The sequence below is a fragment of the Mirounga leonina genome, unplaced genomic scaffold, assembly GCF_011800145.1.
Source record: "Mirounga leonina isolate KUSES-001 unplaced genomic scaffold, KU_Mleo_1.0 Mir_151, whole genome shotgun sequence".
Classification (NCBI taxonomy): Eukaryota; Metazoa; Chordata; class Mammalia; order Carnivora; family Phocidae; genus Mirounga; species Mirounga leonina.
The window spans coordinates 100,680,592-100,751,970 of NW_023270377.1; the positions used below are offsets into that span (position 1 = coordinate 100,680,592).

At 45.0% G+C, this 71,379-nt stretch overlaps 1 protein-coding gene across 2 annotated transcripts; it reads left to right on the forward strand.

Moving 5' to 3' along the window:
- The first annotated feature begins 11,686 nt into the window (after window positions 1-11,686).
- Window positions 11,687-56,225, forward strand: RALB (RAS like proto-oncogene B). 2 transcript variants are annotated; one of them, XM_035008203.1, is made up of 5 exons: window positions 11,687-11,858; window positions 36,412-36,577; window positions 44,308-44,516; window positions 48,440-48,617; window positions 54,648-56,225. In XM_035008203.1, the coding sequence occupies exons 2-5, from the start codon at window positions 36,464-36,466 to the stop codon at window positions 54,765-54,767; spliced, it is 621 nt and encodes a 206-aa protein (XP_034864094.1). In that variant the 5' UTR covers window positions 11,687-11,858; window positions 36,412-36,463; the 3' UTR covers window positions 54,768-56,225. The 2 variants fall into 2 exon arrangements, with proteins under 2 accessions (XP_034864094.1, XP_034864095.1); XM_035008204.1 differs by lacking the exon at window positions 11,687-11,858 and adding an exon at window positions 12,506-12,624.
- Window positions 56,226-71,379: the final 15,154 nt, after the last annotated feature.

The following is a 71,379-nucleotide window of genomic DNA, read 5'->3' on the forward strand; positions in this document are numbered from 1 at the left end:
ATCGATTCCTCTAACCACATCCCCGATTCCTCTGTGAAACAGTCCTATGTAGCCTTGCCAATCACTTCTCGGGCTTCCCCACCTCTGGGTCTTTGTTTCTCTCAGTGGCCCCCTGCCTTGAATGCGTCCATCTTCTCTCCCTCCCTCCTTTGGGTTTGCCAGAATCCTCTTCATTTTTTGAGCCCAATTCCAGCTCCACCTCCTTCTAGACACAGCTGGCTGCCTACTTCACTTTACTGTGATGACTCTTTGCTCCGAAGCCCTCTCTTCTCCTGAGGTCCCAGTTTCCTTCTCCGCAAACTGGGACGATACCATGGAGCTTTGTTGCGAATGTTATTTGGGATGGCCTTCGTGGAAGTGGCCACCACACTGTAGGCACTCAATAAATGCTTCTGTGCCAGGCACCAGGATACAGACAGAAGACGAAATCCCCAGGCTCTCGGGGGGACGGAAGGCCAGCGGAGGGGCACCTTACTTCTCCGGAGAGGGGTGGGGTGGCAGGGGAGCCCCACGGCGTGGTTGAGTTTGGAGGAGGAGTGGATCTGCTGGAGAGCAGCAGGGGAGAGGGAGTGAGGGAAGGCAGTGGGGCAGAAGGAGGAGGGTGCGAATGATTGCGGGGCACCATGTGGGGAGCAGCAGGGAGGAAGGAGGCTGCGGCAGCCTCCTTTATAGGAGGCAGAGGTGGGGAAGTCACTGAAGGTGCTGAGGGACCGCACCCATCCTGACTGTGTGTGGAGCGGGTTTGGGAGAGGCAGACTGGGCGGCCAGGAGGTGGAGGAGGCTGCTGACCCCAGGGGAGGCTGCAAGTGGGCGGCCCTGACTTAGGCTTAGTCAGAGACCCTGGGCCTGGCCCTGCAGCCTCACGTCACCCTTCCTGGAATAAAAAGTGGAAAATTTGGATTTGCTTTTTGGAGTTGTCTTGAACTTGACCTGGGTAAAGAAGATGGATGGGTCCTTCCTTAGGATCCCCAGCTTTCATTTCCCTGTGCGTCCCCACTTCCTTGCATTCATGGTTGTAATCACGTTGTGCACGGAACTCCTTGTTTGTCTTTGGCTGGGTGGTTTCTCCTTCCCGGACTTTGCTCTTCTGTTGGGGTTCCCACTATCTCCTCTGCTCCCTCAGCAGAGGAGGTTTCCAGCGGGCAGAGTGTGTAGAGGCTTTGAACACCAGCAACATGGGGGCGGGGAGGGTGGAGGGGCTCCTGTCCCTGGGCCCAGAGGGTCTGTTTTGCTCACTCGTATGCAGGACAGTGCCTGGCAGCTGGTTTGTGGTCAATAAATAATGGCTAAAGGGATGTGTATCGAATGTCGGAATCTCTGTCCCTCCAAGTTCCGGGTGTGTTGTGGGTGTCCGATACCTCCCCCCCCATAGTCTGAATGTCCAGGATTTGGGGGCAGGGACAGGAGCCACAAGCAGTGGAGGAGATGATCATCTCAACCCTCATCAGGGTTGAACTGTCCCATGTCTTTGGTGCATTCCAGGAGGTCCTGTGCTGTTGGGAGTGTGGCCAGGTGACCTGGGACTGTGTATGCAGGGAGTGGGGTCGGGTGGGGATGGGGGGCACTGGAGAGGTGTTGCCTCTGTTCCACATCTCTGAAATGTGCTGGCCTCTTTCTGGAAATTGCTCACTTTTCTTATCAGTGGGCTTGGCAGCCGTTGGGGAATTTCTGGAGGGGGGGTGGGTCCTGGAAGGAAACCACCAGTGGACTGCCGTTTCCCCAGAAGCCCAAACACAAAGGGTGGTGTGGAGCCAGTGCCGCAGAGGGGCTGTTTTTTCCCTTAAGAACAAGCCAGATCATGTCAGAAGAAGGAAGGCTGTTATCCTTCAATTTCATGTGTTGTTCTGACCAATGGTCTCAATATGTATGGGATTGTAGCAGCTGGGGGTGGGGATGGACAGAGCAGAGATTCTGCACTAATTAGTGGCAGGCCAGTGGGTGTGATCCCCCCAGGTGCAGTGAGGAGGACCCAGATTGCTCTGAAAAGCCACAGGGCAACCCTGGGATTCGGGTGTTATGTCCTCATGTGCCTAGAAGTACTCAGAGAGGTTAAGAGCTTGTGTGAGGTCACACAGCATGTGTTGACGGAGCTGTGATTTGAACCCAGCCAGGTCTCTGGCTCCAAAGCCATGTTAAAGCATCCCCCTCGTAGGGAGGAACAGCAGGCTATCCATCCCCAGTCTTGTTCTAGATCATTCCAGAGATGGGAGCTTACCATTTTCCATTGGAGCTTACCGTTTTCACATCCCAGCCTCCTCGGGGGTGCCTTCTCCTTCGTGTGCTGCTGAGTCCGTGAGAGGTCGGCTTCCCCCACCTGTGAGTGTTGGGGACTTGGATGTGGGGCCCTCCTGGTGGGATTTCAGGCCACCACCCGCTCTGCCTTTGGATAGGGCAGTGAGAACCGGGGGTTCCTGGGGAGGAGGGGAGGCCTCTCTACTGGGAACCGGGAAGAGGACCAAAGTCAATACCGAAAGCTGGAAAGGAATCAGCAGCCACAGGATGCAGGCTCCATCAGTGACAGGCCTGTGTTTGTCCTTGGCTCTGTCAGAGCTGACAGGGCAGGTCGTCGCTGGGCCGCACCAGCAGACAGAGCCACAGGGCCGTGCTTACCCCGTGGTGAGGACCCTTGCCCTCCCTCCCCACTCCCAAGCCTGCCCCAGAAAGCAGACTGACTAGCTGCATATAATCCCCCAGAGCCACCGGGCCTGAGGTTTCCCTACAGGCAGAGAAACAACCTTGTTTGCATCCTAGGGAGCCAAAGAGCAGTGGAGAAAGCTGGGGACAGAATCCAGTTCACGGGACAAACGTCCATGGGGTGCCTGCTGAGAGCAGGGTCCCCAGATAGAGGAAATGGCCACTTCACCCCCACTGGGCAGGGGGGGGCTACTATCAGGGAACAGAAAGCAAGTGTTGGAGAGGATGTGGAGAAATGGAAACTCTTGTGCCCCATTGGTGGGCATGTAAAATGGTATGGCGGTTCCTCAAAAAATTAAAAATAGAACTAGCATATGATCCAGCACTCCCACTCCTGGGTAAATACCCACAAGCACGGGAAGCAGGGGCTCAAGGAGACATTCGCCTCCCTCCCCCCCACCCCGTGTTCACAGCAGTGTTATTCATAGGAGCCAAAAGTTGGAAGCAGCCCAAGTGTCCACCGACAGATGAATGGATAAGCAAAATGTGGTGCATACACACAATGGCTTATTATTATTCATCCTTAAGAAGGAAGGAAATTCTGACACATGCCACAACATGGTTGAACCTTGAGGACATTATGCTACGTGAAATGAGCCAGTGGCCACAACAACGAAAATACTGTATGCTTGCACTTATAGGAGGTACTCAGAGTGGTCGAAGTCATGGAGACAGAAAGGAGGATGGCGGTTGCCAGCGGCTGGGGGATGGGAGGAGGGGAGTCAGTGTTTAATGAGGGCAGGTTTCAGTTTTGTAGGATGAAAAGAGCTCCGGGGATGGATGGTGGTTGCGCAACAATGGGAGCGTGCTTAATGCCGCGGAACTGCGTGCTTAATCCTGGTCGGGATGGTGAATTTTTAAATTTTTAAATTCTGTGCATTTTACCACAAGTAAAAATGATAATAAAATGCTAACTCAAAGCAAAGTGTGCTACAGGAACCCAAGGGGCTCCTACAGGCCAGATTGGCACCAAGTGCGCTTTACATCGTATTCTTTAATCCCCCCACCAACCTCGGTGCGACAGCTCTCTCCTTGCAGACAAGGAAACTGAGGCTTAGAGGCATGACAAGTCTTGCCCCAGGCCCCAGCTGGGAGGTAGCAGGCCAGGATTTAAACCATCTTTCTGTTCAAGGCAATAGGTCTGTCATGCTGTAGCACTGGCGCTCTGGGTGCTGGGGTCTTAGGATTTCAGTTGGGGGCCCTCACATCCATCAGAGAGCAGAACAGAGGAGCTGTGTGATTGGTTGTGAAAATGCACAGACAGATCAGAGAGGGCTGAGTCATCGAGGAGGCTTCCTAGAGGATGAGGTGAGATTCGATAAGGCTGGAGGTCGTGGCTGATCTGCCACTGTCACCCTGGGCCCCTAAGAGGTGCTCAGTCATTATACGCTGAGGGAGTGAATGGGAGCAGGTTGGCGGTGGGGGGGGGGGGCTTCCTTAGGAGGAAAGCTGCAGGAAATGACAGGGAAGGAGCTGGGCCTGGAGGGGCAGCCCTCACCCCATCCTCCCCCCTGAGGCTTAGCACTGCCACACACCGTTTCATTGAGTCCCCCAGCTGTCCTCACTGGGGAGATGTTATATGACCTGTGGCGCCAGGGGGGACGGGGGGGGGGACAGTCCTTTGGTCCTTCCTCCCCTCTCAGCAAGCACTGCAGCTGGGGGCTTTGACAATGTTGGTGGGTGGGGGCCACTGAGATTTGCCCACCCAGAGATCCCTGGGCTTGGGTAGGGTTGTCAGATTTTGCAAATAAAAATACAGGATGCCCAGTTGAAGTTGCATTTCAGGTCAACAATGAATAATTTGTAGTGTAAGTCTGTCCCCCTTATTGCATCTATACTTGATGTGGCAATGCCTAGTCTTGGGCTTTGTGGCAGCTGGATGGACACTCTGGGTGTCCCAGGTCAGGGGCCTCCTGGCCTCAGGCAGAGCCAGGCCTGCCACAGATGTTGGTCACTGAGTACCAGACCCAGCCTGTCACAGCTCTGCTGAGATGTACAAGGCAGCCTCAGTCAGGCTTCTACCCAGTGTGAGCTGACCAGGCAGAGAGCAGGGTCCCTAATTGGCAGGTGTGAGTAACACCTACAGTTCTCCTGACACTGCTCTGTGTGCCAGGCAGAGCCTGCAGTGAGAGACTGGCACTGTCAACATGTTGGGATCTGTGTTCCAGACTGGGCATGCTGTTCTCTCTGTGTGCCTTCCCCGTCATCTACCTATATTGCCCAGGTCCTCAGACAGCCCTCCAGCTGCCAAGTTCCCTTTCCTATGTCTACCATCCCATGCCTACCTTACCAGGGCACCCCAGGTCATGAAAAGCATGCCCTTGTCTTTGGGCCTCCCAATCAAACTTTCTCCAGCTATTCCCTCATCCATCCATCCATCCATCCATCCATCCACCCATCCATCCATCCATCCATCCATCCACTCACCCATCCAATCATCTAACCATGCATCCACTCATCCATCCATCCATCTATCCATCCACTCACCCATCCAATCCATCCATCCACTCACCCATCCAATCCATCCATCCAACCGTCCATCCATCCATCCAACCATCCATCCATCCATCCATCCATCCATCCATCCATCCATCCATCCACTCACCCATCCAATCCATCCATCCAACTATCCATCCATCCATCCATCCAACCATCCATCTATCCATCCACTCACCCACCCATCCATCCATAACAAATATTTGTTGAAGCTTACTATGGGCCACTGTAGCAGGCACTTTGATGTATAACACCTCAGCTGCTAGGAGGGATTAAAAGAATTCTAAAATGTGAGTGGCTGACAATAACCATCAGCTCTAATTTTTGGTTAACTGTAGGTCCTGATCTCCTATGTTTAAGCATCAGGTGATTTTTAGCCTTGCCCTTTACATATCAGCCATTCCTCTGGGGAAGTTCCTGGAGATGGCTTCAGGCTGTGAGGAAAAGGGGGTAGAAATACAGAGGGGCCAGGAGTCCAGTGGGACCTCAACAGTCAGGAGCTAAGCTGGTTCTGCCAAGGTGTGGTTTCTACCTTATCCCGGTGCCCACTTAGGAGGTGTTAGGGCACAGACCCTAGAGGTCTCAGACAGCTGGCACCTGGGACAGCTCCTGCCCATTGCAGGTACTCAGTGTAGACTTGAGTCTGACTGTCAGAGAAAACTGAGGTCAGAAAGGGGAGGTATCTTGTCCGAGGTCACACAGCTTGCAACTGTTGGTGGGAAGGTGGTAGACTGTGCTAAAGAGTATGGATTTTTGTTGTCAGGCACAGCTGACTTGAGGCCTCATTTGCCTATCAACCTCACTGACCTATCTGTAAACAGAAACTCACAGCTCCCTCTTAGGCTATGTGGCCATAAAGGATGCCATGATGACGTTATAAAGTGCTGGGCACAGGACCTGGCGCGCTGCCAGCCTGAACTGCCAGGGGGAGGGTGGACCTCGGTCTCAGCTAAGAGGCTCCCCACAGCCTCACCTGCCCCAAACATGTCCCTTCTGAGCTCTGGACCTCTCCTCCTCCCTGTGGGAGGTGAGGGCAGGCAGGAGTGGGACCAGAGGGGCAGAGAGCAGAGTTCCGACCTCTGGCCTGCCAGCTGCTGTGTCTGGTTTACACAACTACTGGGAGAGTACATTACTTCCTGCAATTTATGGCCCTGAGTGCCAAGACTGGGCTTGTTACCTGCCCAGATTGTGCCAGGGGGCTTTGTGCGGACCCCTCCCCCTGCAGGGGCTTTGATCTGGGTTACCCGGAGGTCAGTACCAGATCTGTGGTGGTGGATCACCACACAGACTTTCAGAAGCCAGGAGCGTGTGTCTCCATGGGAGGGGAGGGAGAGGAGAGAGCATGAAGGGAGGGGAGAACACAAATGAGCTGGCAGGTAGTGGGGATTAGCGATAATGACGAAGACTTAGTATCTGATGACAAGACAGATCCGACTTCATTTCTGGGAGATTGTTCTTTGTAAGCTATGATGGCAGAAAGATAAATCTAGCTAATTCAATAATTTAGAATAGAAACGAGCCTTTTTTTTTCTTTTTTCCTAACGTGTTTCCCAAGTAGATGGATTTCTTTTGGAAAATGAAAGCTCATCCTCTAGCTAATTACTTGGGCCTCTGCCTTTCCAGCAGGGCCATTCCCAGGAACATCTGGTTAGCTCCTGCTGGCTGGCTGGCTGGCTGGGGCTGCAGCGACCACAGAGAAGGATGATAATGAAGAAAGGAGGCTCTCATTAAGACAAGTAGCAAAAAGTGTTTTTTAAACCCCTCTAGTAAGTCTTTTATAGTGGCAATACCTAGACTGAGCAGCAAAGTCAAGAGTTTGAGTATGTTTGGGAATAAGTAAATGCCAGGGGCCTTTCTTGGTAGCTGCCAGCAAATAGTTGCAAGAAAGGAAGGCTTGGGAACGGTACCCAGGCTTTGGAGAAGATTCTAATCATGTGCTACCCTTATCTGGCACCTTGGGTGAGGACTCCGGAGTTTGACCCTTTTCCTGAGGAGGGGTAAATCATTCCATTCTAGTAGTTGTGAATTAAAGATCTCCAGCCCTCCCCTGAAGACTTCCACTGGCCTAGGACCTTAGGTTTTGATCAACTGGATGATCCAAATGTCTTGGAAGAATCAGGCACCTACTGAGCTGTCATTAATCATTTAGTCTTGCATGTGAATGAGGCTGCGAGACCCACTCCTGAGAATAGGATGAGATCACAGGAAGTGGGGAGAGAACACATGGGCATGGAGGGGTGGAGAAACAGAATAGAAAGATGACCCAAGTGCTAAAGGTGAACTCCATCGAGTTTTGCTATTTTTTTTTAAAGATCTATTTATTTATTTGAGAGAGAGAGTACGTGTGACTGGGGATAGGGGCAGAGGGAGAGGGGAAGAGAGAATCTCGAGCAGGCTCCTCACTGAGTGTGGAGCCCGACGTGGGGCTCAGTCCCATGACCCTGAGATCATGACCTGAGCTGAAATCAAGAGTCAGACATTTAACCGACTGAGCCACCCAGGTGCCCCTAGTTTTGCTATTTTAAGTAGATTCATAAAGTTCGGTAGGCAAGAATGGTTTTTGTTTTTCCATCCATAAATTGGTGGCACTCTTTCTTTTCCAATCCAGGTGGACACCAAGTATCAAATGCCCACAGGGCTGTTAGAGCTTGTCAGGCCCTGTCTAGTAATACCATCTGTTTAGATAACACTGCAGGCTCATGGGAATAAGTTTCCGATGCTAGCTGATGTCCTAGGACATTGGTCAGCTATCTGCTCCACACCCTCCCCTGTTCCTGCCTGGCTTTTGAGCACTGTCTTCCTGGGGTCTAAGCACCTCTGGGGGGCCTGGCTTCCAACTTGCCCCTGCTTCCTCTGGGATTTGGCAGGAGAAACCCCTGGTTTAGTCATCAGCTGTCTTGCTCCCCTCCCCCCGCAGTCTCCCCACATCTCCTGTTATCTGAGAGCAGATTACCCTTCTAGCCTCTGCTCTGGTGGACCCCACTTTGCTTGGACTCCTGCAACAGCCTCTTAACCTCCATTCCCACATCTGCCCCTTGCAGCCCATTTCCCACACAACAGCCAGAGCAGTCGTTTTAAAACCTGAATCAAACATGTCACCCTCCTGGTTTGAACCTCCTCAGTAGCTCCCTGTCACACTTGCAGCAAATTCCAATCTCCTTATCAACACCTAGAAGCCCCCACCTAATCTGGCTCCCACCTCCCTCTCTATCCTTGTGTGGCCTCACTTCCCCCTGCTTATGGCACCCCACCCGGGTCTCCGGTCTGTTCTTAAGAGGACCAAGTCTCTTTCTGCCTTAGGAGTTTGTACATGCTTATTCCTCTGCCTGAGATGGGCCCCTCTCTTTCCCCTCTCCGCCAGACTTTTCCAAGATGGATTCCTTTTCACCCTCCAGGACATAGCTTAAATGTCACCTCCTAACAGAGACTTTTTTCACTACCCAGTCTCAAGTAATGTGTAAAAAGACAATTCGTAACTATTGACGTGCTTGTTTGTCTACTGGTTTATTATCAGTTCTCTTCTCTGAGCTGTTCACCACTGTGTCCCCAGCTTAGCACACCCGAGGGCTCTGTATCCATCTGAGCAGGCTAGGCTCTGCAGCAGTAACAGACAATTTCCAAATCTTAGTGCCCTCAAACCACAAAGGTTTGATTCTCGGTCATGCTAAATGTCCATCACGGGTTGGCAGCGGGAGCACTGTGCACATTGGAGGGTCCCAGGCCATGGAGCAGCCACCACCCAAACATTCCCAGTGGCCATACCATAGAGACAAGAGCTATGGGGGGTGTTGCATTGGCAAATAAGTTCTCCGGCCCCCAAGTGATGTATGTGTCCCTTCCACTCACAAGTCATTGGTTAGAGCCAGTCACATAGCCTCACCCCACACAGGGAGCTAGAAAGTTCCATCCTACCCAGTGCCCAGGAGACAGAAGGGGAAATATTTGTTAAACGGCACTGAAGACTCACGCAATACTCAGTAAATACTTTTGAAGGAGGGAGTGTCTAGAATGTTCTTTCCACAGCTGCAAAGGGTTAGAGGGACCTTGCAGGACCTGCTGGGGATCTTGTATTCCTGTTGCTCAGGCCCCTGGCTCTGCTGGGAGGCAGAGTTCCCTCAAGAGCAGCTCAGCAGACAAGAGCATCCTTTTTTTTAATTTTTAATTTTTTTAATTTTTTTTTTATTTGACAGAGAGAGACACAGCAAGAGAGGGAACACAAGCGGGGGAGTGGGAGAGGGAGAAGCAGGCTTCCCACTGAGCAGGGAGCCCGATGCGGGGCTTGATCCCAGGACCCCAGGATCACGACCCGAGCCGAAGGCAGACGCTCAACGACTGAGCCACCCAGGCGCCCCAGACAAGAACATCCTGAGGCCTGACGTGGTCAACCATAGAGGCAGCCACAGCCGGGGTCTACCAATGCTCTTTCTCTGGTGGGACCTGTTCCTGTGCTGGGGGACAGCCCCTCCAAAAGAGCCCTGCCATTATCCTCTGAACTTACCACACTCCGCTAGGGCCTGGCATATCCAGGAGCTGAATAGATGATCCTACTGGTAAAGTCCAGAGTCTCAGAGTACTGAGGTTGAGGTGGGTAGACAGGTGGTTGGGGGTTGAGAGGCAGATCATCTTGCATCACATCCTGTTAGTAATACAAAGGAATGGCTGTTATACACCCCAGGAAAGGTGAGAAAATCTCCTATGATTGCTGCGGGTGTAGGGATGGGAGAATCCTGGTCTGTCCATGACCCCGATCTTGTTCCCGGAACTACTCATTTCACTTGGGCAGGATGCTGCAGGCAGCTCACCTGTCTAAACTTCCACTGGATCAAATGGCATCACTCCAGCAGCTCCTTTCCACCAGGCTGCACACAGCATTGGCTGCACAATGGTGGTGTCACACGCTCCCCAGTATCATGGACCTTGGGAGGAAATGCTGTCCCTGGGTTGAGTATACTTCGTGGCCTCTGGTGGCAATCACCCTTAAAGCTAACATTTGTTAACACTCACCAAGATCGAAGCACTCCCAAGTTCCTAGTGGGCATACTGCTCCTATTGGGCAGCTGGGGATACTGAGGCCCACGGAGGTTAAGGAACTTCCTAAAGTAACTGCTAGTTATATGGTAGAGTCCTCCTTTGACCCTATGCTTCTTGATTCCAAACCTGTGCACTTAATCATTACTCCATAAGAAGAGGTTTGGGTCTGATTCCCTTTCTAGGTTATAAATACTAGGGAACTTCCTTTTTGAGACACCTGTTTCCCTTATCCCTTACAGTACCTAGCAGCATTTCTGCCATATACTTAGCATGCAATAAGTCTTTAATGTGTATGAGAAAGATAAAACAGAAAACTTAAGGTAGTCTAACACTAGGATACTCTTCCAGTTACATGTTTTGGTTTTTTTTTTTGTTAAGCCTGCTACTGAAGACTGAGGTAAAACTTCTGTGCTTTTTGATACAGCTATTGGTGGAGGGCTGTGAGTTGCTTTTACACAGCCATCTAATCAAGGCACAAAGCGTCTCATATAATACACATGTATCCTAATGTATAATTATTAAGAAGGGAAGAATTAGCTAGCTGCTGTGGATATCAGTTTGAACAAGAGAGTTTCCATCCCTAGAGATTATAGAGGCAGGCATTTACACAATTGTGATACAGTGTGTCGGGCCATGGGCTTTGTGTGAGGGTCAGGGCGGCCACAAATCCTGTTAAGGGGGGTTGGAGAGGATTCAGCTCTAGGGAGGGACGGATAGTTAGGAAAATCAACCCGAGGTGAAATCCTATGTGGATAGAAAATGACAAATTCCCTGGATTTGGAGGACAATGACGGGGGGTGGGGGTGGGGACGTGAGGGCAAGGTAACAGGTTGTGGGAGAAAAACCCGTCCGTGAGCTTGCCTACTGCACTTCCTGCCTCAAGGAACCTGGGGTTAGGATTCTCCCCCTTGTATGTGATCTGGATCGAGTTATTGCTAGGCACTGGTCAAGTAATTCCGTTACTGCTAATGGGATACCATTTAGCCAAGCGAGTCGCGGCTGCAGGCGGAAGTCCCGCTGCCTCAGGTGCCCCCGGCCGGCGTCCGACCGCCGCCTGGACCCTGAGACACGCCCGCGCCGCATCGTAATTTTGGGTTTTTCTATATCGGTCTGCCCCTCCCTTTTGCTTTCCTCTAGTTCGGCCCCGCTCTGACCTAAATCCACGACTGGAGCGCCGTCCACCCGCCCACGCCCAGAGTCCCCGGACCAGCTCGAATCCTCCACTGCAGCAGCGGTCACGCGCAGCCAGTCCGGCCGGGGGAAGGAGGAGGAAGTGGAGGAGGGCGGGGCAGCCGTGCGGAGCCCGCCCCTCCCGCCTATGGCGGCTTCTCCTCACTGGCAGAGCCTCCTCCCAGCCTCCCAGCCCCACTTTGGATTGGCTAAAACGCTCTCAGGGGGCGTGGCCTCCAGGGGGAGGGCTGGAGCGGAAGGAAAGCGCCCCCTCTCGGGAGGCGGGGTTGCCTAGGCGACGCCGGGGGCGCGCTCGGGGGTGGGGAAGCGAGCCAGGGCTGCTCAATGACAAATCGGCAGGGGACTGCTGGGGTCCGGCCCCGGGAGGAGGCGAAGGAGAGGGCGGGGCAGGTTTAAGAGCAGCGGGACCAGTGCGGACGGCCGAGGCGGCGCGGGACGGGTCCCAGGTGAGGGTGCCAGCGCCCCGACAGGCCAGCTCCGGGCGAGGTGGGGCGCGGGCTGGGGAGGTGGGGTGCGCCGCCCCACTCTCGGTGGCCGCCTGTCCCCGCGCTCTGCGTGCAGGCTGTGGAGGGCGGAGGGCGACGCGGGGTTGCCGGCCTCATTCGGCCCCGGCCGGTCCCCGGGAGAAAGCCTCCGAGACCGGCCCGGGGCTGAGGAAATGGGGGCGGCGCCCCAGCCTCTCCCTTTTCGCCGCTCCTTCCCTTTTCCCACAAATGGCCTCTGCTTCCACTTCCTGCCCTTTCGGGCCTCCAGCCGAGGATGGTCCACTTCCTCAGTTCCTAGTTGCCGCTGTGGGCAGGGTAAGAGCTGTAACAGTGTTGCAAAAACTTGTTAGTACCTTAAGAACTTGGGCTGAACCGGGGCCGTGTTCCAAAAGTTGGTTGGTCTGTTTGTTTTGGTCCTGTCTTGCAAGTGAGCCTCAAGTTGTTTCTTTGCCCGCCCCCGCCCCCTTTAGTTCCTTTCTGATAGAGGCTGACACCGAATGTGGCTTCTAATAGGAAGCGCCACCGACTTGATCTGTCTGGCTGGACCAGGCTTCCACTCCTCTTTTCTTGCCCTCTTATAGGTATATGAGGTTATCGGGGTCGTGGTTGGTTCAGAATTGCCAGTGGCAGAGAGAGCTGTGCCCAGACTGCTTGTTTGAGCAGTGTCCTTTCTCTGCTAATTTACAGATGAATATTGGAAACGTTGGAGCTTTGATATTGTTATCAGGTGAGTCTTCTGGGGAGAAGAAGTGTGGCTGGCGGACTGCTTTAGAATTGCCCCTGGAAGAGACTTGGCTGATGGTTCATTTACGTTCCCTGTGAGGTGATTTCAACCTTTGTAGACGAGGGAACTTTATGCGATGGCCTAGCTTTCTAACCTCATTTCTTTTTAAGTTTTGGGGATGGATAGTGGGCACTGATTGTCAAAGACTATAGCGTGTCTTTTAGATGTGCAAATGGCCCACATTCTACAGCTGAGCAGCGAGCGAGGTTCTTGGTTGTCAAAGGCCCAAACAGGTGAAGGCAATGTTCCTTAAACCTGGAGCAATAGAATTAGAACATGGAAGTTCTCAGAAATGGAGTGACTGTGGAGGTGGCATTGAATATTGGGAAGAAAAGGAGGTCAGGGTGTGAAGACCTAGGTTTGATACTGGTTTTGCAACTTTATTAGGGGTGGGATCTTGAGCATGACTTTTCACCTGTCTGAGCTGGAGAGCATGCAGCAGTGAGAAGGTGGCAATTGTTTTCCCTGCCTGTTAGGAGAACATGAAATTAGGAATGTTGAAGGTGTTCTTTGTGGTAGCGGGGTGGGATGGAGGTAGGGGTAAGGAATAAGGCCAAGGATACACATTCCTTGTGTGTGGTTTTAGTCCTGTCCCCTCGTCTGCTTTCTTCTGACCATGTCTGAGTCTTTCCTTCCTTTACTTTTCATGGTATTTCCCATGGGAAACAGTGGGGATCTGAAATCTCAGCAAGATTTCCCTAGTGGTACAAACTTTCCCAGGACTTTGTGAATATGGGACCAAGACACATAGGTACGAAGACAAGGATTCAAATGTCAAATGGGATCTAAACGGGTGTTGGTGGAAGGTGGAAGAAGTAGAAAAGTTTTGAATTCTTGAAGGTTCTTGCCTTGGCTGGAGATGGTTTGAGACTCTGGAAATTTGTAAACCAGAGAGTTGAGGTAATCCGTTGTGCCACATCACCCGATCCCACTATGCCTCTTGGCATTCAGTTACTAAATTCCTCTTCACTCATGGAATTTATGGAGTTAGAAACATCGGTGGAGACCTTTTCTGAAAGCTAAATTTGGAGACAGTATAACAACAGTGTTGGAAGAGATCTTGGTGAACTCTTCTAATGTTCCCAGTGTAACTTGTCTCAAGATGATAGGCAAGAGTCCCACTTTTCATTGGCTCCAATTACTTCTAAACAAACAGCCCCTGCTGTTAGATATGCAAGATGCTTGAGATTTTTTTTTTTTCTTCAAGTGGGTATGTGTTGTTGAGAAGTCTGAATCAGAGAGACCAGAGTACCAGAGAAAATGGGACTCTTTCCTAATCACGGGGGAGATGGGTAAGGAAGAGGAGGGAAATTAACATTTATTGAGCATCAGCTATCCACTTGGCACGGATCCACTGATCTAACCAATATCAGATATGTAGCTGGCCTTGGAGATTTGGCCATGAACTGGCTCTTTTAGCTCCTCAGTTCTTTTGATTACTTAGAAATACAAATATGGACGTATATGTCCACGTATTCTTAAAGGTTTCAAAAAGGAGAGACCAGTAGGCGAGAGTGGGAAGAAAGATGAAAAGAATGTGGAAGTGGGAAGTCAAAGAGGGAAGGTATTTCAAGTTTATGTTGCTCTTAAAAAAAGGAACTGCTTATAATAATGATAACAGAGTGTTCTCTGTGAACACTCCCAACAGAGAGTGTTCTCGTGATGGGTGTCAGTGAATCTTCGGGGAGTTTGTGCTTTTTGAAAAAAATTGAAATCTAAATGCAGGAAGTGGTGCTGTTAATCAATACTTGCTAATATATTGTCATTGTTGCTTTTGCCAGGGCTTTGTGGGCAACTTAGCTGTAGTATACTCTAGGCCCACCAGATTGGGAATGGACAGAAAATTTCAAGTGAGGTCTGATCCAAATGAAAACATGTCATGCTATGTAATTTTACTTGGTATATGGCATGAGTTGAAGGAAGTGTAGTAGTTTGGTCCTGTATAGCTGGCCACTTCGTAGTTTGACTGTCTTGAATGAATTTTCTGCTGTGTACTGTATTACCCGAAACGTAACAGCTTCAACAGTGTCTGAAGTTCAGGAATCTGGGGAGCAGCTTGGTGGGTGCTTCTGGCTCAGGGTCTCTTCTGAGGTGGTTGTCATCTGAAGGCTGGACTGGGGTTGGAGAATCTGCTTCCAAGGTGGCTCACTCACATGGCTGCTGGCTGGAAGCTTCAGTACCCCACCGAGTGGGCCTCTCTCCATAGGACGCTTCACAACATGGTAGCTAAGTTTCTCCCCAGAGCAAGTGATCTGAGAGAGGGAGAGAGAGAAAGCAGACAATCAAGATGGAAAGTGTGATATCTTTGTATCTAATTTTGGAGGTGACATACCATCCCTTCTACTGGCACATAGGCCAAACGTGGTACAATGTGGGAGGGGACTGCACGAGGGAACTTGAGGACCCTTGACATTGTCCGAGGCTACCAAATTTCCTCTCGAAGGTTTAGACCAGACATTATTGAGAAAAATCTTTGTTTCATATGCTTACTAAAGTATGTACTCCAGGAGAATAAAATGCAGCTGGAGTTTTTACCATTTTAGAAACTTTTAATATTAGACTTTTAACTTTATGTTCTTTCTTCTGGTTCTTCATTGTCAGATGCTAGAATTAATTAGCCAAATATACAGTAGCTTTGGAAATTAGAAATTTAAATCTTGCTGATCCCTAAAGCAAATGAAACAGCTGAGTTTTTTTTAACCGTAAAAAAAATTGTTAAACAATGATTGCCAAAACGAATTCCTTGATGAACAGCTTAAAATTAGTCATTAATCATCTGTGTATTTTTAAAAATAAAACTCACTGGCAAAGTAGCTAAAAAAAAATCTTGGAGAACCTAAGCCCTCCCCCTCCCCCCCATTATTTTAAATCTTTGGACACTATTTATTGGGCCAGCACTTTTTCATTTCTCTTCTGAAAACCTAATACCTTTTAATTATCCACTTGGATAGAAGGACTTTATTCTTTTACCTTCTAGATGAAATCTTCCTGAAGTGTCTACAGGTGGAGAGAAGAGGCATCCTGAGCCTGAAGCCTGATTAAATGACCTCTGAGTTCCCTTCCATCTCTGAAATTTCTGTGATTGTAGTAGTTTCATTTAACAAATATCCTTGGAATGAGGTGTATTTAGAACAAGAGAGTTCATAAATCATGTTAAAATGTAACTTCAGAAAGCGAAGGCTGGTGAGAGTGGCTTTTGTTCATCCCAGCCCAGCCTAGAGTCGTCACTGGGTGGATTGGACACTCAGCACAACTTGTGTTCCCTTTCTTCCCATTTTTGGCCTTTTCCCCCATTTGCTGCCCTCGTTTGTGAGCTAGTATCTTTCTTTTCTTTCATCCTGCCTCTCCTATCATCCCACTCCTTCCTTCCACCCCACTCTGTGGGGAGAAACAGGAAAGGATGGGTAGACAGTTATAGAGTGTGGATTAGCTCATCCTCTTCTTAGTAGTGGATTTAGTGAAGGTGGTACCTCTATTCATACTTGCATGTTAAGCCTTTTTAAAATCTAAAATTATATGTGTTCATTCATTAAGTGCTGCCATTTTTTTCATGTCTAAAGGGGTTCTGTACCCACTTCCAAGGCAGGGTGTGTGTGTGGTTTTTTCAGCACCACCGCACAATTCCGACACCAGCTAGGTGTCTACATTTTGACTCAATTCTGACACTGTTTACTTGGAGACAGCATCAGGTTCCACAGATTAAGGGCCTGGTCCCACAAGACCACACTCCACTTCAGATGCCAGTCGCAAGCCCAGATTGTTACCTGTGCTTCTGATTGACTCACTATAAATCAGAGGTGTTCACAACCCCCTGCTTGGGTTTGATTAACGTGCTAGAGCACCTCACAGAACTCGGGAAACCCGTTTACTCATTAGATTACCGCTTTATAACAAGGGATATTAAAGGATATGAATCAATAGCCAAATGAAGAGATACATGGGGTAAGGTCTTGAACAAAGGAGCTTCTGTCCTCACGGAGTCGGGGGCCCACCATGGTGGCACGCGGAAGTATCCTGTCTGGTTCCCCAACCTGGAAGCTCTTCGAACCTCCCTTTGGGCTTTTATGGGGGCTTTATTACCTAGACATGATTGATGGAATCATTGCCGTTGGTGATTGATTCAACCTCCAGCCCCTCCATTGTCTCTGGCCTGGCCTGCTGTATCTCCCACATCTGCTCTTGGCCCTTCTGTTTCTCCGCACTCTCGCTAGAGTGAGCTTTTCAACAGGCAGGTCTAATGGTGTCCCCAGTTTGCTTGGAGCACTTCAGTGGCTTTCCAATGCCCTCAGTAGAAAGTCTAAAATCCCCAAACTGCTGGGCCTACAGGGTCTTAAATGATCTGGCCCTTTCCTTTCCCGTGTAGTTCCATCTCATGGCGGACTCTGTGTCTTTCTCTCTGCGCCAGGCGGCCATAAGGGTCTTCAGTTACTTGACTGTGTGTCGCTTGCTTCCTCTTGCTTCAGGCCTTCCTAAAAGCAATACAAGAGGAGAGGAGAGCAGGTGAAAGGGATCCTAGGTGGGAAGGCACTGGGCATATTCGTGGAACTGAAAGAAGGCAAAGCTGGCTAGCGGAAGAAAGGTCTTGTAGGCCATGGTGACTAGCGGGTTTGGATTTTATTCATGGTGCGCCATTAAAGGGCTTTACGTACGGGGGGCTGTGTGGGGAATAGGTTGAAGAGGGGCTAAAGTGGCCGTGACAGGTCATTTAGGAAGTCGTGGCCCTTCAGTGGTTGGTGCCCGGGCCTAGGGTATGGCAGAGATGGAAGAAGCGGGTTTCGGAGAGGGAACCAGTAGAATTGGCCACGAACTGAGGTGGGGGAGAGGCACGGGGGAATCAAAGATAACTCCAAGGTTTTTGGCTTTAGTAATAACTTGGATACAACTAATTACTTGAGTGACTGCTAGGTGGGGGATAGCGGAGAAGGGGCAGATTTGAAGCGGGGCAGGAAGAATCAAGAATTCTGTTTTGGGAAGGTTAAGTTTGAGATGCGCGCAGGACACCCACAGGGGGAGAGGTGGCAATTAGGCAGAGGGTCAGGAGTCTGCAGGGCAGGAGAATGCTCTGGGCTGCGGCTTAAAGCTTTGGGAGTTGCTTGTAGAGCAGCTGGAATGGATGAGGCCACTGAAGGAAAGTGTAGGGGTGGGGAGGGTGTAAGACCCAGCTCTGAGGAGGCCGGGAAGAGGAGGAAGAGCCGGCTGGGGAAGCTGCCAGCGAGCTGCCAGAGAAGCAGTGAGCTGGTGGGAGAGCTGGGTGCCCTCGAGGCCGAGGCCGGGGCCGGGCCATATCCGGAGGGAGATGCCAAGAGCGGTGTTCGAACTGGCCTCCTATGGGCCTTCCTCTTTCTAGGCAGTGTTCTCTCACAGTTGCTACAGGCAGGGAGGGACTGGGAGAGGAGAAAGAGAAAAGTTTTTATTGGAGTGTGCAACGCGGAGTTTATTGGTGATTCTGACCAGCCCAATTTCAGGAAGTTTTGCTGGGGGGAGGGAGCCACATTAGAAGGGATTTTGTGAATGACGTCATAAGGGAGGGAGACACAGGGCCTTGTTATGCAGAGTGGGGTCCTTGGGCCCCCTACCAACAGTCATCTGGGAGTTGGTTGGCAGTGCTGACTCTTGCTGAATCAGAATACACACACACTTCAGCGAGATTCCCAGGCAACTAAAGTTTGAGAAGCATTGGTATAGATAACCAGGGCTACAGGGAAATTGTGTCACTAACTAGAGGGACGTATGGCCATCAAAGGGGTGTGTGTGTTTGGGATGAAGATTAAGTAGAGAGTGTCTGTGCTGTCGGGGATGATCCCCTACGGAGGTAAAGACTGATTAATGATGCAGGAAAAAGGGGATAATGGTAGGAATGACGTTCCTGGGCAGGGAGGTAGTGGCACATGGAGTCCAGAGCCTGTGTGGAGTGCTTGGTCTTTGCTAAGAGCAGGAGTGTGCTATCCATCCATATAGCAGGAGACAGGAGGAGGTGGGCATGGATGCTGGTAGGTTTGTAGATTTGGTGGAGGGGCAATGAAGTTTGTCCCTGATGGCTTGTGTTTGGGAAAAATGAGGTGAGGTCATCTGTCCAGAGTGAGCATAGGGAAGGTGTGGAGGGGAACCAGAGTAAAATTTCTAGGCAGTGTTGAGTGAATTGCCTATTCCTGGTTTGGGATCATAAATGCATTTAATGTGAAGCTTCATAAGGCTGGCTGCAAGAATCTTTTCCTTCTCCAGCAGAGTTGGCTTGCCAGGTGCTGGGGCTGGAAGGGAGCGAAAGAGGTGAGGGCGGGACTGTATCAGCAAGAGGGTTTTCATACTGTGAGATCTAAGCTGCTGAAGGAGGGAGGTGGGGCACGGAGGGAGTTAACGCCCAGAGAGAAAGTACTAGAGGCCAGGGCTTGCCCAGCAGGCAGGACACTGTGGTAGCGGAACTGTAGTGGGTACTTAAGCAAGTGAGCTAGAAGGAAGGAGGAGCTAGAAGGAAGGAGGCTGAGGCTGGAGACTGGGAGGAGACAGCTGTTTCTGATGGTGATGAAGTGCAGGGCCTGAGCACAACAGTGTGACGGAGAATGAAGGAAATGGTTTTCAGAGAAGAGGCCAAGGACTTGGGAGAGGCCGAGCTCTATGACAGTTGTCCATATGAACACAGGGGTCACTGAAGAGGATGACGGGAGATGGGGTAGAAAGGAAGTCTGTGAACTGGAAGCAAATACCAGCAGTAGATGAGGGAAGTGACGAGGTCAAGATGACACGAGGGCAGCCAGGTGGGGGAAAGCGGATTGCCTACGCCTTGAAGATGCAAGAGGAAGGAGATTATTTTTCTGGAGGAAGTCCTCTACTAGAAGTGACAGTGGAAGGGAGGAAAGACACTTTCTTCCTGGCCCTGAGGCACATGGCTGGAGAGGAAGATAGAATCTGCTTAAGATAGGTGTCCCCAGGGCACACCCAAGTCTCAGGGAAAGCTAAAAGGTAGAAGAACGTTCTTGGAAGAGGTGGAGGGTCTTGAAGAGTTGGCTGGTATTCTGGGCATAGGTGGGGTGGGTGGGTGGGGAATGAGTCATTTCAGAGGATGGCTGCGGTCCTGTGGGGAAGGGAATCCTAGTAATGAGGGAAGTGGGAGGAGGGGATCGTCTGCACTTCTGGGGGGGGGGGGCTGGATGTTCAGCAGTATGCTGCCCCCCGTGGAGAAGGCAGACCCTCTTCTGGCACTGTAGCTCCCCAGTCATGGCTGGCTGGCTGGCTGGCAGCTTCCTTAGGCTCCCTAACCCTTCATACATGACCTAGCAGGGAAGAGAATGAAGGACTTTTTCTTTTTTTTTTTTTTTAAAGATTTTATTTATTTATTTGCGAGAGAAAGAATGAGACACAGAGAGCATGAGAGGGAGGAGGGTCAGAGGGAGAAGCAGACTCCCTGCTGAGCAGGCAGCCCGATGCAGGACTCAATCCTGGGACTCCGGGACCATGACCTGAGCCGAAGGCAGTTGCTCAACCGACTGAGCCACCCAGGCGCCCTAGGACATTTTCTGTGAGAGAAATTTCCGGAGCTGCTGGAGGAGATTTAGGGTAGGTCCGGAGATGCCCACTGGCAGTGCTTCTGAAGGTGAGTGACATCGTCTTTTGGGTGATAGAGAAGAGAGAGGGTCTGAAGGGCCTCTGATGATAATACTCCTACTCTTGTTTCCATATTGAAAATGCTTCTGAGGCCCTGAAGCCTTTAGTACGAATTTTCCCATTTGTTCCTTCCCGGTTACCCTGAAAGATAGACAGGGCGAATACTGAGGCTGAGGAGGGTGAAGTGACTGGTCTAGTGATACAGTGAGTGGGCGGCTGAATGAGGTCCAGAGGCCAGGCCTCTTCCTTCCTAGTGTGGTGTTCTGGACTGGTGTCAACTCAGTTCTCAGAGGACTGAGTCTCGGCAAAGGAATCTCCCTGGCCTATTCTTGTCCTTCTTTAAGGACTGGCAGCTCATCCTGCCTTCGAGTAGGTTTGGCTGCTAGACCAACTTCTTTCTCAGGACTTTCTAGAATACCAGAATGATGTCCAAAAACCGGGCAAGTGCTTACTCAGAGCCAGGTATTATATACGATAGGTGTTTTCTCATTTAGTCTCCATAATAACCCTGAGGATACACATGCCCTGTGCATTTTACAGAGGAGACTGAGGCTGAGAAAAGCAACTTCACTAAGGGAACTAAGGGCATTAGCTGCCCAATGGCAGACTCCAGACTTCAAGCCGACTGTTTTTTCTCCTGTCCCACGCTGTCATTGGTGTAGAACTACTGAAAAAAATTGTGGTAAAATATACATAGCATAAGATTTGTCATTTTAGTGATTTTTTGAAAAGAAAGCTCTACACCCAATGTGGGGCTTGAACTCATGACCCTGAGATCAAGAGTCATTGCATGCTCTATTGACTGAGCCAGCCAGGTGCCTCTCTGTTATTTTAGTGATTTTTAAGTATGAATTAAGTACATTCCCCATGTTGGGCAGTCACCATCATCCATCTCCAAAACATTTTCAGTCATCCCCATTTTGCAGCTCTGTGCTCATTAAACACAAACTCCTATCCTCTCCTCCCTGGCCCCTGGCAACCACTATTCAGCTTTCCATCTCTATGAATCGACGCTTCTAGGTGCCTCATATAAGTGAAATCGTATCGTTTTTGTCCTTTTGTGTCTGGCCTATCGCACTTAGCCTCATGTCTGCAAGGTTCATCCATGTTGTAGCTTCTGTCAGAAATTCATTCCCTTTTCAGACTGAATAATATTCCATTGTACAGATAGGCCACGTTTTGTTTTCCATTCATTCATCAGTGGACACTTGGGTTGCTTTCACTTTTGACTGTTGTGAACAGTGCTGCTGTGAACATGGGTGGACAAATCTGTTCAAGTCTCTGCTTTCGATTCTTTGGGCTATATGAGAATGGCTTTTTGTGGTCTCTTTCCTCCTGGAACTTGTCCCCTAGTTGCCTGTGCCTTTCTCTCTTTAATGAACTTTCTGATCCATAGTTCTATGTCGTTGATAAAAATTCCAGTATTTCACACTGTGTTTGAAGGTCTTCCCCGCCGCACCCCAGTCCACTAATGAGCAGTCCAGTGTCATGGCTCAGAAGCCAGGCTGCTGGTGTGCTAGCCCTGCCGTAGACTACTTAAGTGACCTTGCAAGTTCTCCAAGCTCTGAGTGTGTGCTCTATGCTAGTAGATGCTGTAGAAGTGGAAATAATAGTAGTACATCTCTAAACTGGATTGTATTTGGATAAGTAATTCAGAACAGGGACGTGCGTGCTAGTTCCAAATTTGACCTTCAGCTACTGAGAGATAAAGTGGTTCTATTTTTTAAAAAAAGATTTATTTATTTATTTTTGAGAGAGAGAGAGCGAGCGAGCGTGAGCATGAGCATGAGCAGGGGAGAAGCTGACTCCCTGCTGAGCAGGGAGCCTGACGCGGGACTTGATCCCAGGACCCTGGGATCATGACCTGAGCCGTGGGCAGACGCTTAACTGACTGAGCCACCCAGGCACTTGAGATAAAGTGGTCCTAATGTCTCTGAAGCTGCCTTTGCAGGTGGAAGGAACTGGAGTCTGTATACATTGGTAGACCTCTCAAGGCCAGTGAAATTCCCAGATTCCATTGGGGCTGAGGGTATAGTGGGAGAGGGCTTTATTTCAGAAACAACTGTATACTTAAAAAAAAAAAAATCAGAGCTTGCCAATTACCTCCCACTGTAGTTCAGTTGCTTTGTAGTTCAGGAAAGTCATCATAGAAATGAATTAACTTTTCAAAGTTTACCAGTTACTAAATATCCTCTTAAGACCAGATCTCTCAACCCAGATGGAGAACTCGGTTACTTTTTCCAAGTACTGAGCGTCTCCTAAGTACCAGGCACGCTGAGCACACAAAGATGAATGGGCAGCCCTCCGTGTGGTGGGAGAGACAGACCTCACCTAAGAGGAAATGACCGGTTTATCTCCATGCAACAGTAGCCTTATCGGCAGGCACGGGGCCCCACTTATGAGAGGATCAGCCACGCTGGGGGAGATCTAGGAAAGTGGCGGCGGAAGTATTTAGACTGTTAAATTACGGGCGATCCTTGAACAGGAGGAAGGACGGCGGTCCTGGCAGAGGGAATGACATGTGCATAAGGGTACAAACTAGAAGCAGAGTGCTTATGGTGAGTGACGTCAGAGCCTTCTGGTTTTTGTTTTAGTTAATTTAACTTTTGTTCATTTAGGTGTGTGTGTGTTTTGGCGGGAGAACATACAAAGAGATATTCATTAGGGAGCAGAAAGACCTAAAACAAATTTCCTTAGGCACCCGGGAGCACTAATTGAAGTTGTTTTGCAGATTTAGTTTCAGAAAAAACCAGCAAAAGACTGGAAAGGAACTTAGATCATTGAATTCAACTTCCTTATTTTTATAGACATGGAAACTGAGTCATATGTGTACGACAGTATAAAAATATTCTATCCACTGGTGCTAATGACAATAGCAGTTGTACAAGGGGAGGGAGAATTGAGTTTCCTTCTTTAAGTAAGTATGTGTCGGCAAGGCTGAGCACACAGAAAGAGAGAACTCTGATGACTTCAGTTGTGTCTTCCCGGGACTCTCACTGCTGGAGGGCCCTAGTCAATGAAAAGCAGTAAGAAAACACAAGTTTACCAAATCGAGAAGTCAAGACTGAGTGTCTTCATTTAATAGAAAGATTTAGCAGAGGTTCCGCAGCAGCCCTAGTGAGTTTGTCTGTGGAGAGATTGTTCGCTAACCGATACACATTCTTTACCAGGTGACCAGCAGTACCTGGAGCTGAGGGGCTCTGAGCCACGTCACATGTTATTCCGGTCGCTTAGCCCATCACATTGTGCTCGTCCCTGTAAGGGCCTGTGCCCCTTTCTCAGAATGTAAAGTCCTAGGAGAGATGGTCAGTCCGAAAAGGCACTGCCAATTGAGTAACAGAGGTTCAAAAATCCTTTCAGAAATCCTTATTTACATCAATGGGTGAAATGATGGGATTCTTATGAGTACTAGGTTGCCCTCATTTTTATAGTGTCCTTGGTATAACCGTGGGGAGTTGGCCTATTGTATTGAAATACCAGACCCCAAGTCGACAATTTTTTGTTTACTCTGAAACTTGTTTAATAAATAAACTTACTTTACTTGATCTGGAAGTCTCTGTTTTAAGGGCCTGTGTTATAATTAATAATGACAACCCCATAATAAGTTCAAATACATATTTAAATGACAACCTTAAGAGAGTCAAAGTCATTAGTGATAAATCCATAAAGCTTAAAAAATAGAAATTCATGTCATCCATTTGTCCAACTTGGCTTGTGAAACAAGGAAATGATGGCTTAAACTTTTTAGGTGTTTGGCCATAAGTAATGGAAATAAGATATGGGTGAATCCAGGTATTAAGTTTACACAGCATTCTAGATTTTATGATGACCATAGTTTGGGTCAACTTTATGTTCTTTAGGCTGCAGCACGGTTTATGTGATAAGAGGGAAATATTCCTACCGTACAAGAGTATAAGAGGGCAAAGGGCAGACCTGGAGCCCCGCCTCATGGATCCTTAATAATGGAAGAAATAAGGGAAAAGCCCATAAGCAGAAAATGAAAGGAATTGCAAGTTGTGATCAGGGCAGTGAAAGAAGCCAAGGGGCCGACGTGGAGGATGAGAGGGTCTACCTGAGGTGCGGGGGTCCTGGGAGGCCTCTCCGAGGAAGTGACATTTAAGTTGAAAGTTATAGGAGAAGGAATACGGTTGTCAACCGTGAAAAGGCTCCGGGTTGGGAGGGGGTGAGGCGGGCAGAGTAGTAGGTAGAGAAGTGGGAGAGGTGGAGCCTGGGGATGGGGGAAGAGCAAGTGGGTTCTGGAGACTCCATCTGAGCCCCTGGAGCAGGCTTTATTCTCGGACACGTGGTTATGTGAGCCAATAAATCATTGTTTTGCTTAAGCTCCTTTCAGTTGGGGTTTCTTTCATTGTGGACAAGAGTTCTAATCCTGTAAGGGGGCAGAATATTTGAATTCCCTGGAAGCACCTGCAGCTGGAGTTGCTGTTTGTAGAGCTCATGCTTTATTCATGCAGAATGAAGTATTTTTGTGTCATTATATTTTCCCTCTGGCCCTGCCTGGGTCCGATTCCTTGGACTTGAATTGTATGTGTATTTCAAAGCCATTACGTATAGCCAGTTGGGACTCTCTTGGTTGGAAGTGATAGTAACGTAAGGTACATGAGCTCACACCACAAAGGGGAATTTATTGGGTGGACACCAGTACATGTCACTGACTCAGCGGAAAGATGAAAAAGCAAGCCCAGGAAGGGGCCAAGGATGCGGCTGGGACTCGGGAGCCTCTGGAACCAGCCCCCTGAATGCTGCCAAGATGATCCCTGTGTTTCCTCCCCATGTGCTGGCTTTGTCTCTCCTTCTTGCTGTAGATCGGCTTTTGCTGCTTGGCCAAAACACATAGCTGCCAGTTTGCAAAAATGAGTGGCCTGTAGACATTCTTTGTTTGCTCACAGTGCTTTTAAAAACTGATTTAATTATTAACATTTAAAAAGGGAGATTGTACATAAAATTCCAAATTTCTGGCATTTCTTAAAGAATCACAAGTTTGACATTCCTAAATCTCAGCAATCAACAGGTGCTTCTTCTGGGAAGGGCAATGCATTGTCCAAAGGGCCACCGGAGGGCTGCTGCCCTCTTACTTCTGCTGGGGGCTCCTGGTCCCAGCTGTAGCTGTCATGGGCCTAGCTGCTCAGTTTTGTACCCATTCCCTAGCTTGGGGCCGGCGCCCTCCTTGGGATCAGTTGGTTTGTCCCAGGGGATGGGGCCACCTACTAACCTGGCATGTCTTATCTTCCTCACCCCTCTCTCCGGTCCTGTAATAACCACGTGGATGATGGAGGGGAGCAGTTTCTAGAAAAGAGATGCTGGGCAGACAGTAAATACCTTAAGTTATGTATTTGGATAAAGTTGTGTGTTATTTGGTGAAATCTTTTTAAACTCATTTTTACTGATGTACGTTTGCCAAAAGGGCCCATTATTCTTAATATACTTAACATACTTTAAGTAGTCCTCTGCTTTTTTATCTTGGAGGAGAGCTGGAAGACTTCATAGAAGCCTTTGTCATAATTCAGTCCTGTGACTATGCCCATCAAAACTAAGCATTTCAGCTGGAACTCAGGATGTAACATGGCTTATCCGTTTGTTTTTATGGATGATTCAAGCTAGGATTGCAAAAAGTTGCTACAGATGTACCAACAATCTTCCAAACCTGATTTAATAAAAATATTGATAGAATTTGGTGAAGTATTTAAAAAAATATTTCCTGGTTTCTAGAGTTTCTGTTCTGTTCTAACTTGTGAAAATCTAAGAACACATTTTCAAATCAGAATCACTTTTTTTTTTTAAAAGATTTTATTTATTTATTTGACAGGGAGAGACACAGCGAGAGAGGGAACACAAGCAGGGGGAGTGGGAGAGGGAGAAGCAGGCTTCCTGCTGAGCAGGGAGCCCGATGCAGGGCTCGATCCCAGGACTCTGGGACCATGACCTGAGCTGAAGGCAGACGCTTAACAACTACTGAGCCACCCAGGTGCCCCAAATCAGAATCACTTTGTTTCTTTAAATGTATTTCATTATTTGAAGTGAGTCTATCATTTTAAGTCTTCATTATTTTGTCCTATCTTTGGTAAAATTCTGTGCTTTCCCAAGACAGACAATCTTTTAAAAAAATTCTTTCTAATTTACCCAGGGCTCACCTATTTCTGAAGACTTTAAAACCATAGAGTGAATTTATGGAAATTATTGTACTTGAATTTGAAGAACAGGAGATCCATAGGAGACTGTAGTGTGAAAAAGGGTCTGTATTTAGGAAGGAAATAGGAAGGGGAAAATATTCACTTGTGGACTGACTGAAAACTAAATGCCTCTAGGGATGACATTAGATTGATTATATTTTGTCATCATCACCCAGATACTAGAAAACTCACATGAAAATTTTTTTTTTGAAAACTCACAAAAATTTTTGAATTGGATTGTGAAAAGTATATCAGTTTTCTTAAGATGGCAACATAGCATGGCCCTTGCAAAAACAAAGGTGATAGGAGAGTGTTCATTGTAAGACTGTTGACTAATAGAAAATAAGAATTTCATTTGAAGGTAGGTTCATGGTGCCATCCTGATGCGTGTTCTACTTACAGAATTAAGGTGAGAAAATGGCTCCGACCTTAGTTAGTGAATTCAATTAATATTTAAGTGTGTTTTCTGTGGTAGGTCATGAGTGAAACAGTGGTTAAAAAAGATAGAATCTGTTCTCAAAGAGTTTCAGGTCCAGCGGAATGGTTTTCAAAGCTGGGCATGAATTGGAGTCATCTGGAGAGCCTAAGAAAGCTAAGTGTCAGAGCACCATGCCCCTAAATTAGAATCTCTATGGGAGTGGGACCCAGGCACCTAAATTTCTGTTGTTGTTTTCTATAAATTTTACAGTGTGGACATTTTCAAACATGTATGAAAGTGCAGAGAACAGTGTAACCCGCTACCTTATACCCATCAGTCAGCTTTGATAATTATCAATTCATGGCCAGTCTTATTTCATCTGTATCCCAACTCCCTTCCGCCTTGATAACTGAAGCAAATTCCTTATGTCATTTCACTTTATTTGTAATGAGGTTACATTAAGTTACTTGAGATATTTCAAAATAATATTTCCTTAATATTATCAAATCCAGTCAACATTCAGATTCCCCAGTTTTCTTATATGTTTAGGATCCAAACTGAAGTCTGTATGTTTTGCTCACTTTATGTCTCTTAGTTCTTGTAATTTATAGGTTCCCTCTCTGTCCCTCTTCTTGCAATTTATTTGTTGAAGAAACTGGGTGGCTTATTCCATAGAGCTTCCTCCAGATTTTATGTTGCTGATGGTATGTTTCTGTGGTGATGCTCACCATATTCCTGTCTCCTGTGTTTCCCATAAGTCAGCAGTTAGGTATAGATGCTTTCTTCACAAGACTACATCATTGAAGGTTGTCTTTTTCAAGGTGCTCGTAATGTCAAGTTGTCATTTTTTTTTTTTTTGGTAATGTTAGCAGCCTTTGATGCTTAGAGCCTAGATTTTCTTAATCCGTGAGGAATTGCAAAATGGTGATAGCCCAAGTTCTGTCATTCCTTGATTTGTTAGAAGATTTTGTGAAGGGAAGCGTTGCTTCATCTGTTACAGTTGACCCTTCAACAACACGGGTCTGAACTGCGCAGGTCCGCTTATATGCGGATTTTTCTCCATAAATACAGTATAGTGCTGTAAATGTATTTTCTCTTCCTTATGATTTTCTTAACATTTTCTCTAGCTTTATTTTAAGAATACAGTATGGAATACATATAGCATATGAAATATGTGTTACTTGAGTGTTCATGTTATTGGTAAGGCTCTAGTCAGTAGTCAGCTATTGGCAGTAAAGTTTTTGGGGAGTCAAAAGTTATACGTAGAGTTTCGATTGTGCAGGAGGGTCGGTGCCCCAGTGCCCCCATGTTGTTCAAGAATCGGCTGTATTTAGTCATCCGATAGTACCGTGTATAGGAGAAGCATGATGCGTTTTTTAATTCTTTCCCTGTATTTACCAATTTTCAAAATAATGAGTTGTTTTCCTAGTCCTCCAAAGGTGACCAGTAAGGTGCAAAGTATTGTGAACAAATTTGATCTATTTCAATCCATTGCAGTTACTATCTTTACTGATCTTTAATTGTCCGTCTTTGACCAGTGTCTTCATCTTGGCTCCTGAGGGTGTGTCTGCGTGTGTGCAGATTTATTTTTAAATTACTATTACTTTTGTAGCTCACAGCATTTATTATTAAGCCATAAAAAGAACCTCTGGGGAGGGCTGCTATTTTAATGATGTATCTTCTAGAATCAATGTTCACAATAGAACACTCAAGACACTATTTCCTTCATGGAACATTGATGAGAAGTGTGGCATAGTACGTGTCATGGAAAATCGTTTAAAATGTATCCTTGTTTTCATTTCTTTTTTTTTTTTTAAAGATTTTATTTATTTATTTGACAGAGAGAGACACAGCGAGAGAGGGAACACAAGCAGGGGGCGTGGGAGAGGGAGAAGCAGGCTCCCCGCTGAGCAGGGAGCCCGATGCGGGACTCGATCCCAGGACCCTGGGATCATGACCTGAGCCGAAGGCAGACGCTTAACGACTGAGCCACCCAGGCGCCCCTCCTTGTCTTCATTTCTTAAAACTCTTCCCTCATTATTCATTCATTCCTTTCTTTATCCTCTGGGCGGTTCTAGGTCTCTAATCCACTGGAGGTCAGAGTTCTAGATCCTGGCAACATACATAGGAATAACCAGTATCTCCCCCTCCCAGGTGTGCCTGTGAGACTGTTCCGATAACCACAAGTTTGGGTGTCATTAGGATGACAGTGATATTGGGCTTCAACGCAGGAAGTGAGGTGCTGTCACCACACACCGGCACGCTTGTGTACGGTCCCTCAGCTTGATTATTTGGTTACAACTATTGAATAATTTGGTGTTAGATGCTAAAAAATATGATTCCATGTCGATTTTCAATATAGTGGAAATGACGTCTACTGAGTAGACAGTGTAATCGTGTTTTACTTTTTCATTACAATCCCTGCAGTCCATCTGTTTCCTGTGTTACTTCATATTTGAGAGCGCTGGTGTTTTTTGGGAGGGTGCTTCATGACCCTAATTTAGATCAGATTGTGCCGAATTTGGATTGTAACAGGAAGTGGTATGAATAATTTGGGATTTGCCTTGACACGTAAACAGCGCTGCTTGTTTAAATGCAGATTCTGATTCATAAGTAATGTATGGAGACACTTTAAGACCATGCAAATATCCTGTTCCTCATCCAGATCTCCCCTTTAGATTTCTATTAATGATTCTTGCATGCACCAGTCTTTACTATGATAGTCACAAAATGTTGAATTCCAACTCAGCACCCTCTACATTTATCAGCCTGCCTTTGACGTTCTGCTGGAAGCAAGAGCCCTGCCTCTTCCCTTGTTTACTTAATACTTATCCTAGGTATGGATTCACGAATTCCTAATTTTTCAATGGTCTGTTTTTATTACTGTCCTTGATTACTTTGGTGCTTAAATTGTCCCAGATTTAGGATTGTTCTCCTTCTTGATTGTTATTTAATGGATTAAAGACATGAGACAAACCATGAGAGACTCTTGACTCCGGGGAAACAAACTGAGGGTTGTGGAAAGGGAGGGGGGTGGGGATGGGGTAACTGGGTGATGGGCATTAAGAGGGCACGTGATGTGATGAGCACTGGGTGTTATAGGCAACTGATGAATCATTGAACATTATATCAAATGTACTATATGTTGGCTAATTGAATTTAAATAAAAAACATGGATAATTTTTTGAGAGACTGAAGTATATATCTAGGTTGCCTTCAAGTTATATTGTCTGGAAAAAAAGTATCGAGTGCAATTCTTTGCCTGTGTACAGTGTTTGAGAGTTTCCCATGTGCTTTTGTGGGCCATATTACCTGGGACACTTGAATTTTATGAGGGCGCCTGGAGGAGTAAGTTTTCCTCTCCATTTTCAAATTCTCACTTGATTTTCCTTTTTTTTTTTTTTTTTAAAGATTTTATTTATTTGACAGAGAGAGACAGTGAGAGAGGGAACACAAGCAGGGGGAGTGGGAGAGGGAGAAGCAGGCTCTCTGCCAAGCAGGGAGCCCGATGTAGGGCTCGATCCCAGGACCCGGGGATCATGACCTGAGCCGAAGGCAGACGCTTAACGATAGAGCCACCCAGGGCCCCCTCATTTGATTTTCTTGACAACCCTGTGATACAGACAAGGTGGCATTTTGACTCTACCTACCAACTCATTTTCTGCTAGCCTCAGTTTAACAAAAGACTGATGATTATATTAGCCTATGGGACTAAGGTTCACTAGAAATCACTCCTTCCTCCTAACATGCATTTGTGTGGTTTATATATTGTGATTTGCTATAAACACTTTACCTTGCAAGTGAATGGGTTCTGGTCTTTGAATTAATGCTGAGTGGTAGAGAGTCCTATTTCATATTAATGTATCATAGAACACGACATAGAAAAAGCACTTCCCAACCCTTTCCTCCCTGCCCAACCATCTGAATGAAGCTTTTTTAGTTTGGAGTGGGTCATTTTTCTCTATGGGAATGTGTGTGCTTATTCTTATTGATCCAATGCCTTACACACTGACTGGGTGAAGGACACACCTTGCAATGGCTTCACATTTCCTCCGGGGGAGGTTTCTTAAGATGGCATCTTAGGCCCATTTGTAGATGAACATGTCTCTCTTTGGGGACTCCTCACCCAGTCACTTCCCCACCACATACCTGGTACCCGCTATGATGTTTCATGCCTTTGTTCCTTACTGTGTGTTCTCAATTATGCATGGAAAGCTCCCCTCTCTCACCCCCATCTGTTGAGTGAATTCTTTCAATTCTGAAGCCTTTCCTGATTCTCTTTCCCCAGGGTTCATTATTCTTTCCATCATACCTTGTACATCTTCATCATTGCATGGGGGAAATTATATTAAGATGCTTTAGTTGTATGTCTCACCTTAGGGGATTACATTTTCTAAGGGCAGAGACCCACGGCTTGGCACAAAGTAGTACCTAAATGTTTGGACAAAAATGAAGTTTCTTGTTAGTAAGTAGAGACCTACTAAAGGGTGTTCACTGGTATGTTTCTCAAGTCCCCTGTAAAGACTTCTGACCTAGAGAGAGTGCCATGCCACGACTTGGTGTTACGGGCCTGAATTCCCCTCATGAAAGGTCTGCATTGTGGCTTCATGTATTGGCCACGAACCCAAATAGTTTGTTGAAGTGATTTAGGAGGATTGCTAACCCCTTAGAGAGAGTTCTGAAATTGTTAGTGAAGGCAGTGGGGGGCGGGGGGATATGATTGCTTTGTAAAAAAATGATGTCTCCGCCAAAGTCAGGGATGAAGTATACTGATGTCTATAGCTTACATGGAAATTCATCAAAAAATAAGATGGACTGATGGGTAGGGAGAGGGATGCCAGATGGCGGGGTTTTGTGGTAAAGCAAATGGAAAAAAACGCTCATTGGAAAATCCAGGTGGCAGTTATATGGACTCGCTGTGCAGTTCGTTCAACTTTGCTGAAAGGTCGAAACTTTTCATAACAAAATGTTGGGAAAAAAGGATACTTGTATTATTTTTTAAGAACACATTTATTGGCTAGGCATATCAGTTACAAACATTAAATCATCAACGCGCACTTCCTAAAACGTGCTGATTTGTTTTCTTCCTGTTATTTCTTTTCCTCTCTTTATTGAGTAGGCTCTTTCAAATCCCAGTTCCTATATTGCTCCCTTTAGGAGAATTTCCCTGACCTTCTAGTCTGATTTAGATGTCTCTCCTCTGTGTTCCCAGAGCACCCCTTGCATCATTCTTCTGCCACAGAATTTTTTTTCCTGTACTGTGATTGCTTACTAATCTGTCCGAATCACTAGACTTGGAGTTTCTTGAGTTAAAAACCAGGAAGGTTTCTGGAACACTTTTGGTACCAGTAAGAACAAAAAACAACAACAATATGTAGACTAACAGTGGCTTAAACAAATAGGGTTTTTTTATTTCCAGTGTCAGGAGCATGGAGGCCAGCATTTCCAGTTTCCAGGATTGGTTTGGTGATGGGCACTTGGCTGGCCCTTCTGCGTTTCTCCCATCTTTCCCTTCATCAGGTCAAGTTGACCAAAGCGGTTATGTGGGTTGGAAATATCCACCGTGGTTATTTCAGTTTTTGAGCTTTGAGCACAGATACTTTGGCAGATATCTTTAAACCTGCTGAATAGTCTTCAGTTCATTTATTATGGTTTCCTGTAGAGAAATTGACTTTGTTTTTGGAAAATAACAGCTCAGAATTAGATAGATGTCTACATGGGTTTGAAAGCCTCCCCCATCCCAACCTGGAAGATTATTTCTCCATTTTCATACAATTGTAATAATTCATAGAAGCAAGGTTGCTTCAGAGAAATTGTGTGATGGATGGTCTGGAGGTTCCAACCTCATGCACCAACCTGAGCTCTCTGGGAAACACTTGTGGACCAGAAATTAGGCCAAAAGCTGTTTCACTTTCCTAAAGTGAAGCCTTTTGGGGAGGCCCATGCCTTATCCCATTTATTCTATTTTAGTCACAATTCAAATGTGCTTAATTATCTAGTTAATTGCTTAGAACACTTATTAAAAAGCACATAATTAGAATAAGAGCAGTGGGAAGAAGGCCTGGCATAGGGAAGTAAGTAAGCTGAGGTCCCGTGGAAGGGGGCAGAATGAGCAGACATCCGATTCTACTCACAGCAGCCCAAGGCTGCTCACATAACTGATCTCATGCTGAGGATGGTCCTTAAATCATCAAGGAAAGATTTAATTATGTTCAGTCTGCTCTAAGAAGACAGATGGATATAATACGTGAGAGATAACATGCCACACTTCACAAATATGATCTCAAATAGGTTTTAAATATAGGAATATATAGATTAGAATACTGGCAGGAAATCTGTTAATAGTGAATATCTCTGGTTGGCAGAAACGTAAGTGATTTTTTTTCTCTTTTAAAGATAGTTTAGATATTTCCTAAATTTATTTATTTTTTGAAGATTTTATTTTTAAATAATCTCTGCACCTAACATGGGGCTCGAACTCATAGCCCCGAGATCAAGAGTCGCATTCTCCACTGAGCCAGCCAGAAGCCCCTATTTCCTAAATTTTCTATTGAACATTGAAAGGGTTCAGAGTATGCTATCCCAAAATATGTCGCTTTGACATAGGATTATTTTGAGCTGAAGGCAGTTGAAAAGTAAGACCAAAATAAAATTCTGTGCCTCCCCCTCTCTACCAGGAAGGGCAGGGCTATTCTGAATCACTTGAGAGCTCTAAACTTACCAGCCTAGAGAAGGCACTGGGGGAACGTGCATAACACACCATACTCACCAGCTCTTAGCATCCATCAGTTTCCCTTATATAGTATTTGCCTTCCCACGATTTGTTGCCCCTATAAGTGCAAAGTCCTTTGTTTTTTGATCTTGTCACTTCTCTACAAAGTTTATTATTTTGTTAAGATGCTATGTAAGCCAAAGTTCTAACCGCCCCTTTGAGTTACTCATCACTGAGTTGTGTGTGTATGTGAGATGCACAGGACTAAGCTCCTGTTTATTTTTCTCTGTTAATCTGTTTTTTGTCAGTTAAATCTGCAGGGCCCCAGGCAATGAGCCAAAGATAGGTAGAGGAAAAAATGATAGGTTTTTCCCCCTTTCTATAGTTTTTTTTTTTTTTAAAGATTTTATTTATTTATTTGACAGAGACACAGCGAGAGAGGGAACACAAGCAGGGGGAGCAGGAGAGGGAGAAGCAGGCTTCCCACTGAGCAGAGAGCCTGATACGGGGCTCGATCCCAGGACCCTGGGATCATGACCTGAGCCGAAGGCATATGCTTAATGACTGAGCCACCCAGGCACCCCTCCCTTTTCTATAGTTTTATAACTTTTTGTTTTAAATACTTAAAAAATTATTTTAGACATTCAGAGCGGTTCTTGTTCAACTCCTGGTCTTTTGATAATGTCATTTTTCTAACATTTTGATTTTGGTTTTTTAAAAAATGCTCAAATTATACTTTTTATAATAGTTGTCTGAAAAGTCCTACTTGTTATGGATGTGGACTCCTGTGTATGGTGATTTTCTTAGGTGGGTCATAGATTGGAATTGTGGGCTCCTATCTGTGGGTTTTAGCTATGACTATCCTGCTCTGTTTTACTGCATGTTGTCTTCCCAGAGAGGTTTTGTTTATCACTCTGCCTTGTGCTCCAGCACCATGACCAGCCTGGGACTGCTTTTTATGTTAATTTCTTGGCTTTGGAGAAATGCTGTGGTCACAGATTTTCTGGGTACACTTCCATGCAGCTGGGGCTCAGTCAAACAAAATTCCTTGTCATTGTCCCCTGTTGGTCAACAAATGTTTTTCTAGTCCATTTTTTACCTGTAGGTGTGTTCCCCCAAGGGCCTTGGCTTCTCAGTTCTCAATTGAAAAGAGGTCTCAGTTCTAACTCCCACTTGGTCTGGGCAGCTGATCTCCTAGCCCTATGTGTTTGTTAAATCCGAAGTTACCAAGAACAGCAGCTATTCAGGACTCCAGGAATAGCAGCTCTTAGTGCCCTGATTGTTTTTGCCCTACATGGGGATTTCTTACTTTCTTTTGAGCTCAGCTGTGCATGTAAGAGAACTTTTCAACCTTGGATGTCCACTATAATCACCTGGAAAGCTTTTAGAAGTCCCCATGCCGAGGCTGCATGCCAGGCCAATTCCATCAGAGGCTCTGGGGTGACACCCACGCATCAGGATGTTTTTAAAGCTCCCAAGTGATTTCCATTGTGCAGCCAAGGATGGAAGCCACTGATCTAAAGCAATGTTGTTTTATTTTGCCTGAATGATTTATGTGTGTGCTATGTATATTAATTTATTGTTCTAGTGGTGGTGTTTTCAAGTTACCTGGTCAGCAGTAATGGAAATAGGAGCCTGTCATATTGTAATTAGAAAAAAATTTTAAATTTTAAAAAGTTAGAATTTGCTAGGAAGGAAACCAGCCTTTATTTAGTTTCTACTGGGTGCTAGGTACTGTACTTAGGTCGTTCACATATGTTGTCTCATTTAATCCTCAGGAGAATCCTGCAAGGTAGGGATGGTTGGTTTTTGCAGATAAAAAACTGGCTTGTAGAAATCAAATAGTTCTAAGTCTCACAGCTCACTGATGGCAGACCCAGGCTCATGAACCATGAGATGCCCAGCCCCACGCCCTTTTCCTTACCCTGTGGTATATGTGAAATAGGCTTTTCCATACACATTAGTTAAAATAAAAATTGGCACTGGGGTTAAAATAAGTTCCAGGTATCTGTTAAATTTACTTATTTGGAAAATTTTGTCTTCCCACTAATTCCAGGGATTCTTGCCCCTTTATCTCACATCTGATGTTAAACTGATTTTGACTAATCAATTGTTATTATAGGAAATTTTAACTCACTTTAGTTCACCACTTTAAATACACTTGGAGAAAATAGTTTAGTTCTCCTTCTTTTAACTCTGTCATGTGCCACGAAGGGGTGCTTATTATAAAAACTGCATTTACTCATCCCCTTCCCGAGCACCTCCATGGCCTGTGTGGGGGGCTGTGTGAGTGTGTGTGCTGTAGGTAGAGGTACAAGGGGAGGTGAGGAGTAGAATAAAGAGGTGGAGGCTGAGGTCCCTGAGTGCTGGTGTTCTCTGGGGTACCAGATAACTTGGAGTAGGGGTGGAAAGTGGGACTTGGAGCTCTGTGGTCACTCCACCTCAGTGAAGCACTTTTGAGGATATATTGATTTCATATATCATATATCAATATGAAATCATATATTGATTTCATATTGAGGATATATTGATTTCTAGTGGCAGGTTGTCTTCCCCCACCCACCCAGCAATACAGGCGTTGGATGTGCATACCCATTTTTTCCCTCTTTCTGTCCTGCTTTCTCTCTGGCTCTGCTGTGGTACATGACATGTGGGGTCGTTGGAGGGGTTGTTTTATCTCTGCGTGGAACCTTGAAGATTTATTTCTATGTCGGAATTTCTGGGTTAGGCTTTTCTGGTGCATGTGGATTTCATTTCATTTTAGTTGGGTAGAAATCAAAATGCTTCTAAGTCTTTGTCTTGTTCATTGGCAGCTCTTCAACTAGGTCTTCTGTTCGTGTGTTGCAACCGCAGAAAACCAGCAGGATGGCCACAAACAAGAGTAAGAGCCAGAGCTCCTTGGCCCTTCACAAGGTGATCATGGTTGGCAGTGGAGGGGTTGGCAAGTCGGCCCTGACGCTTCAGTTCATGTATGATGAGGTAAGACACGCCAGGCACAGACGGCTTTCACCATCGAGTCTGCTGTAATAATGTCTCTTCTACAGCTGTGTCCATGTGCTCATTGCCTCACAAACATGGAGGATCATGGGGCAAATTTGTGTTAACATGGTTTCTGAATAGCTTTCTGGGGGGTCTAACCAGCATAAGACCTGGGTGGCTGATTTTTGGTAAGTAATTTCAACTGTGGTTAGGGCTGTGAGGGGGTCCCTGCTTCCTTGATTTCCATCGTGCTTTGAGCTTTCTTTTTGACACAAGCAAGGGAGGAGGCTGTTTCTAAAGAACAGGTCAGATACTTAGCTTTGTAACAGTCAATTTGGGGAGATATTGAAAGGGAGAGCTAAGTTGTTATAGGACAGTCTTTCCTCAAGTGATAGACATCCGGTTCTCTCTAGTTCTCCCGTGCAGCAAAGGGAAGCTCACACCATCCTTGCCTCAAATTGATATCACTTAATGTGGTTAATAGAGCTGGTGCCGAATCCAGTGTGACAACACAGTTTTGATTTGCATGGCAACAAACGTCCCTGCTTGATGGCCATTGGCTGGTACCACAGGCAGAGCGTTCTGACCAGAGCTTGCATTCTGTTTACACGGGTGTGTGCTTTACAAAATTTGTGAAAGCAAGAGACCTATAACCACAGTTGGTTAAGATTGTTATCTGTTTTCCCTAGACTTGCCCTCTGTCCAGCTTCCTCTAACGTTGGATGGTACTGGAGTGGTGATGGCCATTTTTGGGATCCAGCTGAGGGAAATGGAATTAGGGATACAGTTAGCTGGGAATTAGTGGAATATATTTATGTGGTTTGGACCACACTTTGGCGTGTGGTTGTTACCAGCCATCCCACTCTTGGCACGGCTTCCAGGAATATGCCCACCGCCTACTCTGCTGGCTCACCTGGCACTGTGACATGGGGTACAGGGCCAGGAGTGTATCCTGGTGTGGCTGTTGTCCTGTGGTACCTGGCTCTGAAAATGTGTGAGCCGCAGAGGAGAAACAAGGGTCGAGACATATGGAGCTAGAAATAGGGTCTGGAAAGTTCTTCCAGATCTTACAGCTTCTTACAGGGAAGTTCAATAGAGGTTTCCTAAATCTGACAATAGTCTTATAGCTTTTGTGACTAGTAATGTCAAGTCATTGTGAAGCTGAAAAAAACCCTTCTAAACTTCCAAGAAAAGAGAAATTTGGACTGATTATGCTAGAGGACAAGACTAAATTGTTTTTTATTCGCTATAGGAAGTATTACAGAATCATTGGCATGAGTGGGGAGATAATCAGAGTATATGGCAAACAAACCAGTAGGAAGGTATGCTAGGGATGCCAGGCAGTTAATTAATAAAAATATGTTATTTTGTTAGATTTTGTGATATAAATGGTATTTGTATTGTTTTTCTTTTCTTTTTTTTTTTTTTTTAAATATTTCATTTATTTGACGGAGAGAGCACAAGCACAGGGAGCAGCAGGCAGAGGGAGAGGGAGAAACAGACTTCCCGCTGAGCAGGGAGCCTGACACGGGGCTTGATCCCAGACCCTGAGATCATGACCTGAGCCGAAGGCAGATCCTTAACTGACTGAGCCACCCAGGCGCCCCTTGTATTGGTTTTCTATTGCCATGTAACAAATTCTTACAAATTTAGCAGGCTGAAACAAAACACGTTTGTTATCTACAGTTTCCAGGGATCTGGCATGGCTTAGCTGGGTGCTCTGTTCGGGGTCCCACAAGGCTGCAGCAGTGTCGGCTCTGGCTGTGAGCTCAGCTGTGGCTTGGGTCCTCTTCCAAGCTCTGGGTGCTGGCAGTTTCTTGCAGATGTGGGATGGAGGCCCATAGGTCCTTGCTACCAGGCCATTTCCATAGGTACTTCATACGATGGCAGCTGCTTCTTCAGGGCCAGTAGGAATGTCTCTTTGGTTCGCTAAGACAGATTCTTACATAAGGAAATGTAATCATGGGGTGATATTCTGTTGGTTAGCAGCCAGTCACAGATTCCTCTGTATTTGAGGGGAGAGCATCATACTAGGGCATGACTCACTGAGGGTCGGGTGTATTTGCCATAGTAGTTGTCCGTTAAAAAAAATTTATAATGCATTATGATTTCTTTTCTCACTCTAGATATTCACTTTTGTATCCAGTATTAAATGTGTAATTTTATATTCTTTCCTTAAAAAGGATGAATAAGGTTCAGACCAAAACCTTGATTTCCTCCTGGGTCATTCCCTCCATATATCTTACAATGAAAAACCTTTGTCTTTGATGTTTGCTTCTCTTTATCTTATTCTAGGGGCCAAAGTGGGGAAATCTAGTGGAACCTGCTTGATTTATTCAAAACATTTTTGCATAAAAGAGGAGAGGCAAGTCTTGAAGATGGCTTTGGAAGTCTTGTTTTTGTTTGATAACATGTTTTGCTTACTAAAAATTCCTTATTTTTCTTCTGTAGAGTCTGGGAAGAAGAGAGGGTGAGGAGCAGAGTTAAGATGGAGACAGGATTAGAGGAGTAGCTTGTTAATCAAGATGAAGAAGGGGATTTTTGTCCCCCCAGGGAATCATTGACAATGTCTGGAGATATTTTTGGGTGTCCCAACTAGAGGACAGGTGCTCCTAGCACCTAGTGGGTAGAGGCCAGGGATGGTGCTAAGCATCCTGCGGCACACAGGAGAGATCCTACGACAAAAAATTATCCAGTGCAGATAGTCTTGTCAATAGCAGGGCTGCTGATGCTGTACAAGACGAAGTGGAGAGTCTAATTGGGATTTGCATTTTTATTATGTATGTTTGTATGTGTGTGTATGGTAAGAGGGAGGGGAAAAGATGCACGCAGAAGAATTTGTCCCTTTTTCCCAGTATCTTCAGAGAAACTAGGGAAAGCTGGGCTTGATCTTAGTCTATTTTGATCTTAGTCTATTTCATGTGCTAACATATTTGAGGACCGGGGCGCAGCAGTTATTGAAGAAATGGTAACATAAAATCAGAGCAAGGAAAGCATAGAGATGAGGCGATGTATATTTGGAAAAGTCCTTAATTGATTTTCTAAAAACAGTGCTGGCTAATAGAACCTTCTGCCTTGGTGAAAATGTTCTGTATCTATACTGTCCACACGGGTGGCTGCTGAGCTCCATGACGTGTGGCTAGTGGCTACTGTATTGGACCGTAGAGCTCCACAATCATAATTATGGAGCTTGAAGAAACCTTAGCAGTGATTCCCAAATTTAGATGATCGCACAATCTCCTGGCAGACCTTTGTAAAAAACACCTTCCGGATGACGTTTCTAGAGTTGAAGATGGGAATCTTTCTTTTTATGAAGCTCTCCTGGTGCTTCCGACATATGGCCAAGTGTGGTGACTCCTGCCTGAGACATCAGCTAGTCAAGCCTGATTTCACAGAAGAGGAAACTGAGTCTGAGCCAGTGCTTTACCCCAAGTTAAAAAAAATTAGCTTAGGGGCACCTGGGTGGCTCAGTCGTTAAGCGTCTGCCTTCGGCTCAGGTCATGATCCCGGGGTCCTGGGATTGAGTCCCACATCGGGCCCCCTGCTTGGCGGGAAGCCTGCTTCTCCCTCTCCCCCTGCTCATGTTTCCTCTCTGTCAAATAAATAAAATCTTAAAAAAAAAATTAGCTTATATGGCAAAATTGCTATGAAACTTGGATTATGTGAGGAGCAATGGTCCCAGAAGTGTTTATTTTTGCCTAAGTCCTGACTCTGAGAAAAATTGGAGGGAGATCTTAATATTTTATCTTTGACCTCATACTCTTTAGACTGTTAGCGGCTGGCTCAGCGGCTGGCTAAGGCAGCTTAGACATGCTCCGCAAGAAGGGGTCTCCGTGAAGTTCGTCTTAGTTTTGTGTGTCTTGGGCATCTGAAACCGAATCACACACATCCCTGCAAGGTCAGGAGCCTGGATCGTCTTAACAGATACCAAGACTTTAGGGATTTCCTGTTTCTAGTGGAAAAAAGGAAACATCAAGATAGTAATCTGCGTTCTAATAATCTGCACACTTTTCCCTGGCACAGAGGTATGCAGTCATATCAGGACATTCTGACTTCCTGCGTCCAGGGAGTCCCTGGAACTACTGCTGGTTTTAACCTTGAAAGCTCAGAAATGAGCAACTGAGATGCTTTATGGTGTTATTCAGAGATTTGCACTGGGTAGTGGGGGTTTTGAGGGTCATGAATTTGTCTCTTTGGAAAGGAGTTAAAAGGACACTGTGTGAAGCATAGGTCAATTTTCACATATTGTATATTTTAAGATAACTGTTAGTACAAATGTAAGAACCTAACATTAAACATTTTTTCCTTTTTTGTTTTGAAATTTAAAATCATTTGAAGAACCAGTAGCTTTTAATCGGCAGCATGAGGCTCTTTTTTTTTTTTTTTTAATTTATTTTAAAGAGGGAGAGGGTGTGTGGGAGTGGGGAGGGGGCGGGGCTGGGGGGAGAGAGAGAGAAGCAGACTCCCTGCTGAGGGCAGAACCCCACACAGACCTCCATCACAACCCTGAGATCATGACCTGAGCCCAAATCAAGAGTTGGATGCTTAACTGACTGAGCCACCCAGGCACCCCAGCATGAGGCTCTTTTTAAGGGTATTCTTCAAAGGTCCTGTAAGTTCAAATTGATAATCTCAGTTCAATTTCTAAATTTTAAAAAATTTAAATTACAGATTATTAAGATATAATTCACATACCATGATATTCATTCTTTTCAAGTGTGAATTCAGAAGTCAATTCAATGACTTTTTAAGATATTCACGCAGACGTGCAACCATCACCATTATATAATTTTAGAACAATTTTCTCAAAAAAAAAAAAAAAGAAAAGAAAACACCCTACATATTAGTAGTCTTTCTTTCTCCATTGCTGCCTCCCTTGCTTCCACTCCTGGTCCTTGATAACCACTTTCTGTTCTTATGGATTTGCTCATCTAGACATTTCATATAAATTGAATCATATAATATATGGTCTTTATATCTGGCTTCTTTAACTTAGCATAATGTCTTGAAAGCTCACTATGTTGTAACTTGTATCAGTACTTAGTTCCTTTTTTTTTTTTTTTTTAAGATTTTTATTTATTTGAGAGAGAGAGAGTGAGTGAACATGAGGGGGGGCATGACAGGACAGGGAGAGGGAGAAGTAGACTCCCCACTGAGCAGGGAGCCCGATATGGAGCTCAATCCCAGGACCCTGAGATCATGATCTGAGTTGAAGGCAGATGTTTAACCGATTGAGCCACCCAGGCACCCCTTCCTTTTTTTTTTTTTTTTTTTTGATTCTTATTTATTAGAGAGCACACGCTCACGCATGCGCTCGAGTTGGGGGGAGGGGGAGAGGGAGAGAGAGAATCTTAAGCAGGCTCCACACCCAGCACGGAACCCAGTGTGAGGCTCCATCTCATGATGCTGAGATCATCACCTGAGCCGAAATCAAGGGTTGGACACTTAACTGACGGAACCACCCAGGTGCCCCAGTACTTCGTTCTTTTTTATCATGGAATAATATTCCATTGTCTGGATATGCTAGGTTTTCTTTATCCATTCATCAATTGATGGACATTTGGATTGTTTCTACTTCTTTGGTTATTTTGAATAATGTCACTATGATCATTTGTGTATAAATTTTTGTGTAGACCTATGTCTTAAATTCTCTTGCATAAATATATTGAGGCACGAAACTTGCTGGTCTTATGGTAACTGTATGTATAACTTTTTGGGAACTGCAAAACTGTTTTCCATAGCATCTGCACCATTTTATAATCCTATAAGCAATGTATGAAGGTTTCAATTTCTCCCTATCCTGGCCGACACATGTCATTGTCATTGCCATTAAAGTGGTATCTCATTGTGGTTCGGATTTGCATTTCCTCAATGACTAAAGATGTTTGGCCTTGTTTGATATGCTTATTGGCCATTTGTGTATCTTCTTTGGAGAAATGTTTATTCAGGTCCTTTGTGTATTTTTAAATTGGGTTATTTGTCTTTTTATTGTTGAGTTTTAAGAGTATTTATATATTTGGAATACAAGTCCCTTATTAGATATATGATTTGTAATTATTTTCTCTCATTTTATGGGTTATCTTTTCACTTTCTTGATGGTGTCCTTTGAAGCATGAAAGTTTTAAATTTTGATGAAGCCTAGTTGTGCTTTTGATGTCTTATCTAAGAACAAATTGCCAAATCCAAGGTCATAAAGATTTACACCTATGTTTTCTTCTTAGAGTTTATGGGTTTTAGCTCTTACTTTTCAGTCTTGATCCATTTTGAGTTAATTTTTGTATGTGATGTGAAATACGGGTCTAACTTCATTCTTCTGCATGTGGATATCCGCCTAAACCAGTACTAATTCATTTTTTTTTTTTTAGCACTAACAGTTTTTCTGTTTCACAGCTTTTATATTTATTTTGTTTTATTTGTCCTTTCAGGGTATCTTTTTGGCAAATACCTACACACATACATATGCATATACATACCTATTAAGATACACACACACACAGACACACACACACATTTCTTTATTCTCCCTTTATTCTCATATACTTTACTTGTGCAAAAGGTAGACTTATAATCTGGAGATCTTTATGTATCTGTACATAGTTCTCTTTGTCATTTTTTATAGCTCCATCGGTGGGCACCTTAATCATTTGCTGTCACACACAGTGCCACAGGGATCACCTTGTATGTTGTTGTAGATTAGATTCCTGGAAGCAGGGTGGCTGGGACCCAGGATGAATGCTTCTCCAGTGTTCTTAGATCTTGCCGTATTCATCCCTGTAAAGACTGCACTATTCACCTCCCACCAGCCATGTACAAAGGGCCTTTTCCCCAGAGTGTGTTATCCGGGGGTGGGGTTTTGCCAATCTGGTAGGTGAAAAATGCTATCTCCATGTAGTTAACAACTTCCATTCTCTATATTAAGTGCGGATGAACATCTTTTCGTATGTTTAACGTCATATGTATTTATTTTTCTGTGAATTGTTTATGTCTGTTGCCACATTTTCCCCATTGGATTGTTGATCTTTTTTCCTCCCTGTTTCTAGGAACTGTTTAAATATAGCTCTTTGTGATGTGGGTTCAAATACTTTCCCCTGTTTGTCATTTGTCTTTTTTTATAGTGTGTTGTGCCATACGGAAGTTTTTAAAATTTTTTATGTAGTCTAATTTATCAATTTTTTCTTACATGGCTTCTGGATTTTGAGTCATAGTTAAAAAGGCCTTCCCTACTTCAAGGTAATAAAAGGATTTCACCCATGTTTTCTTCTGGTGCTTGATGGGTTTATTTCTATATTTCATTATGTGTATATTTAATCCTCTTAGTCCGTCTTGCTAATTACTTTTCAGATGAGTTTTATACTTCTGTTGATTATGTATAAGAGCTTCTGTTTCTCACCCTTGCCCATGTTTGTATTATAATTTTATACTGAGAATAATATTGCCAGTGTTCTTTCTGCCCTGTACTTGGACTCCTCATCTACAAAATGGGAATTTCTGCTCTTGTTTAAAAACAAAATAAAAAGTGGTAGAGCTGAGAACAATAAAGAACAGAAGTGTTATATGAGGAGTTATTTTTATTTCATAGTGCTTTGTACATAGTGTGATAATGCTAGGCACTCAGTAAATACTCAGTTGATTGTAGGCAAAGTGCCCATATATTGAAATGTATTTTTTTGGGCAGATTTTCTTTCCCTTAAAACTTTGTTCATTACTGATAATGCTGTTTATTTCCTCAGTTTGTAGAAGACTATGAACCTACCAAAGCTGACAGTTACAGAAAGAAAGTGGTTCTTGATGGAGAAGAAGTCCAGATAGATATTCTGGACACGGCTGGACAAGAGGATTATGCAGCCATTCGAGACAACTACTTCCGCAGCGGGGAAGGTTTCCTCCTCGTGTTCTCAATCACAGAACACGAATCATTTACAGCAACTGCCGAATTCAGGTATGTTTCAAGTGAAATAGCCTCCGGACTCCAGGAGGCTTTTTGCCTTTCTTTCTCATGGGTTTGGCTTGGCAGGACTTTTGGGCTGAGCACAGTAGTAGAGGGTTGAGCTTGTTATTAGGAAGAATTCCATTAAAGAATTTTCTGCGGCTTTTTGAATCTTGGGACATTATAGTCCACCATTTGTTATAGTCTCTTTGGGTTTCCCTGTTTTTATAATTCCTGAATATAAATTATCTGAAGAATCTGTTGTCCCTAGAGAGGACGAAGCCATTCCGTATTCTCAAGAACCTGTAATTTTGTTTTTGTATAAGTCCTAAGGGACAGTGATTGATGAGTTCACTATTTTTATCTTTTTTTTTTTTTTTAAGATTTATGTATTTGAGAGAGAAAGCAAGTGAGACAGAGCGAGCGAGCTAGCAAGAGCATGAGCAGGGGGAGAGGAAGAGGGAGAGAGAATCTCAAGCAGACTCCCCGCTGAGCACAGACCAAGATGGGGCTTGAGCTCAGGGCCCTGAGACCATGATCTGAGCTGAAATCAAGAGTCAGACGCTTAACCGACTGAGCCACCCACGTGCCCCAACTATTTTTAACTTTTTTATAATTTTACCAGAAAGGTAATAATTTTGATCTATTTTGAGGTTGATGAAACATTGTCAGGAGAGTGAAAGATGTGGGTCCGAGTGACCATTTGCTGCCACTTTAAGGACTGTTTAGCCTAGGCGAGTGGAAAGAGCCAACCTTTAGAATCTGACAGATCTGGGTTTGAATCCTGGCCCTGCCCCTTAGCAGTTTTGTGACCCTGGGCAAATTTACTCAGCACTGGAGATTCTGTTTCTCTATCTGAAAATGCACTTGTTAGTTGATGAAATGAAATGAAATGATGCTTTAGGCTGTAAATTCTTCAGGGTCGACACCATGGCCACCTGCACCATATGATGTCCCCAGGCTTTCTCACAGGGTGTGCGCGTGGTGCTTACATAGTGTGTAAAATATTAACTGCTATAATTCATTTTAAACGCAGTAGTTAAAGATACCTGAGGTTCATTTTTTTATCAAGAAATAGTGAGCTGTTAGGCATCATCCTTAGAGGATTCTAATGGGAAGGGCGTCTTTCTCTTTACCCCATATGCTTTTCGTTTCTCTTACACAGTTGTATTTTCTTTTCATCTACTCTCCTTATAAACATGTCTGTCCAGATGACTTTTGATTTTAAGAACCAGATCTAGAGTCTAACAAGGAACTAAAAAGGGGGGAAAAATCAGTATTTTTTTTCATTCTTTAGCAAGTTATGGTCAGAAATCGAGGGATCAACCAAAAATAAAAATTGAGGAAACTAAATATCCCTCCAAGATTTGGGAGGAGGCATCAGTGAGCCAGGGAACCCTCAAGGGGTGATTCCAGCTAAACCAGCAGAGTGAGTGGAAGGTAAACAGAGTAGCTCTCCGTTGCTGTGCTGCATAGTGTTAAGTCTTCAAAGGTAGAACATCTAAATTCTCTGGTCCTATAGTGTGGGTGTTGTGATCAGTTAAATGACCAGGACTCTTATGAGCGGTCCTATTAATTTTCAGACTTTCCCAACACACCTAGAAGTTTTCTCTATGTGGGAATAGCCCCGGTATTCGTAATTGTGTTTGCAGCTACATAATCCTGTTTTTATCTGTCCTTGAGGATAAAACAGGACAGATGCACACACTTCCTCATTTTCCTGCATGTCCTGAGCCTTTTTATGTCCCATCACCCCATGACTCACTGAGAAAGGAAATGGTGAGCAGTGGAAGAGTCCTGTCCAGAGAACAGACGTCCTGTCTCCCCACGCCACCACACACACACACAGATAACATTCGTGCATTTCCAGAGATTTGGAGCAGGGTCTCACCTCATCTTGGGAGATGGGTTTTGGGCATTATGTGAGAACAGGGATCCTTAGAAGAAAAAGGACAGATGACTACTTAAGAGAAAAAGAAAGGGCAAGTGAGTTCTTCTGACTTGGACTCTGGACATTCAGATAAAAGTCACAGGGCTGTCCAGGTTTCTTATGGCATTGGAAACAGAAGAATGGAGTAGAGTATCTGAGCCTTTGTGGTTAAACTCACGTTATGCCTTTTAGCGGTTTTCAAACATAGCATTGCTGTATTTATGGGAAGGTCCCAACATAAAACGTTCATATGCTTTATCTTCCTTAAAACTTTCCCTGGACAATATTCAATAAGCTAGAAAAATAGGTTTTTTTTTTTTTTTTTTAAGATTTTATTTATTTATTTGAGAGAGAGAGAATGAGAGAGCACATGAGAGGGGGGAGGGTCAGAGGGAGAAGCAGGCTCCTCGCTGAGCAGGGAGCCCGATGCGGGACTCGATCCAGGGACTCCAGGATCATGACCTGAGCCGAAGGCAGTCGCTTAACCAACTGAGCCACCCAGGCGCCCGAAAAATAGGTTTGTAATAGGAGACCAGACTTGGTACTCCCAGTTTTGATTTAATATATTTATTAATGAGGTAATTTTACAAACCTCTGCATGATTAATGAACCAGAGAGCTATCAGTTTTTCTCATTCATAGTTGTATTGATCATATAACTTCTAAATGTTCTTTGACCTCTGTTGGTTAAGCGGCTGCCTTCGGCTCAGGTCATGATCTCAGGGTCCTGGGATTGAGTCCTGCATCAAGTTCCTTGCTCAGCGGGGAGCTTGCTTCTCCCTCTGCCTGCCGCTCCCCCTGCTTGTGCTCTCGCTCGCTCTCTCTCTAGCAAATAAATAAATAAAATCTTAAAAAAAAAAAAAAGTGTAGCCTATAGCAAAGCTACTTAAAAGCAATTTTTAAGCATCTACTTTTCTTTTTTGTTTTTCTTAAAATATTTGCTATCTGATACTTAAATTGACTCTAATGGAAAAACTTAAAAATATTTTTATTATTATGAAATGTGTCCTATATCATATAAAAATCAATGCAGATCTCCACAAAATGCACTTTTGAAGGTGTCTCTTTTTGGAATATTTTAGAATATAGAAGTAGAAATGTCTTTACTAGACCAAAATAATGGAAGTGGAATATTTAATTCTTGTAATACTTGGTTTTTGATTAATAATTTTAGGTAGCTGATAGTTTTAGTAAAGGTGAAATTTAATGTGGATTATTTCCTTCCTTCCTTCCTTTTTTTTTTGTACTTTGTAGTAGACAAATACTACACACTAAAATATGATTACTCCTTAACATAGCTGACCCCATTCTGTTGGCTGTAACATTTACTGTATCTAAATGCAAACTGTGGGGAAGCAGGTACATACACAGATCTAGATATAATTAAACAAAAGTTTCACAAAACTACACTTTATGTAATACTCGAGATTCCTTCTGATGTTTCTGTTCTATTCTATAATATTCTGTTTCATTGAGGACAGTAATTACTGGTTGTGACTCATTAAACTGCTTTCATGATCTAATAGACTACCGCCTTCGTTATGAGAAACACTGATTTCATGGCTGTTATTCTCACAAAGAAATCATACCATTTTTGCAGGGGAATTATTAAGCACTTCATGTATGAAGATACTTCTCTTAACTTGTTTGTATCCCAGAGGTTCCCAAGTTGTTCTTTTTGTTAAAAAGTTTTGGTGCCTAAGCATAAATTGGGGACCCTGTTGAAATGCAGAATCCTGGGCTCCTATTTAGACATCACTTCTGTGGGACTCCTGTTGGGCCCAGAAATCTGTGTTTGTGATGAGCACCCCACATCTTTCTGATAGAGGCAACTGAGAACCAGGCTTTGAATCTAGGGAGTGTGTCCTTGGAACATGCCCTGAGTGTAACAAGTCTTTCTGCCCTAGGACAGCCTTTCATTTTAGAAGCATCAGTGTATTTGAGTTCTTATTCTAGCTTTCTTAGCTGTGTTGTTTGGTTTTGTTTGTTTTGATGCTATGCCTTAGGGAACAGATCCTCCGTGTTAAGGCTGAAGAAGATAAAATTCCATTGCTTGTCGTGGGAAACAAGTCCGACCTAGAGGAGCGGAGGCAGGTGCCCATTGAAGAGGCTAGGAGTAAAGCAGAGGAGTGGGGTGTGCAGTATGTGGAGACATCGGCTAAAACTCGGGCCAACGTGGACAAGGTAGGTGTGTGCTCTGCGCATGTTTCTTAGAAACAGCAGAACGTAGACATCTCGTCTGTTTGGTTTTGAGGGAACCGTTTACGGAAAGTACGGGAGGACTGATTTTTCCAGATGTCTCAGCCAGTGTAGTGAGAAACCGTGGGAGGGTTTGACCCTGGAGTTCAAACAACCCAGAGTCCTCTCACTTTGTCATGAGCCTTTGTTGAGTATGCTTAATGTTGGCATGGCCCTTGGAAATATGGCAAGATGAGGCGCTGGCTTTGTGCAGACCGTGTGGGTAGGATGGACATAAGTAGCTTCCCTGTGCTCTCATCTGCTATGGCCTCTTGTTTTTCAGGAGCAAGTTCTTTTGCAGGTTCTCAGAAGGGACCCCAAAGACACACAGCATATCTTGATTTTGCTGTCATTGGTTAGATTTACTCTTTTCACCTTGCTGGCCACTGGCAGAACCAAGGTGTTCTGTCTTTATATAACTTATATATATAACCCAGTGAAAGGGTGACCTTGACAATGATGAACGTTGACAATTTTTGAAAATCCACCTACCAGTGATTGCTATTGTTAGGTTTTGGGGTTTGTTTTTTGTTTTTAAGAATTAAGGTTCAGAGTGGTTGCCACACAGTTCAAGTAGACAGACTTAGAGTTGTGGCTTTTCCTTCTACCTTCACCTTGTTTGTTAGCTCTTACTTCATGATCCATGTTCCTGTAACATCTAAACTTATTTCACTTTGGCAGCCCAGCAGCGGCTGTATCTGCTTTGTCTTATGCAGCAACAGCATCTGAATTCCCCAAAGTGCTTCATATGTTGCTCTTTCTTAGGGGGAAATAATTCTCCTTCTTACCTGAAGAGGGACAGATTTGTAATCAAGCTTACTTTAACTTGAAGTGATGCTAGAAGAACATTGGTATTTAGAATGTTAGTATTAGAAGGGACTCAACTTTATTTAAAAAAAAAAATCTATTCAAGAATAATTGACATACAATGTTATATTCATTTCAGGTGTACAACAAGTTGATTTAACAATTCTATATATTACTCAGTGCTTACTACAATAAGTGTGGTCACCATCTGTCACCATACAGTGTTATGACAATAGTATTGACTATATTCCCTATGCTGTACTTTTCATTACTGTGACTTATTTATTTCATAACTGACAGTTTGTACCTCATAATCCCCATCACCTAATTCACCCATCCTCCCACCCTCCTCCCCTCCAGCAACCACCAGTTTGTTCTCTGTATTTATGAGTCTGTTTTTGTTTGTTTCTTTTGTTTTTTAGATTCCACATGTAAGTGAAATCATATGGTATTTGTCTTTTTCTGTCTTATTTCACTTAGCATAGTACCCTCTAGGTCCATCCATGTTGTTACAAATGGCAAGATCCCATTCTTTTCTCATGGCTGGGTAATATTCCATTGTGTGTGTGTGTTTGTGTGTGTGTGTGTGTACCACGTCTTCCTTATCCATTCATCTGTAGATGGACACTTGTGTTGCTTCCATAATTTGGCTATTGTAGGGCGCCTGGGTGGCTCAGTTGGTTAAGTGACTGCCTTCGGCTCAGGTCATGATCCTGGAGTCCCTGGATCGAGTCCCGCATCGGGCTTCCTGCTCGGCAGTGAGTCTGCTTCTCCCTCTGACCCTCCCCTCTCGTGCTCTCTCTCAAATAAATAAATAAAATCTTTAAAAAAAAAAAAATTTGGCTATTGTAAATCATGCTGCTATAAACATCAGGTGCACATGTCTTTTTGAATTAGTGGTTTCATTTTCTTTGGATAAATACCCAGTAGTTACTGGATCATACAGTAGTTCTATTTTTAATTTTTTAAGGGAACTCCATACTGTTTTCCACAGTGGCTACACCATTTTACACTTCCACCCACAGTGCACAAGTGTTCCCTTTTCTCCACATGCTCACCAACACTTATTTTCTTGTCTTTTTGTTACCAGCCTGACAGGTGTGAGAGGTGATCTCTCATTGTGGTTTTGATCTGCATTTTCCTGAGGCTGAGTGATGTGTCTTTTCATGTGCCTGTTGGTTGTCTATACGTCTTCTTTGGAAAAATGTTTATTTGGGTCCTTTGTGGATTTTTAATGAGATTATTTAGTTTTTAGGTGTTGAGTTGTAGAAGTTCTTTATATATTTTGGACATTAACCCCTTATCGAATATATGATTTACAAATACCTTCTCCCATTCAGTGGTTGTCTTTTTCTTTTGTTGATGGTTTCCTTCCCTGTGCAGAAGCTTTTTCTTTTGGTGTAGTCCCATTTATTTTTGCTTTTGTTTCCCTTGCCTGAGGAGACAGATCCATAAATATGTTGCTAAGGCTGATGTCCAAGAAATGACTGCCTATGTTTTCCTTTTTTTTTTCCCCTCAGGTTTTTGTTTAAATTCCAGTATAGTTAACATAGGTGTAATATTAGTTTCAGGTGTACTATATAGTGACTGAGCACTTCCATACAACACCTGGTGCTCGTGCCTATGTTCTTTCTTTTATGAGTTTTATGGTTTCAGGTCTCAAATTTAGGTCTTTAGTCTATTTCAAGTTTATTTTTCTGTATGGTATAAGAAAGTGGTCCAGTTTCATTCTTTTGCATGTGGCTATCCAGTTTTTCCAGCACCATTTATTGAAAAGACTGTTTTTTCCCTGTTACATATTCTTGCCTCCTTTGTCTTAGATTAATTGACCATATAATCATGGGTTCAATTCTGTGCCCTCTATCCTGTTCCACTGATCTATGTGTCTGTTTTTGAGCCAGGACCATACTGTTTGGATTACTAAAGCTTTGGAAGTATATCTTGAAATCTGGGATTGTGATACCTCCAGCTTTATTCTTCTTTCTCAAGATTGATTTGGCTATTCAAAGTCTTTTGTGGTTCCATACAGATTTTATGATTATTTGTTCTAGTTCTGTGAAAAATACTATTGGTATTTTGATAGGGATTGTACTGAATCTGTAGATTGCTTTGGGAAGTATGGACATTTTAATAATATTAAATCTTCTAGTCTATGAGCATGAAATACCACTCTCTTTGTGTCATCTTCAATTTCTTTTATCAATGTCTTATAGTTTTCAGAGTATAGGTCTTTTTCCTCTTTGGTAAAATTTATTCTCAGGTATTTTATTCTTTTTGGTAGGATTGTAAATGGGATTGTTTTCTTAATTCTTCTTTCTGCTACAATTTTAGTTTATAGAAACACAACAGATTTCTGTGTATTAATTTTGTATCCTGTAACTTTACTGAATTTATCCATTCTAGTAGGTGTGTGTGTGTGTGTGTACCCCTTATCGAATATATGATTTACAAATACCTTCTCCCATTCAGTGGTTGTCTTTTTCTTTTGTTGATGGTTTCCTTCCCTGTGCAAAAGCTTTTTCTTTTGGTGTCGTCCCATTTATTTTTGCTTTTGTTTCCCTTGCCTGAGGAGACAGATCCTTTTTTTTTTTGTGGTATCTTTAGGGTTTTCTATATATAGTATCATGTCCTCTGCAAATAGTGACAGTTTTACTTCTTTTTAAATTTGTATGCCTTTTATTTCTTTTTCTTGTCTGATTGCTATGGCTAGGATTTCCAGTACTATTTTGAATAAAAGTGGTAAGAGTGGACATTCTTGTTCCTGATCATAAGGGAAAAGCTCTCAGTTTTTCACCATTGAGTATGATGTTAGCTGTGGGTTTTTCAGATATGGCCTTTATTATGTTGAGGTATGTTCCCTCTAAATCCACCTTGTTGGGAGTTTTTATCATGAACAGATGTTGTATTTTGTCACATACCTTTTCTGGGTCTTTTGAGATGATCATGTGGTTTTTATCCTTTCTCTTTTTTATGTGGAATGTATCACAGTGATTGATTTGCAAATATTGAACCACTCGTACATCTCTGGAATAAATCCCACTTGATTGTGGTGAATGATTCTTTATTGTTGAATTCAGTTTGCTGATATTTTTGTTGAGTATTTTTGCACCTGTTTTTCAGAGATATTGGTATGTAGTTTTCTTTTTAAGATTTATTTACTTATTTGAGAGAGAGAGAGCATGGGGAGAGGGGCAGAGGGAGACAGAGAGCATCTCAAGCTCCCCACTGAGCACAGAGCCTGATGGAGCCCAGTGCCATGGAGCCCGATGTGGGCTCGATGTCACAACCCTGAGATGATGACTTGAGCCTAAATCAAGAGTCGGACGCTTAACTGACTGAGCCATCCAGGTGCTGCTGTAGTTTTCTTTTTTTGTGGTGTCTTTGTCTGGTTTTGGTATTAGGGTAATGTTGGCCTCATAGAATGAATTTGGAAGTTTTCCTTCATTTTCTTCTTTTTGGGGGAATAGTTTGAGAAGAGTAAGTATTAACTCTTCTTTAATGTTTGGTGCAATTCACCTGTGAAGCCATCTGGTCCTTGACTTTGTTGGGAGCTTTTGGGATTACCAGTTCAATTTTGTTACTAGTAATCAGTCTGTTCAAATTTTCTTTTTCTTCCTGATTCTGTTTTGGAATATTGTACGTTTCTAGGAATTTATTCATTTCTTCCAGGTTGTCTAATTTGGTGGCATATCGTTTTTTAATATTCTCTTATAATTCTTTGTGTTCTCTGGTGTCAGTCGTTATTTCTTCTCAGAAAGGGTTCACTTTAGAAGCACTTTGGCAGCATCTACAATATAAATCTGTCTGTGATGTGATGTCTGTTCACTTGTTAGCTATTTTTCCTTCATATTATTTCTCAGCTCTTATGTTGATTCCTGTGCTATTCCAGATCTCTTTCTTTCTATCAAATTGTTTCCTAGATGTAGGAACACACAGGAAATCCAGACATGTATTTTATTTAAAAAAAAATCGGGAAGGCTTTCTTGGCATGGAACCATGGATATGTAGTTTTTTGACAGTATGGTAGTGGTTGGGGCTGTTGCAGGGCACCTTGCGTCTCCCCTTCCTCCACTGGACCAGCTTGACCTGCCAAACAGGACCCAGCAGAAACTTATGACTGGCAGCATTGTATTCACTTGTAAACAGTTTACACGAAAGGACGGGAGGTTGTTGATAAGATCAGCCCATGGACAACTTCGTCATCATTTTAAGTTGGACACATTCCATTCGCCTCCTGCCTTTGCTGTTAGAACAAAAAGGAAAAGCTATAACATCTGAAGCTGTTCACTGCTGCTCTTGTAGGTGGGGTGCTTAGGTCACTTAGTGGGGAAGGAGGTCTTTTTCTGTGCCCAGAGCTGGTGGTAGATGCACAGGGAGTCCCCCCACTCAGAAAGCTTGGTCTTACTTTTCACCAAGAAGGTATGTCTATGAAAATAGAAGGAGCTTGTAGTTTTGTGTGAACATCCAAAAATTACAGCCTACGCTCGGTCTCACGTCATTCCCTCTGAGGAATCTGAAATGTTTCTTTGTAGGAGGCTTATTTTGTCTGCTTGGGTATCATTGGCACTTTGGCACAATTGCTGGTAGCAGAGGGCAAAACCCAAACTATTGTGGCAAATGATAATTTGTATCTGAATGACACACTGGCATTCAAAGGACAAGCCTTATATCAGTTCTTGATAAAGTTCCTTTCAGCAAACATCACAAGGAACGAACAGTGGCTATTCCTGAGAATGAGGGCAGGGGCATGGGCGTGGGAGGGTGTGGGACAGCACCTCTCTCCTCCCCATTTCCCTAGTTTCCTGGTACAGGAGCCTGAGTTTGTTTATGCTTTATCCCCCATCTCCCCACCCCACCGTGTTCCAAGTCTGCTAGTTCTGCTGGGGAAGCTGTCGGGCATAATGACGTTCCTACCTTTTTAAGGTCATGATAAGGATTACATAGTAGTATCTGAGAAAGTACCCAGTAGCAGGCACTCCTATTCTTAACCTTGCCTGGTGGTTGGAAATGCTAGAAAGTCTGATGCGAATTTTGGCACAGGGTTGATAAAAATAAGTTTGCTTTATGCTTTAAAATGTAACTAGATAGCCTGCTTAGTGGAATTGCTTCATGAAATCATTAAATGGCTTTTTCCTCTCTATTCTTTACACTCCTTCCTCCCCGCCCCAGGTGTTCTTTGACCTAATGAGAGAAATCAGAGCCAAAAAGATGTCTGAGAACAAAGACAAGAACGGCAAGAAAAGCAGCAAGAACAAGAAAAGTTTTAAAGAAAGATGTTGCTTACTGTGAAAGCCAAGATAGCGGATGAAGTTAATCCCCGCTAAGGACATAGGGCGGGCTCATTAAGAGAAGAGTATAGTCGACTCCTTGGTGTGTTCCCTGCTCTCCCCAATCTCATTCACGCATACTTCTTTAAGTGGGGAAAATGTTTGTGAATCAGTGACTGGCGGAAGAAATAAGCCCTTGTCCATGCATTGGAACAGCTACTTTGTCAGGAAGTTCTGAAGTTTCCTTCTTCCTCCCCTTCTCCCTCCCAAAAGTTTAATCACATATGTAGTGTATAGGTAAGAAATAAGTGTTAATTAAAAAGAAATGTACTGTCATAGCATCTTATTTCTCTCCCTAGTTTTATAACATCACTATCTTTCGTTTTGAAATAAAAATGTCTTATTTTATTAGGTTTTGGGGAGGGGGTAGGATAAAACTCTCTCTCTTATCAGCTTACCAGAAGTACTCAAAAAAATCCATTAAGCTCTAATAAAAATTCAGAGATTTTTTGGGATAAGTTTCTTGGCAATACCTTGTGGATCTGAAGCACAGCAAAAAAAAAAATAAAAATAAATATGAATTGGGCTGAATAGGTCAGTGACAAGCTCATAAACCCTTCACAGATATGAAAAATGAAAGTTGAATTCTTCATATTTAAATATTAGCCAATTATAGCCTGTGTTGGCTATTTCTTTCCTGTAGCATCCTGATTTTTGTGTAGAAGCTTCTTTTAGCAGATTAAGTGAAGACTCAAGAGTAGTATACTTTATAAATGACACACTTCTCTAATCAGATTAAGAATATAACTTTGGATACATCCTCTCCTAATTGCCAGACATGGTTAGGTCCTTCCTCCTCTGCTGGTAACCAATATCTATCCTTCTGGCCAACCTCTCTGCATGTAGAAGTCAGGAGAGCCTCTTCTTTTAATTCTTTTCAGTATAATGAGTTCTTCTGAACAATGTGATGAGTTGAAATTGTATTCTCAAATCATGAAGCCAGAGCTGTGCCAGAGTCTGCTACCTCTCATAGAATTGCTCTGTAATTCTAAATTTAAAATTAGGAGAAGCGGGAAAGGATAAGATAAGCCATTGCCCTTTTACCTCTGAGAATTGGCTGCTACTTCTAATATAATTTTCTTCTGAGACAGTCATAGAGCTGGTTAGAAAAAGGCTTTTATTGATGAGATATTGTTAAAGCTTTCTTTTATAGATATTCTCAATTTAGCAACCAGAAAATTTTTCCTCAGGAAAGGAGTACTGTGATTTAAACCCAGTGTTCACATTTTCCCCCATTTTTCGGAAGTGACATTTCACATATAGGTGCCAAAAGTGAATTGGGGTGGGGAGAGTGGGAACCTTTCAAATTTATAGTTACTACAGAAATTGTGGAAATTATGATCTGGCTGGAAAGCAATCTTGTATCACCTCCTAAAGAATCATGGTCTTTTTTAATAAAAAAAAAAATCAGACAAATACACTTTTTCAAGGTTTCAGCCTTTTTATTTTCCTCTCTTGTCGTACATGTAAAATGCAAGTATTAGAGAAACTGACAGTAACTTACTCATTATTGATCTTGTTAGATGTTCTACTATATCAGACGAACTTTATTTCAATTCTTTGAACTGGGCTGTGGGAGATAAAATTTAAGTATAAACAGTAATTTTAACTTCACCATCTTTCCTTTGGGAGAGAGGACTACTCTGTCTTCGTAAAGTTTAAAATCTTGAAGTTAATCACACTCTCGAAGTTTTTGAGACAACCTTTTTCTTTTCATTACAGTTTGATACCAGTTGCGGTCAATAGTAGGTAGATTTGGAAGATGTACAAATATATTAAAGATAGTATGAATTGTTTCATGCGCTGGAAATTATTCCTGGCATGTACTATTAGTATATCTCTAAAATTATATTTAACTGGATAGCAATCAGAAATGCATCTTCCTAACAAAATAATTTATACATACGAGGTGGTTTTACATAGAAAAATAAGGACGCAATGTTATTTATACATTTGAAACACGGTTACTTGCTGAATGATCATCTACTGTGTCCAAGAGCCTATCATTATCTTCCTAAAGTGTTCATTCTGGAAATATTTGAGCACCTATTCGGTGTCAGGCTCGGTTCTAGGTGCTGGGATGTGATGTTGAACAAGGTAGGCAAGAGCTTTGTTCTCCTGGAGCTTATGCTCCAGTGATGTAGGAGACAAATAAATGAAAATAATCAGGGTAAGTGTTTTGATGAAAATAAAACTGAGTAATACGATAGGAAGCATTTCTGGGCAGTAGAGCTGATTTCGATTGTGTGGTCAACAAGCTTCTCGGGGGAGTGACATTTAAGCTGAGAGTGCATGCCCTGAAGGAGCAGCCATATGCCCAGCTGCTTGGGTGGGTGCAGGGAGCTTCCCAGGCTGGGGAACGGCCAGTGCAAAGGCCCAACAGTGTTGAGGAAAAGACCCCAAAGATCATATGGCTGGAGTAGAATGAGGGAGGAGCCAAGTAGTAGAAAAAGATGTAGCAGTTTATGGTTTCATAACGTGACGTAGAGGAAAAATACCTAGACGTATAATTTGCTACAAGTATCCTGTTTCATCAAATCCAAGACACTGTTAATTGTAAGATGTCACCATAATTTATATACCACTAAGAAAAAACCTGCCAATTAAGTGAACCCATCCTGACTCCAGTGACATAAAAGTGTGGGAAAAGCTGTGCATGTTTTAGATAAGGTGAATTACAATATATAAACTTAAATGGCAGTTGAAATACAGAATGCACCTCTCTTGGTCTAGAGGCTTTCAGTACAATCGAAGCTTAACAGTGGGTAAATATTAACAGTGGGGAAAATATACATATATATGGTTAATGTTGCAGTAGTAAACTTGACTTGGATATTTATATTTTAAAAACACGTTAAAATTATTTAATCAAAATTGTAACTGCATGTGCTTTAAAATTCTAATGGTCTAGAAGTGTTTGTAATGGAAGCTCTTTAGTCCCAGCCCTGTTCCCCAAAAGTCAGATTCAACCATTTCTATTCTCAGATCATTCAGTAGGTACTCCTGAGTTTCTCAATACTGTTCTTATCGCCATGATTTCTTGATTTTCGACCTCAGCCATTCCCTGTGGTAGATGAGGGTGTGGCCCCTTGTGTCCCTTACCCCTACCCCATTTTTGACAGTAATAGGATTCTTTTAATTCCTCTCTTGGTGACAGTTACACCTTTTAAAACTATTAAAACATCTTGTTTATTATTCACGTAACTCTTGACAGCATTTCTTGGCTCCCCACTCTGAAAGGTGAGGATATTAACACACCTGCCCTTTATCTCTTGACCCCCTCCTACCTCTTCCTTCTCTGTGACACCTTTTGCTTTTATATTATCAAGGTTGATGACTTGAACCTTCCGCTCTGTGACCATAACTCAAGCTTCCATGCTTTACCTGTAGATCAATTTTAAAAGTTGAATACCAGTCAACAACAATTTGATTATGGTGACTTACGAAAATATGACTCATCGCTGGGCCAAGCACCATGTGGTGATTGCCTGTCCTTCGGGCTACATAGCTCTGGCGACGCCACAAACAGGAGAGCGGCCCTAGTGTCCAGTCACGTGGTCTCCCCCATCAGTTGCCTGAGTCACTCCACATTTTAGCTCGCTTTGCCTTTGGATGTCCCCCCCAACTTCCTCCCATTTTTCCTTAAGTTTGCTTTTTCCTGGTGGAGAGGATAATGATATATTCTCTCCCCTAATGTCCTTCTGGAGTGCAGCTTCCATAACTGTCAAACTTCTGCATCGACTCGTGGCCCTCTCTCATGCTCTTGGCCATTGGAGTCTTTCTTGACTAGGACTTGAAGGCAGGTGTCAGGAAACAGGAGGGACTGACATTTGAGCTCACTCTTCCATTTTGACCTGTTTTCATTTTCACAAGTATTTACTATTTCCTTTTTTTGTAGGTCAATGTTGAACAAGGGGTAGAGTGAAACCATTGATCTGAGCTTCTGTAGGGCTCATCTTTAATGAGGCTGTCTGTGGCAATCCCTGTTCTACAGGGGTGTAGACTTCATCATTTGGGGTCAGACCTGGGTCTGGCCGGTTGTCTTCTGCCAGCAACTTTATTTTGTTTTATTTTTATCTTTATTTACTTTTTTGCCATCAACTTTAAGCTGGTTCTTTGAAAGAATTAATAAGATCAATAAACCACAGGCCAGACTTATCCAAAAGAAAAGAGAAAGGACCCAAATTAATAAAATTATGAATGAAAGGGGAGAGATCATGACTAACACCAAGGAAATAGAAACAATTATTAGAAATTATTATCAACAACTATATGCCAATAAATTAATGGAGAATGGCATATAGAAGAAATGGATGCCTTCCTGGAAACCTATAAATTGCCAAGACTGAAACAAGAAGAAATTGACAACATGAATAGGCCAATAACCAGTAACGAGATTGAAGCAGTGATCAAAAACCTCCCAAAAAATAAGAGTCCAGGTCCTGATGGATTCCCTAGGGAATTCTACCAAACATTCAAAGAAGAAATAATACCTATTCTGAAGTTGTTTCAAAAAAATAGAACCAGAAGGAAAGCTCCCAGACTCATTCTATGAGGCCAGCATTACTTTAATCCCCAAACCAGGCAAAGACCCCATCAAAAAGGAGAATTTCTGACCAATATCCCTGATGAATATGGTTTCCAAAATTCTCAACAAAATCCCAGCTAAGAGGATCCAACAATAGATTAAAAGGATCATCCACCGCGACCAAGTGGGATTTATCCCCGGGATGCAAAGGTGGTTCAACATTGGCAAATCAATCAATGTGATAGAACACATTAATAAGAGGAGAGAGAAGAACCATATGGTCCTCTCAATTGATGCAGAAAAAGCATTTGACAAAATACAACATCCTTTCCTGATTAAAACTTTCCAGAGTATAGGGATAGAGGGAACATTCCTCAAGTTTATAAAATCCATCTATGAAAAACCCACAGCGAATATCATCCTCAATGGGGAAAAGATGAGAGCCTTTCCCTTAAGATCAGGAACACACCAAGGATGCCATCAACTTTAACGTGAGGGAATCATGGATTTTCCCTAAGCCTGTCCTGATACTGTTCATACTTTGTCCTTTATCTCTTAGGTGTGAACAGATAAAACTGCTAGATGAAGTAGTGATTTCTTGTTTGTCCAATCTTTTTAAAAATGTGGTTGACTTTGTTCTCTTATGTTAATCGGGTCAAGAAATCTGAGTGAACTTACCCGTGCTATTAGTGATCCTGTAAATCTGTTTTGTTATCAGGCTTAGGTGTATCCTGTTTGCCAATTTATAGTCGGTCTGCTGTCTTGCTCCCAGGTAATGCTGCTTTTAAAAATGCGTATTGCTGATACCGACTTCCCGACTTCTTTTTTACGAGTTACTACAGAAGTTTCACTTTTTGAGGATTCTGGAAAGAATGTAAAAAAAAATTTTTCTCAAAGATTTTATTTTTTTGAGAGAGAGAGCACAAGTAGGGGGAGGGGCAGAGGGAGAAGCAGACTCTCCGCTGAGCAGGGAACCAGATTCAGGGCTCAATCCGAGGACTCTGGGATCAGGACCTGAGCCGAAGGCAGACGCTTAACTGACTGAGCCACCCAGGCGCCCCGAGAATGTAAAAAGTTTAAAACTAATCTGGGGCCTTGGGTTTATGGTGAATCTTCTCTATGGAGAAAGATACTTCCTCTGATACCACTCGCCCTCCTCCTGTCTTTGTCTAATTTAAGTGCTAGTGCGTGTTCTGACGTGGTGTAGCTAACTATTCATTTCTACCTACTCACGTGTGCCACCAAGCTCGATATTCTGTTATACCTGTAGTAGTGTCTGAAGTACCGCTAGCCGGATTCCCACGTGTGCTCACTGCGGTTGTACGCAGCCTTCGCTGGTGTCTGAGGAACTCGGTAGCATGGCCGAGCTGAGGAGAAGCCCCCACCTAGGCTAAAAAGCGTCTGCATGGTCAGGCCTGAGCAACAATGAAGGCCCAGCTGCTGTGAGGGCAGAGTTGCTTTTGTACAGCGTCCCGTCCCTCACTCTCTCACTGGAACATCTTCTGATGCATGGAAGAAGGGCCAGGCACCTGAACGATTTTGGAGTTCCAAAATCCTTAGGAAAGTTGGCTTCTGTCAACTTTATATTTTATTTTTTTATTATGTTCAGGTAGCCACTGTATAGTCCATCATTCGTTTTTGATGTAGTGTTCCACGATTCATTAGTTACGTATAACACCCAGTGCACATCACAACACGTGCCCTCCTTAATACCCATCACCCTGTCAACAAGCTTAAGGGGACGCCTGGGTGGCTCAGTCGGGTAAGCGACTATCTTCGGCTCAGGTCATGGTCCCAGGGTCCTGGGATGGAGTCCGGGGTCAGGCTCCCTGCTCAGTGGGGAGTCTGCTTCTCCCTCTCCCTACCCCCTGCTTGTGCTCTCTTGTGCACTGTCTCTCAGATGAATAAATAAAATCTTAAAAAAAAAATAAAACAAGCTTAATTATTTCGAGTAGTTAAACCGAATGCATCTCAAGGTGAGTGTGCCATAGCAATCAAAAGGGTAACCTGATTAACTTCTAAAGGGCTAAGTCACCAAATAATCCCTGTGTATTTTCAGTAGGTACGACTGGAAAAGCTTTCCTAAAATCTGATTGACCCGGTGAAAACCAATGTATGGTGTCGTTATTTTAAACCGGTGGTAAAATATGTAAATGACAACTGGGACTTCCATTCCTGAGTTACACGCTGGGTTTAGTGAGCAGGTGAAGGCAGGGTGACACCTTGGCCCGCAAAGCTTCCTCACCTCGGCACAGCTAAAAACCCAGCTGCGGCCTGGTTCTCAGCTTGTGGGGAGGGCTTGCAGGTGTCCCTCAGGGTGGGCGAGTGCAGTGCTGGGGACAGTGTTGTGGTCGTGGAGGCTCTGAGGTGGAGCTTCCCAAGGCCTCTGAGAACTGGCAGCACCTTCCGAATGTGATTGGCCATCTCTCAACTCTTGCTGTGGGGATTTTTAAAGATTCTATTTATTTGACAGAAAGAGAGAGAGAGAGAACACAAGCAGGGGGAGAGCAGAGGGAGAGGGAGAAGCAGGCTCCCCGCAGAGCAGGGAGCCCCATGCGGGGCTTGATCCCAAGACCTTGGGATCATGACCTGAGCCAGAGGCAGATGATTAACGACTGAGCCACCCAGGCGCCCCACGGATTGTGCTCTTTACTGGAGATAAATTGCGTTTGGTGTGTGGATAGGTTTTGTTTTGTTTTCTGCAGAGATGCTTGACTTGTGTAGGTGTAGGAAAATGTTACCCGTTTTTTTTCTTTTCGTCTTCAATGGTAAAATTTATTATTTACCACATGCCCAGGAGAGGGAGCCTCATGTTCCAGGAATGTGAACCAATGCCCTATTTTCATCTCCATTTCTCCAGGCTTCCTGGGGCAAAGTCACCAATGACTTCCTATCAAAACTAGGAATTTCTGATTTCCTGCAAAATCAGAGGCCTTTTTCAATTTTTGCTCATGCTTTCCTGTATGCACTTTCTCCTGGTTCTCCCTGCGCCTTGGACTGTTCTGGGTCTCATTCCTTTACTGCCTTCACTCTTGTCCATTCCCTTTTTTTTTTTTTTTTTAATTCAGGTTTATTGAAGAATACTATACAAACAATAAATTTCTTTCTAAAGTCCAGATCTTATCATCACTTCACCCCACATGTCCTGAAGCTGCAGGATACGGCCTGGACCCAGCATGCTGGCTTCCTTCAGACTCCCCCTGTCGTCCCCTGTCCTCCCCTGCACACCTCCCGACTGCCCACGAGTCCCAGAATATGCCAAGGGATCCATTTTTTGGTGTCTTTGCTGGATGTTCCTTATCAGCCGCTCACACGGGTACTTGCTGCTTTTCTGTGTGCTCTTCGGAAGGCACAGCGAGCCCTGGGAGCACACAGACCCTGGGCTCTTCAACTCAGTCTCCGGGCCTCCTACCGTTTTCAGCCCCACTTCTTGAGTATTGGCTAAAGAGAGTTAAATAGCGCAAATAAAAAGTCATGTCACCACGATGAAGCACTTAATTAAAGTTTTTTTTTTAAAGATTTTAATTATTTATTTGACAGAGAGAGACATAGTGAGAGCTGGAACACAAGCAGGGGGAGTGGGAGAGGGAGAAGCAGGCCTCCCGCAGAGCAGGGAGCCCGACGTGGGGCTCGATCCCAGGACCCCGGGATCATGACCTGAGCCGAAGGCAGACGCCTAACGACTGAGCCACCCAGGCGCCCCTTAATTAAAGTTTCTTTATTAAGCGGTGGCTCTCTTAAGGACCACTACCAAGAGGCAAAGCGAAGTAAGAGCTAGAGCTGTTGCCTTGGAAAGTCCAGCAAGGATATACGTCTGCAAGCCCGGGTCTGAAGGCGGACTTGTTTGTCAGGCTGCCTTGTGGGAGCTTCCTGCCATGTTGGAAGTAGGTATCTGCTGTCTGCCCTGATGCCCCCGACCACAGCTTCTGCGTTGAGCTAGCCTTCCCATCCCTTTCTGCCCTGTTCTTCTTAGCAATGTTTGCTGGCCCTCCTTCTTCCTCCCCAGGGGTCTCCGAAGAGTTGAAGTTTTCAATTGTTTAACTCTCCCCTTCTTCTCTCCCATTTCTTTCCCCTAACTGCATGTGCTTTGGGGATAACCAGTCATCAGGGGCCTGGTCTGGCGGTCACATGGTCTTCCCACTCAGGTCTCTCCCCACTTCCGTCCACGGGGTGCACCCCGCCTTAGCAGCTGGCCTCAAGCACCCCCAGACTTTGCCTCTGCCCCACCATCTACAGAAGTACGAATGATTTGGCAGCATTCAAGGCAATCAACGGGACTGCCTCAACTAAGCTCACAACCAAAGTTGGCATGGTGGCGCCCCAGTGCTCCGGACGCAGAGCGCTGTGATCGGCAGCTGGTCTACAGCCCCCCTCCCGGAAGTGCAAACCTCTTCTCTGTAGGGATTCTGGAGCTGCTCCTGTCAAAGCCCCTGGGGCCTCCTGCCTCCTCGCCCTCTGACACCCGCTCACCCTGCACCCTTGCAGTGGGGCACTCTTTCTTGCTGAGCATGTCTCACGCTTAGTGTCAGGGACATTGCCCCCACCCTGGAGCCAGACAGGCCTCCATTTGAATTTTTAATTTAATTTTATTTAAAAAAATTCTTTTTTAAGATTTTATTTATTTATTTGAAAGAGAGCATGAGAGAGAGAGCGTGCACAACCTGGGGGGAGGGGCAGAGGCAGAGGGAGAAGCAGACTCTGTGCCGAGCAGGGAGCCCGAAGCGGGGCTCGATCCCAGGACCCTGGGATCATGACCTGAGCCAAAGGCAGACGCTTAACCGACTGAGCCCCTTAAGGCATTTTTTAAATTGAAAATTTCATAAACTTTAAAACATTGATGAAATGTGTTCTAGTCCCTGCTACATTAGATGTGTATTTTAACAATAATAAAGAGGTTTATTAATACTCACTATGCAGTTCTGTGCCTATATATTCCGTTGTGATCGTCAGAATCCTCATATGTCATTCAGTGTTCTTTCTAAATGGTAGAGTCTTTAAATGCAGGCATCTTTCCCCACTGAACACATTCTCCTGTGTCCCAGTGCTTCACAGATTAACAAAGCCAGCGAGGACCACTAGGGGTCATTCTTCTGCCTCTGTCTGGTGTACCCCAAATGCTCCCAGACACACTTGTTTGTATCCAGAGGCTTCCAGATGTCCTCTAGGAGGTACAGCCCACCGGTCCATGTGCATGGGGGTGATTGTGGACTCTCCTCCCTGGAAGGAGGGCATGAGCCCAGCAAGCTCGGGGGTAGGCTAGGGAGAGTCCGTTATGCGACAGGTATTTGTCCAGTAGCTATTTGTGCAAAGTCCTGGGCCAGGTGGGTGCTAAAGTGGGTGATGGTAGGACTTCAATGTAAATAAAATGAGCCTTTTTATTTTCTAAGGAGTATAACAGTGGAGAAAGTGAGGTCGATTAGCCTCTTGCTGTTGACTGAGATATTTGAAGTTGAGAGTGTGAACAGGGGAGTGGCCAAGGAGAAACAGAGAAGGGTTTGGAGTTGAGATAATTCTCAGAGGTAAAATCAGAACGACTTGGGGATGGGTTGGGGGAGCCGAGAGCGGAATCCACGATGACTTCCGGCTTTCCACTGGTGGGGGTACCGCAAGGCTGCGGGGGCACCAGCTGAGACACAAACCGCAGGTTGATGAGCAGGTTTTGGGGAAAAATGGGAGGACGTCAGAGGGAGGGGTGTGCGTGGAGGGCCAGCCCTGTGTGGAACTGGAGTCCTCACTCTGGGCAACGGGCTGTCGTGACGGACCCCGGTGCTCCGGTCCCTGCCAGCATCCCTTCCCTGTGACTCAGCCACTCTATGCCTATGTCTGCGGCATCGGCTCTGTCCTGTCAGCGCCGACTGGTTCTTTGTGTAGCTCAGCTTCAGCCTCTAATGCTGGACACCCTTGATGGGTGGGTCTATGAGTTGTCTGTTGTTGCACAGAGTGGCTTGGAAAACATTCATTTATGATCTCACCAATCCTGTGAGTTAGGGCATGGGCGCAGCTTAGCTGGGGCCTCTGCTCAGGATGTCACAGGCTGTGGTCCAGGGGCCAGCTGGGCTGCGTTTTCATCTGGAGGCTCAACAGCGGAAGACTTCACCTCTGATCTCCTGAAGGTCATTGGCAGAACTCGTTTTCTTGAGGCCGTAGAAGTGAGTTTCATTTCCTCATTGGCTATTGGCCAGAGGCTGCCCTCGGTTCCTCGGGCCTCCTGTGGTTCCCTGCCATGTGGCCCCCTCCATTGGCATTCACAAACCTGACGGCTAGCTTCTTCAAGGCCAGCAAGCCTAGAATCACAATGTCAGGTCATCACAGGGGTGACAGCCCATCCCAGTGGCCATACTGTGTTGGGTAGAAGAAAGTCACAGCACCTGTCTACACTTGAGGGCAGGTGTGAGCAGCAGGAGGTGGGGATCCTGGGGGCACCTCAGGCTTCACAACCACAGTGGGCTAGTCACCCCCAGTGCAGAGCAGACCTCACAGGCCAGCCGGGCTTCCTCTGGGCCAGTTCTCCACCCACCTGCTGTGGCCAGGAGTGGGCAAGTTTACCCAGCTTAGAGCCTGGTATCTTCTACATGCTAACTGCCTCTGGTCTTGCTCCAGAGCCTCACTGACACTGCAGACTTAGGCATCATAGCTGTAGCCTGAGACCCAGAGAAGGGCAGGAACTCGCTTGAGCTCACATAGCAGCAAAAATCGTAATAGTAAAATCTGTAAACTACTCATAATATTCACTTCCTCTAGTTAAGTAGGTACTTTGGATCATTTGTTTCATGATTTATTTTATATATTTTTTTTAAAGATTTTTTTTTTTTTTATTTGAGAGAGAGAGTATGAGCAGGGGGAGGGGCAGAGGGAGAAGCAGACTACCCGCTGAGCAGGGAGCCTGATGCGGGACTCGATCCCAGGACTCCGGGATCATGACCTGAGCTGAAGGCAGACGCTTAACCAACTGAGCCACCAGAAGCCCCCATTTCATGATTTAAATTGACATTCTTTGGATGCTCTTTAAGCTTTTCTCATGTTCCATCTCCTCAGAATTGGAAATAGCACACTTCAATGACTTTTCTATACTGGTTTTAACACTTATATTAAATCCATTTTCAGTAGCTTGCTCTTAAATAGCCAGCATTCCGTTTTCTGAAGCTACAGTTTTGACACATATAGGTAATAATAGTTTGATAAGAATAGTGAACATTCTGGGACGCCTGGGTGGCTCAGTCAGTTAAACGTCTGCCTTGGGCTCAGATCATGATCCCAGGGTCCTGGGATTGAGCCCTGCATTGGGCTCCCTGCTTTTGTGGAAGTCTGCTTTCTTCCTTTGCCCCTCCCCCTGCTCATGCTCTCTCTCTTAAATAAATAAATAAAATCTTAAAAAAAAAGAATAATGAACATGTCGCATATGAGAACTTTGTCTCTCTAATTTAAAGGGAAGAAATCCTTTATTTTTTGTTCTTCAATTTCCTCATCTGGAAACTGGGGGAGGCAGTCAGCCTGTTTGTAAGGCTCTGAACCCGAGGACTGCCCGTCTCCCAGGCTTGTGGTCAGGATCAAAGGACCAAAGCCTGAGAAGGCGCTGGCCGCTCAAAGAAACCCCGGCAGCAATCACACCACAAAGAGCTTCATTGTGTTGCTGCAGCTACTTTAAGTCGTTTCTTCTCGGGTATCCTGGACTTATTTGTTTATAATGCTTCAGTTTGTATGACTTCTCAGAAGCTTAGTCCATAAAGTGAGGTCCAAACAATTCCATAAACCCAGCACAGAAGTCTAACTAGAGCATTAAAATGTATCATCGCAAATTTGGGGGCTTTGCGTTCCCGACTGCACACTGAGTTGAGCATCTGTGTCCCTTTTCTCTCCTCCTGCGTGTCTTTGACTTGTTGCTACTGTTTTGACCAAACTGTACTGGGTATTTTTAGACAAGTGCCAGGAAGGAAGTTGGTACCAACCTGTCAGCATTCATTTGGGATGCTGGACCTCAAGAAATCTTGCATGAAATACTAGTTCTCACAAGGGCTAACTGGCTTTTTAGCAAAGAAGGGTTCTGTAACCAAATATGTTCACAAAGCACCGCCCATTAGCTTCCACCTTTTGGAGGTTCCAAGTCCTTATGAGTACATTTCTTTTTGAATCCAGCACTTTCTGGATTTATTTAGATGGGAGGCACTGTTGTTGTTGTTGTTGTTTTTTAATTAAAAAAGCTAAAACAAAACACTTTCAGTACTATCCAAGAGATCAGATCTGTAGTTTGGCAAACGCTATCCATGTGCCCAGAAATGCTTTCTCTTGCAGGCTTTACCTTAGCTCCGGAAGAGCCTGGAGCTAAATGCTCCCGCCCAGGTCCAGTAATCTGATGCCTTTAAAATTCCACTGCTTTAAAAAAATATATATGTTCCTTTTAATAAACTTCTCAGTCCTCACACTTCCATGGTTTGTGTGGAACTTAACAACCAGCTTTCCTGGTTTGTGATTGATTTGCCATACACGGAGTCAGGGATTCCCAAACTGGAGGCTGTTTTGAGGTCAGCTAGCCGTTCCTGCCGACAGCTGCAGACAGAAGCCCCACAGCCGTTCTGCGATGGCCCCACTGGAGTACCTCGCCGCCTCCTGGCCTGTGTACCCTGCCCGGGTCCTGGGCCGTGGGGTGTTCTCAGCGCTGCTTACCTTGTGGACTTGGCCGCTATAGACATATGCCCCTCGCCATGATTCATTTTTTAAAGGTTACCTAAGAAATAAATTTGACTGGGGCGCCTGGGTGGCTCAGTCGTTAAGCGTCTGCTTTCAGCTCAGGTCATGATCCCAGGGTCCTGGGATCGAGCCCCACCGGGGAGGCTGCTTCTCCCTCTCCCGCTCCCTCTGCTTGTGCTCTCTCGCTCTCTGTCAAATAAATAAATCAAAAAAAAAAAAAATGAGTTTGATCAAAGAGATGGTATGTTAAAAAGCATCAAATAACCTAAGTTTGCAAGACGACTTGTCTTGCACCAGCCACTGCCTTATGCCCCCCTTTTCAGCTTATCAGTCTGTTTTCTGATAATAAGTAACAAAGTAATAGTATATGTTGGAGGCATGTTTTATCTTTTTAGGGTGCTTTCACAATCGTTGGGTTGTTGGGTCCTCCCAGCAGCCCTACTCGCGGGCCAGGCCGTGGTCAGCCGCGTTTCTTGGTACTTGGGATCATGGCCACAGTGACCCCGGGGGGAGCCAGACAGCACTTTAGTGGCAGTCGGGGCTGGGACGCCTCCTGAGACTCCCAGAGCGCAGGGACCAGCCGGCAGGGGCAGGTCTGAAGCGGCTCCTCTACATCCCCTCCTGGGTTCCTCAGATACAGTGAGGGATGGAGTCCTTTCCGACCCCATCGGGGGTCTTCCTCCGGAATAAAACTTTCGGCTGCTTCTCATAGGAGGGCCCTCTCCCTCCCGTGTGTATTTTTGTGCACAGAAGACGGACCCTTCCCTGCGTCCTGAGCCGCGCCAAGGCCCAAGCCGCCCGCTTTGGTTAGCAGTTAGCGCCGCCTAGTGGCCACGGAAAAGTCCACTTTACCAAGAAAACACCGCGGGGCTGCTCTTTGCCCGCTTTTCCGTGGAGGGTAGCATCTGATAACACCCCGAATGTAAACTGATTCCGTGAGGAGAGCGCTTGCCTGAATCACTCCCTTGAAAAAGGTCCAAATGCAGTTGTTTGGTTTAATGACCTGCATTATTATAGGCTTTGGATTTTGTGTGTGTGCCAAGAAAAAGGGTGAACAATACACAAACTCTTAAGGGCAATGTTCCTTCAGAGAGCTGAGCAGACAACATAAGCCCCACTGTTTGCAAGGGCCGGTGGTTTCAGTCACATTTTTATGGCATTAATCAATTTGTATTGTAATTTATAGCAATACTCTTCCCACACTGAGTTTTGTTGACTGAGAAAGGATTTGGAACGGAAAGGGAAGCCCTCACCCCTCGGCGGAGTCTTCCTCCTCGGGGAAATGGCAGGAGTGCTGTAAGGGGGCCCGATGGGCAGGAATGTGTGCCCTCCCGCCTGTCCCCAGAGGGCACCCAGACCTTGAGTTTAAGAAACACCCCAGCCCTGCTTCGGTAGCTGCTGCGGCGTGCCCCGGTGGCCGTGCTCACATAGGATGGCCTTTCCTTCAAGGATGGCTTCTCCTAGCCCAAACAAGCTGACCTCAGAGGTCTGGGGCGGCGGACACATTACCCCTGTGTGCAGGCACTTGACCATGACCTATGAGCTAGACCCAACGGTTGTTTTCATACCTTCTGCTCAGTGGGTGGGAGGTCACGGGAAACCATCTTGCAGTAAGTGCATTTTGTCCTTGTACCATAGTAGAGCCCCGTGGGCGTGCCTTCTTGAGGATGCGCGTGGCTGCCCCTGACCGTGACGGCTGGGCAGTGGGCCCACCTTCCCGGCCCCCCCGCCCAGCCTGGCCTTGGGAAGTTCAGCAGCTAGCAGGCAGAGGAAACCCGCTTGCACACAGCGACGCTGTGACCATATGCTGTTTTAAATTTCAAAGCAGACTTTTAATAGCAGTCTTGTTACCTAGCTAAAAGTAGCTGTACGCTTCTTGCCTTATACTTTCACACCTCTTCTCCCTTGCTCCCCAACCACTCCTTCTGTGCGCCCTAAATGACAGATCCTCGCTGGGTCTGAGCATTGAAAGACATCCTTTGGTTTCCCCCATTCATTAATAGAGGTGTTTATGTCAGCCGGATCGCCTGCCCCAGCCTTTGGTCTCCCCCCCGACCCCGCCCTCCTCCCCCTCAATCATCCCTGGCCCTCCTCTATCCCCACCTGTATGCAGTGGTTCCCTGGACGGGCTCCAAAGCACTTTCTTTCATCCCTTGATTGGGGTTTTATTTTTAAGAAGAAAGCCAAGCACATTTTTAACAGCCACGACCAGATGGAGCGAGCTCTTCTGAGGCAACGTAAAGGTAATAAAACAGAGCAAGCTGGTGTGGCCAACCTAATGAAGGATCCTGGGGCTTCGTGCCAGCCCTCACTAACCTTGGAGAATACCTAGGTTGTGTAGGAGGCAAATAACCCAGGGCAGTGTTTTCCTAACGTTTTCTGTCCTTAAACAACTGACCCGAGTCTGCGCCTTTCCTTATCCTCAAGCCTTTTCCAGCTCTGTCTTGAACGCTCTTCGCTCCTCATGCTTCATGGTAATTCTTACTTCTTGGTATCCCTCGTCGTTGGTACCCACTGTCTGTCCCCATACCCCCCGCAAAGGCACACGTCGTAACACAGCTGGTTTCTCCATCGTGAAGTCATTTCTTTTGAACCATAATCTTTTCCTTCCGGTCCTCCAGCCCAGCTTCTGGAATGGGCCCTCACTCCCTGTCTGTCTGTCTGTCTCCCCCATCCCCTCTCTCCTGCTAGCTTAGAGCAGACTCTGGCCTGAGAGCCGTGGGATCAGGGCTGGCCCTCAGGATGGATGGCGAGGGCATCCTCACTCTTCCCCTGCCCTGGCCCTGCTGACCAGTCCCGAATCATGCTGGACTTCCTTTTTTTTTTTTTTTTTTTTTAAGATTTTATTTATTTTTTTGACAGAGAGAGACACAGCGAGAGAGGGAGCACAAGCAGGGGGAGTGGGAGAGGGAGAAGCAGGCTTTCTGCTGAGCAGGGAGCCCGATGCGGGGCTCGATCCCAGGACCCCGGGATCATGACCGGAGCCGAAGGCAGACGCTTAACGTCTGAGCCACCCAGGCACCCCCATGCTGGGTTTCCTTGTCGTCTCTCAAGTGTGTCCCTGTTGGGTGGCCTCCACTGCCCCCTGGTCCTGGCTTACACGGCTTCACCGTGGTCACTGCCTTGGCCTTTGCACTGATGCCACGCTGCACTCCCTCAAGCGCAGGCCCGGTCAGGCCACTCTTCCGGTTGGTGATCTTCAAAGATGGACGAGCACCCATGTGTGCACAGCCCCCCAGCCTGCAGCCCAGGGCTGGGCAGAGTCCGTGGCCCCTGCTCCAGCAGCAGGAGGTAGGTGCATGGTCTGTGTCCCGGGCATCACCCACGTGGCATCATTCTCGGAGTCCCTGGCAGGGAAAGT

Excerpts from the sequence above, each read along its gene's own strand:
- RALB (XM_035008203.1), top strand. The coding sequence starts at position 36,464 with ATGGCCACAAACAAGAGTAAGAGCCAGAGCTCCTTGGCCCTTCACAAG. Across the intron at positions 44,517-48,439 it reads ACAGCAACTGCCGAATTCAG|GGAACAGATCCTCCGTGTTA; the intron begins GTATGTTTCAAG and ends GCTATGCCTTAG. Across the intron at positions 48,618-54,647 it reads CTCGGGCCAACGTGGACAAG|GTGTTCTTTGACCTAATGAG; the intron begins GTAGGTGTGTGC and ends TCCCCGCCCCAG.